The following is a 70,097-nucleotide window of genomic DNA, read 5'->3' on the forward strand; positions in this document are numbered from 1 at the left end:
ATTAGTGACTCAACTTCAAGAAGATTGAAAAAATAATTAACCCTCTACTGAGCAGCGACTTCAGAAGTGCCCTAGTTTTTAATAATATTCTAGAATTTTTGGAGACATAAGACATGGCACCAAACTTTATCAAGTAACAATTTAGGATTAAAAAGGCAATTGTTCCAGTTTTTAAATGAGCGCCAAGTAGAGGGTCAGAGCAGATCCCTGCTGAAGCTATGAGTGCAACGGAGTGACGATGCTTTGCTTCTCCCTGGAGTACAAAAGACACAGATGTTAGAGAACACACACTCCCCTATGACCTGAGAGCATAATTTACTCATTTCTGTACTTTACTCTTTCAAACACAGTTTGCAGGAGCTCCAGTGACTAATTAACTGCTTTCTTACATCCTTCTGGACTCCATCCTGGGATATCTGCTGTGAAAATTATGACACAAGGTGAACAGATGGAACCAGGGTTAACACATGTTTTGTTTAGATGTTTCAAGTTTTGCCTGCAGCCAAAATTTCCCTCTAACTTTTTAAAAAATATGCAGCAGTCGATTGTAGTTAGCTCCGTAAGCCTCAGTAAATGTCACAATAATTGAAACGTTAAGGTTATGCAGCTTGTTTTATTACATTAAATTAATAACTTAATTCATTTTGGCAACAAAATAATTTTGTGAGGGGAAAACTTGAATTAGATGTTCCAGATAGTAGAAAAGTATTTACTGTTTGCATGGGAATCTTGTGTTTAACACATTTTCCAACTAAAACATAGATCCTCTCTTCTTCACTTCTTTTCCTGATCTACAAAGAACAATGTATTAGTCATATCTTTAAAAATAAGACGCATTTCTGGTATACACCAAACCTTGACAGTTTTGAGCAATGTTTTTTTATGTCTCCTTCATTTTTTTAATTTGAAATTTATTCAAAATAGACTACACCCTGTTTACTTTCTAATAATTCATATTTCGACAAATAATTTTAAATCCATTGCTCCTCATTTCCGAAATTTTGGAAAATGAATGTAAATAAAAGTCAATTATCAATATGCTGGACCACCATTAGCAGCAAAGCTAAATAAAAAAACTAAGCTAAGGTTTGACACTTTTGTGAAAATGTTAGCCCAAGTCAGTCTGAACAATAAAAAAGGACCAAATAAATTGTCTAAAATTGTTACTGTTTTTTTTTTCTTTGTGTGATATAAATATAGTAGTTGAGATGACATTGCCAACATTCATTCATTCATCTAAACCCGTTTTCGGGGTCACGGGGCAGCCTGGCGGTTCTGTTTTGCTGCTGCGCGTATAACAAGCTTTCGCTACCCCTTCCCTGCCCAGCACAAACACATATAGACCAATTTTAAGTGACTTGAAGAGAAAAATATTTAAAGAAAGAGTGAAGGACAGTTAAAAAGAACGGTCGCCAGGAAGAAGCGGCTCTTTGTGTTCATTTTAGTGAGGCAAACGATTGGTCATCATACCAGTCATAATGGTGTGTTCAGTTCATGTCCAATGTTGTTTGGATTTGCCTGTGACTGTCCGCAAGAACTGCGATGAAATTCTGAGCGGCGTTTATACTTTTAAAATAATGCAATCATCTCCAGGGTTTATTTATAGCATGAACGACATCCTACTCATTCACTTGCTATATCTACAAAAGCTCTGAAAAAGCTGAGGGTGGTGTGTTTGTCCACTGAGCAGGAGCAGGGAAAACAGAGGCGATTTGCATTTTCTAGTCTACAGCAAAATATGAGATTTATTTATATGAGATACGAGCCATTTTGTTCGCGACCGACACCTCACAGTTTTGTTCAGTCTGCTGTTCTTATTCCTGTAGCCATTAATAAAAAGGGCTGTTTCTTCTAAAAAAAAAATTTTTTTTAAAACCCTTAAAGGAGGAGTGTACATATCCTAAAATCAAAATAACCAATGTTTTACTGAATTCAAAAAAATGTACATGGCGAGCCTTAATTTAATCATGTCAGGATACTCTCCCGAATCCGATAGGTGGCATTATTGTGCATGGAAACTTACAAGTATGTAAGTAAAAGTAGTAGTAAGTAAAATACGGCAATTTCAGTCACGATGAAGAATCACATACTGTGGGCGGACTTTGCTTGATCTGTAAAGGGAAAGACTGGAATATGACATTGACTGTGTTGTGAGTTGAGTAACCAGTCAGAGTTACTCAACCCACAATTGATTGATTTCAAAGTTTCAAATCCCAAGATTAACATTCATTGCATCCTTGGACAAGACCCCCAATCCAACAATCCTCTTAACAGCAAGAAGCATGTTAGTAGTTTTGAATAAGTCTCTGCTAAGTGAATAAATGTAGGTCTGCAAAGAGCTCCTTTGTTACTTTATTAAAGTTGTAGGTATGGTACGTGGGTACACAACATTTTAAAAAGTAACATTTAAAACAGGAATAAATGGCACATTTTATAGGTTTGAACAAGGGTTTGGATGTTTTTATTTTTCCTGTGTCGTGTGTAGATGAATTGGCAGCTGTACCTGGAAGAAAGGAATGTTAGTCTTCATTAGGGATGGCCCATTTGACAAAGACGCTACGGCACGTGTTTCACCTTCATGAAGCAGAGAGGTTCGGCACAATGTTTCGGGGCGTGTGTCAACTAGCGCAGATCACGTGGTTGATGACGTATGAAGCGCCAAATGCTTCGTTGTCACTTGTTGTGTTTGAACAGTTGGGCACGCTATTCTCTGTAAATACAAATGAATCCAGAACGTTTCCCGACAAGTTCTATTGTTTCCCCTGTATTGGAATCAGCGTCAGTTCATTGCACTTTAACATGGTTCCTGGTAAAAAAAAAAAAAAAAAAAAAGTACTGTGGCTCAGGATCGTTTCAACTCGGTTTCTCCTAATAAGAAAATTCACTATGAACATTGTTTATAAGGAAAATACTTGTACCAATATATAATGGTAAAAGATTGTTGTTTCAGTACCAATAGACAACTGGAATAATCAGCGTTTGAATCCTGGAATTCTGGGTTCAAAGCTAGTGCTCTACTTTTTCTTTGTTGTAATTTGCTTTGCTTTTATTTCACTTCATGTGATGTGTGTTTTGGTGTGTCAAGCACTTCTCGCAGCAAACGTAACTCCTTTTACATTTTTTCATTATCATTTCCACATTGAAGTGTTGCAAGGAGCTTAATTGAAGGATATACGCCCAGTCCGCCACCAGGTGCCGCTGTTCCGTGTGGTTTCAAAGCCCTGAATGGTTGGTTCATTTTTCCGGCACAATTACATGAACCACAATTAGGCTTCATGGGGCTTCAATTCCCATCCCTAGTTTTCATTATAATTAGATAAGGTGTGACTGCAAGATGTACTCACCTGAGTTTGTCTTCCTCAGAGTGCTCTGGCAAAACCCTTCCCCTAGGAACAGAGCTATATTTAAGGTTCCGGGAGAATCTATTCAGAGGCCTGAGGGGGGAAGTCATTGTATTTGGGCGATATTTGTTGTTTTAATGTTACTTGATATTTTAATTTAGAGTAATAAAGATGAATTGGATTTTAGAATTTATTTAAGGAATTTAGAATAAAGGAATTTAATCTTTTTACATGATTTGTAGATTTCAGGAAAAGTAAAACTCCCTCCAGGAAGGAGGAGATGGTATGCTTAATTAGTATTTAAACCACCTGTAATTTTTGTGGCGAGTGTCTATTTGGTTTGTGAATGTGTTGGTGCCAAGTCAGAGGCAAATACATATGGAAGAATAAAGATCTTTACTAATTTAACCTGACCTCTGAGAACTAACACTCCCACTGCTCAAAGGCCAGCCGGTGACAGTCTGTTTGTCACCAATCACCAATTATTTAAAAGGGAAGGGATTCCTAACTAAAATGATCTGGACTTTATCTGACTTGTAGACACACTGTCAGGAAACAAATATATGTGCATTCATTTTAGACATGATCCCTGAATGTCCTTTTCATTAAATTATTTGAAAGTACCTGCTTTTCAAAATATCTTAATAGTTTCCTAATTAAAAAGGGAGAAAGCTAAATAAATAGCTGTCAACCTTTGGAGATGTCCACACAGATTGGTCTAATTCCAATAAAATGAGCAGAACAAAAAGAGCTTCATCTCAGACTCTACAGACCTCAGTTAGCATGAGTTCCTTACAGAGCAAAAACAATGAAACTAATGACACAACATTTTGGCTCAGAAAATTTTGAAAGAGAAAGTTTAATTTTCCAAATTGAAGTTTAAGATTAAAATTTGAACTTATTCTATCAAATCGCTTGTTTTAAGGAAGATACCATGATGATGATGATCAGCCATTACGAGAAAAACGTTGGCAGCAACTCCGCATGCTTACAGGCAGGGGTGAAGGAATGAAATGAATATTCTGGAAAATTGTAGGAGTTGCCAACTTGCAGCTGAAGTTGACAATGTTTGATGGCTTGGTACATAATAGCTCCTCTAAAAAAATCACCAAGCCAAAGCTCAGAATCGTCAAATGTAAATGTAAGGAGGCCCTAACGCACAGATTTCCCTAAAGGGACATAGAAGTGACAAAAAGTAAAACTGGTTTCTAATGCACACAAGAAACAAACTCATGGGCACAATTTACTTTCTGGTACGTAGCAGTGCCAGTACTTTTTTTATTTTTTTCACCCTATGTCCCTTTAGTGCAGAGCCTCAAGGAACATATAAGTAAATAAATGAATGGTTTCTCTCTCCAGAAAGTAAGTTGTGCCCATGCCTTCATTTCTCATGCCGACCAGTTTGTTTATCGTGTGGCTGGATGGCCCAGTTGGCTTATGTGTGGGACTAGCTGATAGGAAATCAGGGTTCAGCTCCCGGAGGTCCCAATGGAATTCATCTAGTGTGGGTCCTTGGGCAAGACCCTTCATGCTAATCCCTATGTAGCCAGACGGGGCCCTGTGCCAGTTCCTAGCCCAGATGAAATACAGGCTTGTGTCATCTGATAAAAAACTCCCTGCCAAACCACCTGTGCAAATTAGTGAAAATGAATTCGCTGCGACAACCCCTGATGGGATATGCACACCAGATTCTTTCACAAGCACACAGGAAACCAGCACTATTTTCTTTTAACTTTTGTCCCTTTAGGGGCTCTGTATAAATCAAATGACTTAAAATATGGCAAATAAAACATTCTATGTTATGCTCTGCTTTTTTCCCTCCTGCAATACTAAATCTGTTAAAGAAGAAATAAAGAAAATCCAGAATAAGAATGAACAAATGTCTTTCACTTTTGTTCAGATCCTGCTTTTGATGTGTTGGTGAGCGCAGTGCAGAGCTGACACAGTGAGGCAAAGAAGTTATTTTTATTTTGGTCAAATCTGCCTGTTTGTTCCACTGAATGACCAACACTGAAATGAACGTCATCTGTCGGGTTTGAAAGAGCCTGTTGGGCAGATATAGATGGTTCTGGTGGTCCAAAAGTCTGATCATGTCAGGAAAGCTCAAATTTGCTTGCTTTAATGAGGACAAAAAGACTAAGTTACATTTTATTCCAAAGGCTCATTGTGCTGAAATCAAAGCTGGTGACGCATGAGGATCTTAATGAACTTCGTGCGTGGACTGTGCGCGACACGCTGCCACGCGACTGCCATGCAAAGTTCTCGCAGCGCCCCGTGAAGAGTCAGGCTGACCGGGAGCATCCTCATCACTCGATCAGGTGGCTCCAACTTCTTCTTTGCAGTCTGCAGTGATGGCTGAGCGCATGGATGTGCGTGAAGACTGAGCATCTTCATCATCTGCACGTGTGCGGAGGACGTCCTTTTCTCCAGACCCTCACCCTTCCTCATGCACCATCACTTCTGTCGTTCCGGAAAAGAAAACGATAATAATGAGCTCTTCCATTCCTAAAAGTGAGTCCACCACTTCCCTGCTGAGAACCAACCGCAGGTCTGCGCACTCGGATCCTCCTCACCAGAGCCACCGCGCTCACCATCCTCCCGCCGGAGCTGGAGGCAGAGACGATCCATCCTGGACGGATCAGTGCGAGACCAGTGCGCGGAGACCCCTGTGCCAGCCCAGATACGGGGACTCCCGAAATTCAAGCGATCAACAGCGGGCGCAGAGAAGTCTCTCCCAGCGGCAGAGTCACCTGGACGACGGCTACACGCAGGAGGACGTCAGGCACAGAACGAACCGGCAGCAGACAGAGCGCAGCAAATCCTCCAGATCCAGACATTCCCATCATCATGACTCTTCCAGAGGTGAGCAGCCTCCTCTCCAGAGTGGCTCCAGGCCGGACAGGAGAATCTCCCCGACTCCATCCTACCCCAAACACCCGGAGGATGCGGCTTTCTTCTTCGAGGCCAGTGACAGAGTCATCACCGGGTCATTGTCCAGCCTCAGCTCGGACCCAGCTGCGGAAACATCTGTGCAGCCCGCACTCAGACGCACATCCAAACGACTCAGCACAGCTTCGGAGAACGACTCCAGCCTCCATCCCATCGTGAAGTCAGTGTTTGGCCAGGTAAGAGGCTTGAGAGCACTAAACCAGAGGAATCCAACAAGCAACCTCAAATCTAAAAATCCCCAAAATGTCTCAGACTACATATCTGTAGATTAAAATGGCAAACAAGACAATTTGTAATCAATATTTTAAGTGCTTTTGCTCTGAGCAGTATTGGTATTGTAGTGGTATTTCTTGCCAAAAAGTAAAAATAATCTATAAAATATTAATTTTATAACATTAAAAGTGTAAGAAAATTTGGGAATAACAGCATGCTATAGAGATGCAAAGGAATACATCAGACTTTGAGTGACATCGGTGGTTGCAAAACTGTCAAACTGCATGATGATCATGCAGAGAAAGTGCTGCAGATCATTCTGCAGCAGGTGGGGTATCTCAGGTGAGACCAAGGTGAAGCCGGAAATTCTAAAGCCACAGTTGCAGGACCTGCAGTCACCCAAGCTAAACAGATTAAAAATGGATGTGTGTTTTCAGTTCAAATCTGGCTCCTGTATGTTCCTGGTGTCCATTACTTTCACGCTTTCTTGATATGAATGCAGCAGCTTTCATTGTGACTATCACTTGAGCTACTGCGGGGGGGATCAGCTTACCCGCTGTGTGGAAAATGTTCCAAGTATGAGGACTTGTCATTTAGGCACTAACACAAGTGCCATCTAAACAAACAAATGCACTAATAAAACAACATTTGAGACAGTTATGAGGTACAAATGAAATTCAGTTTCTCCTTATACTCCACTGTCTTCCGTCTACTCTCCATGTCCTTTTCGGGTTTCACTGAAATCCCTCTTTTTTTTGTACTGATGATAAAAAGCTCAAGAAGAGACAATTACCTCCTCGTGTGTTAATGTGTTCCAGAAATAACTCCTCTCAATCCAGGCCAAAGCTTCAATCAGTCTTAGGGGGTTCCAGTGAGGCAAAATCCATGCAGTGTGCGATGAGCTATAAATAGTTTCCAGAGCTGCTGTGTGTGGGAAGAAAGGATAGTTTGGCATTTATATCTGTGAGTATTGAATCAAGTTTGGCTGAAATTTGGTGATTTCAGGAAAAAGTAAAAAACATATAAATTTATGATGATGCTGATTGTCAAAACAGGAAAAAACATTTGCTTCCCACGAAACTTCAGCTTTTATTTTTATAATGAGCAAACTTTTGATTTCCTTAAAGTCATTTGAAGTGGTCGAGGTCACAATGACTTTATGAATGAGTACAAGCTTTCATCTAGGAAAACCCCAAATGGCTAGTGAGAGGACGACACGTATAAGAACAAAACTGAAAATGACACAAAAGTGGAGGAAAAAAAGAGGGAATGCTGCCATGCCTTATTAAAAAAATGCATGACAGGATCAAAGAAAATCCAAGCTGAGTTCTGAAACTTCCCAATACTCTTTCATGCAGACTTCGTTGCGTAACTCTATGTGTGTACAATCCCAGCAGAAATCATTTGCCATGAGCAGGCCTATGAGAAGCTAAAAATAACTCACAGAGACCTGATTACAAGAGACCCGAGCTCAGCGAGGTGTCTTTTATTTTCTCGTCTTGGCAAAAAAAAAAAAAGAAAATGTAAATATGTTAGCAAGCACGATAGCAGAGAGAGACGATTAGAATTACTGGTGAATAAGTGCATTCCAACAGAAGCAGATATTTTGCTCCAAGCAAACATGATTGAAGTATCATTATGACAAAAAGGTCCAGTGTTATTGGTCAGCAATACATGCTTTTTTAGATGTGTCATAGACCCACTACAATGAAAATTGTGCTTTTGGTGTTTTTAACATGTTTTAGTAGCATTTTTCTCATGGTGGAGGGCATTTGTAAAGAACATCAAGTATAGAATTGTGTTTGTGAGTATTTTTTTATTAAAATAGTTGAGAACCAGGAGCAAATGAAAACATTTCGTTTGAAAAAGCTTGTGACGTAGGCGCTACAGTTGGCGTGCCCCAAGCTCTCTGCTCCTCTTCATTCTGATGGATCCACTTGCACACAAATAGATCCATGTGTGTCATTCTCATTTGAGCTGGTATCAGGCTCAATACTGTACTACTGGTGAAGCTCCAATATTGCTAGTTATTTTTGTTTCACCGTTAACCCTTGTGCTATCCTAGGCACTTTAACATTGGGAGTTGGGCCATCTAGACCCACTAGACAGTGCTCTGAACCTTTTTTCTTCAATGTTTTGTGAAATTCACTGGTGTCCATGGATTACATGAAATCTTTCCACTTTTATCCACCTTTGTCAAGGTAGGGATAACACGTCAAAGTAATGGTGGGGTCATCTAAGATAGCACAAGGGTTAAAGTTAGGTTGGAGTTGTTAGGAGCTGTAAGCTAGTGGGAGAGAGTGTAAACAAAGGGATGATGGTAAATGAGGGTAGGCTTACTCCACGCCAACAGTCCTGCCACAACTCCAATGAACTGCCACTCTGCAGGAACGATGTCCTAGAAAATGACAAAGGTTTTTTTTTTATTTTGGGTAAAAATGGCATAATCATGATTAAAAGACCAGGAACACTTTTAAAAAAAAGAAACTTTTAAAAAATCACCACTTCATGAATGAATCAGTTTCTTTATCTGTATTTTGGTGTCAGCTGACATTTTGAACTCTAAAAGTGCAGATTGCTGTTCCTTGTCTTCTGCACACACATTTTTTTTCACATTTTTTATCAAGGACGGCATGGATTTTAAATGAAGTTTAATTAGAAGAATTACATCTGGTATGACTACAAAAGTACAGATTTTAAAAAGCAAAAGTTTTGGTTTTATGAAAGTATAAAAATTTAATACCTGTTTAAATAAAAATAAAAATGAAAAGAAAAGTGAAAGAACGTGAAATGTCTTGGTCATAGCTTTTTTTTTCAATATTTCTCAAATATTACCAAATATAACCTCCACACATCTCAAACAATCTATCTGCGTGTCATGGAGAGTTCTTGCAGAATTCAAAGTGCCCTTTTACCTTGACTGATAAAACACCTGAGAGAAAATGGGAAAAGTGAGCTAAACTCCCATTTGTGTGGATCAAAACACAAACAAAGAAAACTGAAAGAGCTTTAAAATTCTCAACAAAAATGCAACTGCACCAAAATTTAAAGAAATGACATTGACCAATACTGTAAATAGAAAACAATTTAAGTCATTCTGACTGACTGAGACAAAGACAACAAGGTTACTGTGGACTGAAGAGAGTTGTTAGTCATTAGGTCTGCATGATTGGAAAAAAGTTATTTTGTGATGAATCACATTTCTGCTAAAGGCAAGAAGATGATTTCCGAAATTGTGTTTGTTGTATCTTTAATGAAAGGTATAGAGCTATCATATAAAGACAGAATTAATAAACAGGGAGGATTGTTAGACTGGTTTGTAGCGTATTTAAAAAAGGAGAGTCAGGTTTAAAGGAAACCTGACAAATTTTGTGTCACTAAATTATTTTTTAATTAGGAAAATGACAGCTCCAATTTAAAAATGTTAGTATTTCACAGATGAGACTCAAAGAAATACACATATTTATGTAGTTATATGTTTAGTTTTGTCATTTAATCATTTTCTTTATCTTCTTGCTCTTGTTCTTTTGTATGTCAAATCAATGTCATATTTCTATTTTTTATCCAAAAATAAATCACCTGCTGGACATTCTTTAACCAATGGGATTTCCTACTTTTGCCTGGAATTGAATTAACCAGCAGAGGGTGCAAGAACTGTTCCAATGTGACTGAGAAGAGGGAGACTCATGTTACTTTCATTTGTTAAAAAAAGTAAAAGTAACAGGCAAGGACAAAAAGAGGAGGGATGAGGAAGGAGTAAAAAAAAGAGGGATGAGTTGCTTTCAAGGCTTTCGAGGAAACATACAGGAGCAGGATGTTGACAGCTGAGGTGTCTTTAACAGCTCTGACAAGCAAAGGAAAAGCTAATTCTTCAGTGACTCTTAAGTGTCTTTCTCTCTTTTTTCTCCCATGAAAGCTGAAAAATGTATTTAGTTTATTTTTGATTTTTTGCCCTGTAGCTTTTTATTCTTCATCTTCCTCCTGGAAATCACTTCTTTTCTTTACTGTCCCTGTTGCTTGGGTCACATTGACCTTGAAGGCTCACAGAAAGAAAAGAAAAGGTGTTTATAGAGAAGAAAAGATGAAACTAAATCTGCCAACTTGAAGGACACAATGAAACAGTCTATTCATTCTATTTACTTTACCTTTTCACAGTAATGTTTTGTAGATTTTTGCCACAAAGTCATTGAGAAAAATACCGGAAATGTACTTTTTGAGTCACTGCAAACACGTCATCGGTCAAAGTGCATTCACACTATTGCCGAAAAGAAAGACAGAGTTTGAGAAAAAAGATTTAACGCTCTGGAAAACCAGACGTCTTGGTTTTCCCCCTGTTGACGCAACACAGCTAATAGACTGCAGTCTGACAATGACAGCTAACTTTATTTACATGGATTAATCAGCTGTAGGATAAAAGTGTGACGTCTCAGCCTAAGCACATGACGATGACGCAAATGTGTGTTTTTTGCTTCACTGGATGATGAAAACGTAACAAACAGAAATAATCACATGCTATATTTCTGTGTGAATCCATCAGGGGGAGGGGGGTATAAGCTGAAGACACGAGTGGACCCTTTCTTTTTTTTTTCAAATCTAGTTTTAAAATAGACACATTGGCTAATGCCCTAATAATTGATGAGCACACAAGAACTTGTGACGCTGATCTCCTTCGTCTTTCTTCTGCAGGGCTCATTTGATTTAACACTGTTAATGACTTTAGTAGAAGTTGACTCTAACATCTTCCATGATTAGCAAGGATAATTATTCATCTTTTCTCCCTCAATGAGTTTCCTGCCAAGTGCATGTGCTGATGTCCTTGAATTATAGTCTTGAATTACAGCCATGAAAAGCTGCAACGCAGATCTGACATTGATTTTAAAGTGTTGGGTATGTGGCGTCGATGTAGCCACAGTAATTGTGTCTTATTGAGGAAGTGATTAAATGTATGAAGGAGGGAGGAAAAAGAAAAAGAAAGAGGGAATGACACAGGAAAATCACGGCCGTGCATGCTGTGGTGTGACTTTATGAGAGCTGACGGCTCCTGTGTCTGTCGTCTGATGTGTTCTGAAGTTCACAATGAGCCTCCGGTGAGAGGCTGGATGAATCATGCACGGAGAAGCGCAGAAGAGTGGCGCCGATCCCGAATGGGAGCGAGATTTCAAACGACTTTGGCGTGAATGTGTTTGTTCAAATAGCAGACAAGGCTGAACAGAAGGAGAGAATATAGATGAACAATAATGTTACGGCTGATCTCATCTCAGGTTTGGATGCTTCTGATAAACACTTTTCTAAAGGAAAGCAAGCAGAGCTTTTGTGGAGACTTTTGCTTTAGAAAGTGATGGGGGGGCGTCTGACCTTCAATGCTCAGAATGATCCAGGAGCTCAAGCTTAAACTCCAAGATAGGTTTGACATTAATCTGCTGGCATATTAAAGCTTCCTTTAATGCTAGGGCTTCTACACATTAGTTTAATTATTTGAAACCAAAGATTTTGCAATGTCGCAACACAAAATCCTCAATTTCTGCAGACAAGTCAAGGAAATTCTATGGAAAGTAAAAAAAAAAAGGCTAAAGTTGACTGAAGTGTTTTGTTTTCAGGTTTTAGCTTCAAGTAAATACCATAAAATGAGTTTCCCAAGACACATTTTTGAAAAAAGAAAAGAAACAAAGTTATCACTTTAAGACCCACTCTGAGGAAAATTGTGTTTTTGGTGTTCTGAACATCTTGTCCCATTTTTCTCACTAGGGAGGACAAATATCAAGAAAATTAAGCCTAAAAATGTGTTTCTATTTCTTTATTTCAGTCGTTGTGAATCAAGAGCAGACAAAAAAAAATGCAGTATGCGAAAGCTTATAGATGTGACGTGCAATCTCTCTCCTCCTTTTTGGTGCAATGGTAATGTTAGGTTGGGGTTGCAAGGGGCTGTAAGCTAGTGGGAAAGCGTCTAAAACAGATGCACTCGCAATTCTGCCGCTCTGCAGAAACTATGTCCTTGAAAACAACACAGGTTATGCAATTTTTTCAAAGAACAGAATAATCATAATAAAAAGGGAAATAGAATGAAATAATAAAATAAAATGAATCAAAAGATGGTCGGAGTGGAAGCCCAGAAATAATATTGTCTATTCAATCCCCCTATACATGTTCAAAGGGAGCGCAATTTTCTACGTAAAACTAAAAACTTTGTGCAACATGTCTACTGTCATCTTAAATCCTGTTTAAAGATTGCCATAGGAGCACACAGGTCATATTACATGCCACAGACAATATAAATAATAAATTCTTATTTTCTAAGACAGACAGATGCAGAATTGATGCAAACTGGCATCTGAAATCTTCTCAGGTCAGCAGAGCTGACACAACAGGGTACACTCTGCTTTTTCGGAGGATTACGGTCCACAAAACCATGTTTTTTTTTCTGTTGGAAACTGTCTGAAAAGTGAAAAGTATCCGATTGTTCATTCTGGCAGTTCCTGTTGGCTCTTTTGAAGTGTAAGACTGCTGCACATCTGACTACTATGGCAAAAGTGATGCTGCCTGTCAGTTATGATGAAGCCAAAATGTTTTATCACCAGTTTCACCCAGTTTTTTTTTTTTTGAATACATTAGAAAGTGTAATTATCTTCCAAGTAGCTACATTGGTTACCCCCGCTCTTCCTGTAAAAGTAATGCACAGTGAAAGTATGAAATGGTCAGTTTTCAGACACAATTATTTTCTAAAAAATAGTAAGCCTCAATGACAAAATGATCACTGAGGTGTATTGTTATGCTTTTTGGCTATTTATATTGCCCCTTCCACCTCTAAAGGTTAGTGGGTAGGTATTTGCGGATCATTGGTGTTACCATAATTTGCTGGTGCAGATCAGACTATATAAACAGACGTGCCATCAACTTCTTTACAATTTTTGACTTGCAAAATGTAATGTTAGCTTGGATTCTCACTTTTGATTTCCCAGAATAAAACAGTAAGCAGCAGACTCCTACTGGCCCAAACCTGTGACAGTTTAATTCAGGTAATTTATAAAAAACTTGTTCACAAGAAAGGTTGTTTGAAAGTTTTACACTTAAAGATAATAACATCCTCTTTTTAAAATATGGAGTTTAGAATCAGTATAGATAATTCCAACAAGGCCAGTTTATTTTTATGCTAAGATAATGGTCCGTATAAAGGACACACGGATAATATTGAAGAGTTTTTAGTGCAATCATGCTGAGCAAGAAAGAGGCAACAGTGGAGAAGAAAATTCCATTCAGCTCGGTGGCTTTGTGGTAGAGTGTCTACTCAAAGAAAGAGAAGTTGTAGGTTCAAATCCATTGATAAGTCATGCCAAATAATCAATTCCTCCCTGCTTAAGACTTAACATTAAGATTTGGAAGCTAAACCATCAAAGATGGCTCTAGAGTCAGGTGTTCAGACCCTTGTATTAAATCTTAAAATGGAAAAACTATAACTGTTAGGGTCACCAGTTAAAATAAAGGTTTTTTTTAGCAATATGGGGGCCTGGTTCTGTCGAAGACTTCTGGTTCTGTCTGTTGATGTCTGCAGGCAGGTTCTCTTGAAAATGCAAGTTACATAAATTAGTACTTTTATTAACATATTTTAGACTCGTTTGAGTAGGAATTAAAGTCAAAACTTAGTAAAAAAAAAAAAAACTCCAAGGTTTCTCACAGTGGAACTGTAGACGTAATTATTGCCCCTAAGTCTGACTGAATTGTTACAGAGTAAATCCTGACAGTAAAAAAAACATCAAACCAACCATTTAAAAAGATATTTCTGGCTTTATTTACATTCAATGATCAGAATTCCAAGGTAATCTTAACTTTTCTGCAAGGAAATTTAAGTTATACATTTCATGCAAGGAAATTCTGTACGGTAATTAAAATGCTTTTGAAAAAAAAAAGAATGAATAAATAAGTAGAAAGAATTTGTAGACTTGGAATGTTGCAGTAAAATCCTAAAATGTGCATACATTCTGTTTTAGAGATTTTACATGCATTGCCCTAGCTTTGGATACATTTGTGAAGAAGAGACAGACTGTAAGCAGGCTTTTTTTTTTCTTTTTGCCTGTCCGTGTGTGTTTGCATTTGCACATGCTGGCTTGCATCCTGAAGCACAGTGGCTCAGCATCCGTGTGTCACTTTTTGCACATTTTGGCTTTGATCTGAATCCAAGCCCTTCAAGCTTAACATGACTTTGTGATGCCTCTGCTTGGAGAGGGATGGATACTGGGGCTAGAGTATGGAGAATAAGGGAGCGGGGGAGAAAGCGTGTTATATTTTTAGCTCCATAGCCCCACATCCAAGTGGGTTTAGTCGGGTGTGTGTGATTGTTTGTGTGTGTGTAAATGGGAGTGCACATGTTTGGATTAGTGCCTGCAGCATTTTCCTCAGAGGAAGGTAATTTGACTGTTCGAACAATATTCTTCTGCCACCTTTGCATGGACATCATAAAAATCAGGAGTTAGTGGGAGTTGGGGGGGGGGGTAAAAAAAAAAACTGATGGATGCACAAAGAGAGATAGAGAGGGTGGAGGGGGTAGAGGGAGAGAGGAAGAATCTGAGGATGGAAGGACTAAGCAATCCTGCTTTTCTAATACTGGCTCTTGCATCTCGCGTTGATCACATGCATGCTTCTTCTCCCTTGATGTTGCTCTGAAACAACCTTGATTTTTTTTTTTATTTGCATATTTCCTCCGTTGTCTCTGCATTCCCTTCCTTGTACTGCTCAGCACCCTAGCTTCCAGGTTCCGCCTTGCCTTCATCTTTTCCCCCAACCCCCTCTCCCAGACTTCCTGTGGACTTTTTCCCTAGACAATCGTAGACAAAAGTGACCCCATGAACCCTCTCTTCCCTTGTGTTTACCCCCTATTCTAATGCATGTCTGGAAACACATGATAGCACACATGCATACATGTGCACGTACATGCTGGCTTTGCACTATCAGAAAACATAAAAGACGAGGGACTTTTTTTGCACTTTTAAATTTTTCTTGCGATGGGAAACTCTGTAAAGTCTCTCAAACATTTCAGCAAGAAGGTAAGCTCTGCTCTGAGGTTTTTCACCCCGTTGTGTTCTCCTTGACTCCGCTGACTCCCGGTGCATGTTTGTGTAATGGTGTGTTCCTGACTGGACCACTGGCCACTGTGTTTGACTGATCTCTTCTGACTGATCCCTGGTCTCTGTCTGACATTTCACTGCCAGGCTGCAATGAACAGAGTGCTGTGTTGCTGTAAAAAATTGGGAGAATTATGACAGGACTTCAAACTTTAGTTTTATGATGCTTTGGCTTGTTGTCATAATCCAAGACATGATCTTTCACCGATGGGCTAATTTGTTACAAAAATTATAAAAATAAAAAAATCTGCTTAATCAAATCTTAAACTAGTTGGGGTGTCTTCTTTCCTAAAGGGGGGGGGGGGGGGGGGGGGCTAATTTTCCTGACCTGAGCTCAAAGAGATCATTAGTGTATTTTTTCAAATCTCTGTATTGAGTGTTTACAAAAGCAATAACTTTGGCAGTGAATCTCTTGCATTTGCTGCTGTCCTCACATCTGTAAACATCTGAACAAGCTCTCAGCACTGCACAGCCCCACAAACATCCTCTCCTTCATATCAGCAGCTGCACATCCTTGAGGAAGCTCAATATGACAAGCAACTGTTGATGCCATCTGTTCGTAAAGGGTTTGGAGTACTGCAAAAGTTCTTACTTGACCCCAATGATTCAAACTCCATCAGATTTTTCCTCTTTAGTGTGCATGGCTTCTTCTTTCATATTATATAACTATTAGCATGAGGCTTCATACTACTTTTCTGGCACGGTTTTACCGTGGACAACACTGCTCCATGCATCACTTGCTCAGATTGCCCGATGGGCATCCGTTTCTGTAGCTAGAACTGCAGGAATGCACAAACTGGCATGGGAACAGATGGAATGTGGAGGTCATTTGTGCAACACAAAATGAAGTGCGTGTATAAATCTTATATAGCGCATGCAAATTCCTAATTTTGCTACATGAAATGGTAAAGGCACATGTCAGAAAGATTTAAAGCAACAGCTAAACTGCCCCATGGTTAAGCAGTGAGATATAAAAATTGATTGCAAGCTGACTCAAATCAACATTTTGAGGATTTCAAAGAAATAATTAAAGTTGTAATGTGCATGCACTTGGGCAATGCTTTTGCTTACAAACGTCTCATTCAGATGTTGAAACAAAAAGTTTAATTTTGTCTGACTTCGGCTTCAGGATTTTTTAGTTTTTGGTCCACTACCAAGTAGTTAGTCCTGATTATGATTAATTAATCGGTAGCTTTTCCTGGAATTGGAATAACTAGAATCAAAAAATAAAACAATACATCCACTTGTGTAGCTATTATAATTTTATAGCTGATTTAGCCTGTAATTCATTTTGCAGATAACTATGGGCCTACCTCTTTGTAAAATTAACTAAAGTAAAGGCAAAATGTATTATTTGTGGAGTAGCTCTAGGTGAAAAGAATGAGTAATTTGCTGCACTTCATACAGCCACATAGTTAACTACTAAAAAAAAAGTTATTTTTCACAAATTAAATTACATAATCAGGTGGACGCTTTTGCATTCACTTTAATCTTTGGGGATCTTGTTTAGGATATTCTGGGGAAAAAATCAGTTTTCTCTCACAATGCTGTAATTGCAAAAAATTGGTGCATTAACAGTCATGGGTGATGAAACTAATACAAAGAATCTGTTTTAGCCACTTTCTATTATCATTGTTTTTGCAATTCCCCCCCACTGCAGAAAACAATGGAATCACCACAACTGCAGCAGTAAATCAAACCATCACTGAAATTCAATTTTTTTGCAAATTCTTTCTTTTTCTATTCAATCTAGTCTGAATAACCAGATCAAGAATTGTATTAGAAATTTTAGTTATCAGGTCTGGTAAGCAAGTAGGTTGGGCAGTCAGTCAAACTTGCAAAGAGAGACCAACAGATGTGTGTCCTGATAAGAAGCTTCCAAAAGGGATTTAGATCAGGGTGGTGATGGTCCATTGCATCAGTTGCTGTGTCATGATGTTGGTTAATACATCCGGTTGGCTGAGCTCTTTCCCACCTCCTCTCTGGATGACAGTCCAGTGTCTGTCATCATCAACCCCACTGCGAACACATCTGCATGCATCTTCTCCCTCCCAACTCCATGTTGGCTCCTTGGTGAAACCATGCCTCAACAAGCTGAGTCACAGTTTCTACCCCTGTCTTTGCCCTTTGCTCCCACATCTGACCTCTCACCCTGGATGCTGCTCCAGGACAAGAAGAAGAACTACAAAGCAGTGCATTCCTGTGATGAGGGGGGATCTGGGGGGGCCTATCTTGAGCCACTAGTAGCCCTGGCCCAGAGCGGAGCCAACATGCACAACGTATTGGGGCCTGCATGCATCTTTCTACGCAAGGGCTTCGCTGAGAGCCGGCAGGCTGTACGTGAGTTCAGAAAATATGTGCATGCGTGCCAAGAAAGATCAGTGCATGCACCTAGGTGCAGAATCAACCCCCCAAATCACTCTATATTATTAGCTTTAAGAAGTGCGAATAATTGTGGTGCTTAGAAAATGACAAGCTGAAATCCTTTTGGGAGGAGTGTTTATGTGTCTCTGAAGATGTGTTACATAATGGTTGTGGCAAAAAGACCTATTAGGTGAGAATTGAACAAAAATGCTCCTTAAATGATGACTGTGTTCTTCAGAAAACCGACTTTTTGTCTTCTTTCAAAAAAGAAAATTGAATTGAACCAGCTGGCATCCCTCGATAAACAGGGACTGAATTATGTAATTAAGCGAAACGGTTAATAAAGAACGCACAAGGAAGCTATTTTACAATTTTCCCTCCTTTTATGAGAATTTAAATAAAAGCATGCAGGTTCCTTGAAAGCAACTTTCTTTTCATCCATATGGCAAATACATCCCAGATTTGTGGATATCACAGCCAGGACTCAGCATGTCTTCTTCACCTTGTGTTCTCTCTGATGAGCTCTTCCTGTCAAATTGGAAGCGACTGAAAGTGGTTGGCATGAACTGGAAGTTGCTGTTCTACCCTTCACAGTGTCATGCTGTTTAAGGAATGCTGGATCTTGGCTCTGTCTTTTAAAAATGTCAGCACAGTTTGGACGCTGACCTTGTGCTTTGGTCCTTCACAGGATCGAGAGCTGAGGCCAGAGGAACTGGATGGTATGTTGGGATATATTTGATCACAAACACACACAAAAATGTATTTTTGCTATTAATTTGATCACTTCTCTAAATTTTCGTATCCCTCAGAGTTGCGTGAGGCTTTCAAGGAGTTCGACAAAGACAAAGATGGGTTCATTGGCTGCAAAGACCTGGGGAACTGCATGAGGACAATGGGATACATGCCAACAGAGATGGAGCTGATAGAGTTGAGCCAGCAGATTAACATGAACTGTAAATATTTCCTTCATTTTGTTCATTTGAATATTGTTTTGGAAAATATTTTCTATTAATTTCTCAATTTGGGAGTCATAAATGAGTGTAATAAACACTTCTAAAGGACATAGAAAAGCACTCTCCAACTAATAAGAGCTACTCCAATAAAAATCATGTTTTATGTGTTTTGATGGAGCACACTTATATAAAGAAAATTAGATAAAAGATTTTAATAGCACTTTTGAGTATTTCTTTATTCGCATTGTTGTTAATCAAGAGCAGACGGGGAAAAAATAGTTTGAAAAAGCCTATGGCGACTATATGACGTAGGAGCTACAGCGGCAGCCCAATAGCGCTCTGCTCCGCTCTATTTGGATGCATCTGCATGCAGACGACTAGATCCATGTATGTCTTTTTTTCCCAATCTGAGTCGACATCTGGTTCAAATCTATACGGCTGGATAACTCCGATATTGCTTGTAATTATTGTTGCACCACCAGTGTTAGGTTGGGGTTGTGAGGGGCTGTATAGTGGGAGAGCGTGTAAACAAAGGACTTTTACTGTTTAATTGTTTATTTAACCTTTATTTTACCAGGAAGTCCCATTAAGATAAAATCTCTTTTTCAAGGGAGACCTGGGCCAAAAGGGCACCATAACATTAAAAACATACAGTTAAAACAATAAATTAGAAATAAAATACAATTAAGAAATAAAATACAATTATAGGAAATGAAGGAATTGTTACTCCGTGCCAACTGTACTTAACTCTGAGGCAGATTTCTGATGAACTCCTGCCATTCTGCGACAGTTTTTATTTATTTTTTGGCTAAAAATGGCATAATCGTTTATAAAAGACCACTAGGAACACTTTTAGGATGGATCAAAAGATGATTGGAGTGAGAATTTAGGAAATACTCTGTTTAAAGATGCTAAGTGATTAATTATTGCTTTTAATCTGTATACCAGTAGGAGGACATGTTGACTTTGAGGACTTTGTCGAACTCATGGGACCCAAACTTTTGGCCGAAACAGCCGACATGATTGGTGTAAAGGAACTGAGAGATGCTTTTAAGGAGGTGGGCAAATATTAATAGCCAAATGAAGAGGAGATGACAGTAAAATGTCTTCTACTGATATATTTGGCAGTTTAATGGTGCTAGAAATAGCACGTGTCACAACATGATTCATGTCAAGCTAATTCTTCTTTCAAAATCTCTTTTTTTTTGTGGTCATTTTCAGTTTGACACTAATGGAGACGGCCAGATCAGCACAGCAGAGCTTCGCGAGGCGATGAAAAAACTTCTGGGACAGCAGGTACAGAGTAGCTAGAGGACTCTGCCTTCCTCCCCGAGGCAGTCCATCAATCACTGTCCAACTGATTTAAGTCTGTGCTCTTCACTTGTAAATGCTCTCTCTCTCCGACCAACAGACGTTCATACCTTTCTCTCTACTTCTTAGGTTGGACACAGGGATCTGGAGGACATTCTGCGAGACATCGACCTAAATGGAGATGGACACGTGGACTTTGAAGGCAAAAGGATTAAAAATCATTGCACTAACTAAACACACCGTGACACCAGTTTGTTTGACACTATTAGTCCTATTTAGATGGTTTTAATTCCCCCAATGTTTGTATGTGAGACACTTACAGATTAATACACATTCAAATCCCAGCACGTCTTTACCTTACGTCACATTTCCATGGTGTTATCGAGGTGAGGGGATGAAGGAATGTCTGTCAGATTATCTGTGTGCCAAGGGATTATGTCAACTCAAAAATTACCTACTGAGAAAAGATGCACACAGGCTGTAGGGGATAAAAATATTAAGAACTCTTGCCTTTTCCGACACATGCTGCTACATTTATGGTAACATTTGTATACAGTCACTTAAAAATTAGGGGAAGTTTTTAAAAATTCTCAGGCTAAAAAGATCATTTGAGACAGAATGCAAACTGTGGAGTGTTTAATTGTGAGATTTAGTTTGCAGGAGAAACAAGAACAAAAAGAAGAGTTTTGTTTTATGAGCATTATTTTATCTCTTCTTTTTTATATTTGCAAATTTGTCAAAATTTTAGGACAGACCTGCAAAGTAACAAAAACCTCATTTTTTAGCAGTAGATTTTTGAATATTTTGAATAATTTTTCTAACCAATTTATGAATGTATTTATGCCTACTGATTCCCAAAAGAAAAACCAAATTTGGCATCTGTTTAAAAGATACAGCCTTTTGAGAAATCTATAAACTTGTCAAATAAGGGATATTTGCATCGTGCATCCTAAAAAAAGCCACGTTTTTATTGGGATTACATTTGTCAGTAGTAAATCACAACAGGCGTTAAGTAAACAGTGTATCTTGTGTCTTTGATTCACAGAATTTGTGCGGATGATGTCTCGGTGAGTTTCCGTCTGAGACAGAAAACTCTTCAACACATTCCGGAGTCTTGTGAGGAGTTCAAGAGGCTCACATTCCTGATGGATATATTTTTTTTAACTGTCAATGAATATGCTGACATATCACTTTTGTCCTGAAACTGCCAAACTGAAGCACACTGACTGACTGCTGCAGTCAAGAGAATCACTGTAAACAACACGCTGCTGCTGATATTTACAGAAAATAATGACTACTATTGCAATTTTTGCATTTTAACAGTGTATTTGAAATTATTAAAGATAAGCTAGTTTTTTTTTTGTTTTTTTTTAAACCCTCGGATAAAGGGTGGTATGACACCCATAGCTGCTGTCAGTATTGTTGACTGTTGCAACTAGGATCATGTCAGTTAAATATGCCAGCAAAAAGCATACATTAAAGTTTGATCCTGTTTGTTTTCTAAAACGTTACAGAAAGCACAAATATAAATTGCAATATGGAATTATTTCATGTTATTCGGTTTGTGTTTGTGCATAGCGTGTCTTTTCTCGTACTGTCATTACATAAAGTCACAGAGAGAGACTTGAGGTCAGCATCTCTTTGGTGTAAAGTAGCACCTTTCTGTTCTCTAAACAAAAACCAGTGAGTAAATCTTAGTGTCACATGTGTACGTTCTGTTGTTCTCCCACTGGACATTTTTCATCTTTGCTATTGTCATCAGCTTTAAATTAATTATATATTTCATTTTTGAGTTTGAAACTCTACAGGACAATGGAACACACTGAATTTCTTGATCAATGGAGTTATTGATAAATCAATCATATCATTCATTTATATAAAACATGTTTAAGAAATTTGGTGGGTCACTTGTCTGAGAATTTTTTTCATGTGCGTGAAACTGAAATTTTTAGCTTTAATACCTCAGAATGAACTGGTCAACTAGTGTCATCCCTCTCTTCCCAATGCTCTGACCTCTATTTCCTGTTCACCATTTATGTGTAAGGAAGCGCTACAGTGCTCCTTTAAGACAAACAAAAAAGCCAAAGACAGTTTTCAAGAACTCCATATGGATCTAAATCTGTTAGTGTGGGTCACTGAGGCATATCCCTAATAGACTGTTGGTGGGGAGAAACAGAGGTATATGCATGCTCTGACGTCGAGATCTTTCTCCAAAAGGGAAGTCTTACTTTACGATTTTTATGTGTCTTAACTATGTGAAACTATGCATGCCAGAAGAAAACTGCAATTTGTAGCAGATTGTATTCAAATAAAAAGTTTTATTTTAACTTGAGAAAAGTGATGAGCATTTTTTCCTGTTTTGTTAAGGAAAACACACTGTAAGACAGCAAAACTACTAAAAACTCTAAAAAATAAAAATTAGAAGTCAAGTACAGCATGGACAATGACCATCCCACACGTCAAACGCAGCAAAGCGAATGTACCCAGCTGTGAATATGATGTCACTTTTAGGTTACGTTGTTTAGCTGCAGCCTTTGGACATCCAGGTGAAGACAATCCAGTAAAGTTTAAACTCAGCAGGGGATTCTATTTTATTTACTCTGCCTACATTTCCCATGTCTTGACTTATTGCTGCTTAGTGAGAATAATTTAATATACAACCATCTCCAGATCAAACCGAGAATAAAAAAGAAAGATCCAAAGATTAGATTAGCACAAAGAAAAGCATTGTTCATTCCAAAAGTCTGAAGAGAAAAGTCAGAGTTGAATAGAAGATGTTGAGAAAAAAATCTCCTGTAGCCTCCTGGCATATTTATAAGGAACAAAAAGTTAAAGATCCTTCTTCAGTGAATGGCTCACAGCAACTCCAAACTGTCACACTACTTTACTTTAACCTGATGGTGTAACACAGATCACTGACCTCCAAACAAAAGTTTACATCACATTTAGCAATAATACACAAAATACAAAGTCAAAAAGAAAATCTCTCCACATCCATACTTGTACACAGGTTGAACAAATTCTCACAGGTGTTCTGGCAGAGACTTTTACACCGGATGCCCTTCTTGACACAACCCTGAATTTTATCCGGCAAAGTCCTGGCACAGGTCCCCAGCCTGTGCCAGGACTTTGCCGTAACCCATTTAGCCACAGCAATTGTCCCCTGGCCGTGCTCATACAGTGTCTTTGTATCCATCCATACTTCCAACAGTTGCTGTAATATGCACTCTTGCATATAAGGCTATTACCATATATTCTGCTTTCCAGGTGGACAACTGCAAGCTCCTTTTTAGTTAATTATGTTGTTGAGATGTGATTTTGTGACATATTTGCACCTAATTGGAATAAACAATATTAATAATCCTTGTTAATGTTTTATTTTCCCTGTAATTATGATAGTCCCATATGGTCCACAACAAATAAATTAACATTTGTCTAGATACAGAAAGTTATTCTGCATTCATGTAAAGATTTGTAGTTTTTCCGACATTTACGTGCGTTTTTGGAGTTGGACAGTCATTTTTCCGATCATTCCAAAACTATTAACCCTGAGGGACATCAACACATTGGTGCATTTTGTCTTTGATCCAAGACGGTTATCCTGCATTGAAAAAAAAAACTTTCATAGGGTAAAGATGAGGATGGTGTGCATAAAAATGTAAGTGTGAGTTGATAAAGGTGCGGATTTGTTTTCTGCTTATTTTTCCAATATTGTTTTAGGCCTTGTGTTCTTGGTGTGTTGATTTCTGCCAGATGCCATTGGAACTAAATGATGGGACAGAGGTGAATCTGTGTTTGAGCAAACTCCTCTTGTGTTTGCAGGGACCAGATGAATGGAACTTTAATGGAGGTGAGTTATCTAAGGATAAATAAATAAATATATGAGGATGATAAATGAACTATTCAATGCATATATAGACTGTTTTCTATCTTTGCATAGAGTAAAGGTCATTTAAAATGTTTGTTATAAAAGAACTCTTTCATGGGAACTTTATTCTTAATTCATCTTGATTTTGAATGATTGATTGATCAGTTTATTTTCAGCAATTAAAAAGCAAGGAAAAAATGAAGAAGAAAACAGATACAACATATCTATTTATGATATGAAACAGCAGATTATCATCAAAGTTATTTTTCTGGATTTCAAGTTAGTTTTTTTTCTGTCAGTTTTAGATTTCACTTAACTTTGGAACATCATAGTAATGAGACAGGTTTTAGTTTGGAAGGGATGTTTTTCTTGCTTTAATTTGCTTGTTTTTTGCAACTCAAATCTGGACAACATTCAAGTTTGTATTTCGTGTCAGAAAGCTAGAAGAACACAAATGTCCAAGCCTTTTCTAGAGCAGGGGTCTGCAACCTGAGGCTCTGGAGCCACATGTGGCTCTTTTCCTTTTCCATTGTGGCTTTTAAAAAGTAACAGTAAAGCAAAACGTAAGCAAGTAGTACAATAAAGGGGAAGTAAATGAACTCAAACTTTAAGTCATTTACAAACAGTTGAAGGACAGTACATGTCACTCTGCCTGGCTCCTGGCTAAGGTCGTTTACAATCCAACAATTATCAGGCTGCGCGGCCTTGCAGTTTAACAAAGTCGAACATATTGACTAATTTTTGCACCTTTTAGTACAAGAAATCAACTGGAGCTCAGGAAAACCAACCAGAATTAATAGGTGTACCAGATTACAAGGCAAATTTTCTATTTTTGAACATATTAAATAAAGCTTTTTAAGTGCTGTAGTGCTTTTTTAGTTCTTATTTTCAGCCTCAGGACCAGACGTCTGCAGGGAAAAGCATGTTGTCTGAACAAATAAAAAACTAATGAAAGAATTGAAAAAAAAAAGGTCAAACTCTTTGTTTGACTTTTTCTCAAAGTATAATTCCTTTCACACTCTTACACACATCACTTTTTAAATCTTCACACAAACAACTATTTAGATTCCACATGTGGTGAAAATGACAATTCAAATGTTTCTATGTGATCATGATGCTGTCCTGTCAATATGGAGCAAGGTTTATCAGAAGAGTTTCCTAAAGGCAAAAGTGGGCAGCAGGAGGCCATGTATATAGGTTTAGCTTTTGATCTTTCTTTTAGTTGTATTATGTAGCAGTTGGGCAGTAATTTGGAATAAAGTAAAAAAAATATGGATGAGTTCTGATTCAACAACAACAACAAAAAGATTTCAAGACCTTAAAAAATTCAAACAAATCAATCCTTTTTTAACTTGCCGTTTCGATAGCCAGAGCTTCTGTGGGATCAACGCTAATCAGATTTAAGTTCATGTCCAGCCCACAGCGCAAAGACAGCAGCTCTCATTGGCCACCTGTAGTCATGGTGACCCAGTGCAACTTTGCCTTGGGCATGTTACTAATACCCTACAAAGCCGAACCTGGTGTTTGACATTCACACACAGAAGAGGGAATTTTCCAGATGGAGCATCGAATTTTCACTTGCTTACCTTCACAAACTCAGCAGTCAGCTGTGGTTAGTTGTTGGTTTTCTCTCTGGCTCTAAACACACATAAAATGCATAATTTAAATGTGGATTCTAATTATTTGTCAGTTTGTGCTGTTTGAAGTGAAGTACTCTTTATTTTTTAATTGTTTTTCAGTGACTGCAGCTTCCGAGCAGAGCAGAGGAGCTCCTGGGAGCTGAGGGGGGGCCTCAGAGTGCCTCCATAACATGCAGCCTTGCTACTCCAGGCTGTCTTTGCTGCTGCCAACATGCTCCAGTTTGCACAGTCTGCTTGCAACCTGCTCTGCAGGTGTCTTGGCATCACTTTCGTTGTCTGGTTTACCATCCTGTTTGTCATCATAATTGTGCCAGCTGTGCTCGAAGTCTCCCTGGGGATTCACCGGTTCTACATCAGGACACTATGCAGGGTTTTTGAGGTGAGTCGGGTGTGTGTATTTGGATGATTCACGGATTGTTTACATTGCTAAATAAGATATCTGCAAAAAGTTTTGTTTTTGTTTTTTTGTTACATAGCAATACGTTGGGATCCTGCTTCCAACATGAAAATGTAGGTTTAGGATTTGAATGCATCAACCTTCACTTCAGGGATTTAATCTCTGGGGTTTGAACCCCAGGAGGACAGAATCCTCCAGCAGTGGGATCAGAGATTCTGATGATAGGAGGTATTTCAGACACCTAGGATCACATGTATTTATTTCCTGCACATGCTCAGCTCTTGCAGTCCCAGTATATCTGCAGGCCTGTTTTCCTTTAATTACTTGTGAGTACCACTGAATTTGAACACATACTTCCCGTGATAGATTTTTTGTAAGATTTTAGAAGTTGTTTTTTTACTTTTACAAAGACTGAAGGGTTTTGTGAGGCCGGCTTTATAATTTGTTGGACAAAGCTTCCAAACATTACAGAGTAGTATTTTAGGAATTAGCAGCCTTGTAAAATAAACATGAACTCACCTTCTGTGTATGGAAACAAGCTTTAAGGATAAAAAAAAGCAAAAATGTTACATGTAGAAATCTTTTCCTGTAATCTTTTTGACCTCTTAGAGCAAACAAAAAGCAGCGTAAAGATGCAGGTCAAATTTTGCAAGTTCAAAAAGGGGTCATGGTGGTGACTCAACATTTTTGCTGTTTTTTTATAACAGTTTTAATAAATATAAAGGTTGGAAAGAAAACCAGCCAAATTGAATTTAGCTTTATGCAGCTTTATTTTTTTAATCTTACCAAAAATGTATGTAAAAAAAAAGAAAAGATGAATACTCCAGATAAACCAGACCAGCATTAAAAACTAAAAAAATAGATTTCTACAAGACAGAATGTTGCATTTTTGCTTGTTTTTAAAACAGAACTGGAGGTAGCTACAACACAAATTAGGTTTAACTGTGTACTTGCAAATGACTTTGATATTATATTTTAAATGCGAGTCAAATGGTGCAGCTCTTTTGCATTTGAAAGTCTCAGTCTTAGAATATGTTTTTCAATAAGTGATTCTTAGCCACCTCTGAGATTTTTCATTGCTTATCCTTTCATAACCAGTCACATTTACCACGACATCCCTGTAGAAAAACTTGATTTGATGGACAAACTTGCTGGAAATATAAATTTTGTATGGTTTGATTAGTGTGAACCTGAAGCCAAAGCGGCAAAATTGTTGCTCAGCTGCAAAACACATGCTTTACCAACCCCAGTCCGGGGACCCCGTTACCTAATTTTGTCCCTTCTGCTCCGCTTTAGTTTTAAGGTGAAAGCTTCTAAACATTTCAAAGCCAGACTTTTTTTGTTAGGTTGAGATTATAACTTGTAATCTGCATGGCTATTTGTAAGCAAATAGAATGACTGCATGTGTAACACTGCTGTTTGATCTGAATTTAGTGGGCAACTTTACAAATGGAGTTGTCAGCAAAGCAAAAGAATAGGCAATTCAGTAAACCACACACCAAAGGTAAAGTGACTATGTTTTTCTAAATTTGTGCTTTTTTCTATTTTCTATGCATGTTCACCATATTTCTCCTCCTTTATCTTGCTGAAGGCATCTTAGCCAAAAGCAAACCACTGTCAGTGCAGGAAAACATGCAGGAGCTGCGGAGTTCAGCTCACAGTCGGCGTTCAGAGCCACAGTTCGACATGGGTGATGTCATTTACTTCTGCCGGAAAGGAGTGGAGAGCATTATGGATGATGAAGTGACCAAAAGCTTTTCAGCCCAGGAACTAGAGAGCTGGAACCTGCTCACTCGCAGCATTCGCCGTTTCCCTCACAGAGGTCTGAGGCTTACATTCCTGTGGGGTCTGGGTGTACTTATCCGTTACGGCATCCTGCTGCCTCTCAGGTTAGATCAGATTAAAGTTTGTACAAAACAAAACAAACAAAAAACTTTTGTTGTTTGTTATTAATACAAATGTGAATTGTTCATCCTTTGTCACAGCATTTTTCTGTTTTTCTGCAGAGTCCTTCTTGCAGTAACAGGAATTTTCCTGTTTGTGATCCTGAGCACCTCAGTGGGATTTCTACCTAATTCAAAGTGAGTTTTTGCCAGTTCTTGTCACGCTTGAGGAATGCAACTGAGTGGTATTGCTGTAACAAGGATATCAGATAAACTGATAGTTCCTCTTGTGTGTCCGTGTGTGTCAAACTCAAATGATCCTTGTGACATTTTGCTTCATGTCATCAGGTTAAGATTCTTTCTTGGAGAGAAGGTCCATTTGATGGGATATCGCTTCTGTGTTAAATCTCTCACAGCTTTCATCACTTATCACAACAGGTATGATGGATAATGAACAATATCTGCTGTTTGGGAAAAAAAGAAAAGAAAAATGAAACTTGGTTTTGCCAAACATTCCAGCCAAAAAACAGCTTTTTTTTTAAAGTCCCACTCTAATCATCTTTTGATCTGTTGTAAAAGCCTTCCCAGTGGTCTTTTAAATGTGATTAGGACATTTTAATCTAAAGAATCTAGCCACAGGGGTTGCAAGCCAGTTGCCTCTGTGCCGGTCCCAAGCCCGGATAAATAGAGAGGGTTGCGTCAGGAAGGGCATCCGGCGTAAAAATTGCCAAAATAACTATGCGAATCATCCACACCACTTTAGACATACCGGATCGGTCGAGGCCCGGGTTAACAACGACCGCCACCGATGCTGTTAACCTACAGGGTGTCGGTGGAAATTTGACTACTGTTGGTCGAAGAAAGAGAGGAGGCAGAAGGGTCCGTGGCCAGAGAGAGAAGGGAAAAGGCAGGAACATAGGTTTGAGAATAGGGACTCTTAACGTTGGCACAATGACAGGGAAAGGCAGAGAGCTGGCAGACATGATGGAGAGAAGGAAGGTAGATGTACTGTGTGTGCAGGAGACAAGGTGGAAGGGCAGCAAGGCACGTAGTATTGGAGGAGGATACAAACTGTTCTATCATGGTGCTGATAGGAAGAGAAACGGGGTAGGAGTGATTCTGAAGGGGGAGTTTGTAAACAGGGTTCTAGAGGTGAAAAGAGTCTCAGACAGGATGATGAGCCTAAAGTTGGAAATTGAAGGGGTGATGGTGAATGTAGTCAGTGGGTATGCGCCACAGGTTGGCTGTGAGTTAGAAGTGAAGGAGAGATTCTGGAGTGAGTTGGATGAGGTCATAGAGAGTATCCCCAGAGGAGAGAGAGTTGTTATTGGAGCAGACTTTAATGGGCATGTTGGTGAGGGCAACAGAGGTGATGAGGAGGTGATGGGCAGGTTTGGTGTGAAGGAAAGGAATCTGGAAGGACAGATGGTGGTGGACTTTGCGAAGAGGATGGAAATGGCTGTAGTCAACACTTACTTCCAGAAGAGAGAGGAACATAGAGTGACATACAGAAGTGGAGGTAGGAGTACTCAGGTGGACTACATCCTATGCAGACGAGGTCATTTGAGAGAGGTTAATGACTGCAAAGTGGTGGTAGGAGAGAGTGTAGCCAGACAGCACCGCATGGTGGTGTGTAAGATGACTCTGGAGGTCAGGAAGAAGAAGAGAGGGAAAACAGAAAAGAAGACCAAGTGGTGGAAGCTACAGAATGAAGAAACTTGTGAGGAATTTAGGCAGAAGTTGAGACAGGTCCTGGGTGGTCAGGATGAGCTTCCAGATGACTGGGAAACTACAGCAGAGATTATCAGGGAAACAGGTAGGAAGGTGCTTGGTGTGTCATCTGGAAAGAGGAAAGACGGTAAAGAGACTTGGTGGTGGAATGAGGAAGTACAGGAATGCGTCCAGAGGAAGAGGTTGGCTAAAAAGAAGTGGGATGTAGAAAGGACTGAGGAAGGTAGACAGGAGTACAAGGAAGCGCAGCGTAGAGTGAAGAGAGAGGTGGCAAAGGCCAAACAGAAAGCTTATGATGAGCTATATGACAGGTTAGACACAAAGGAAGGAGAGAAGGACTTGTACAGACTAGCCAGACAGAGAGACAGAGATGGGAAGGACGTGCAACAGATAAGGGTGATTAAGGACAGAGATGGAAAGGTGCTAACAACCCAAGAGAGTGTACAGAAAAGATGGAAGGAGTATTTTGAGGAGCTGATGAACGAGGAAAATGACAGGGAAAGAAGGGAGGAAGATGTGGTTGTTGTGGAGCAGGAAGTAGCAGAGATTGGAAAGGATGAGGTTAGGAAGGCTCTGAAAAGGATGAAGAGCGGAAAGGCCGTTGGTCCTGATGACCTACCTGTGGAGGTATGGAAGTGCTTAGGAGAGACAGCAGTGGAATTTCTAACAAGGTTGTTCAATAGGATTTTAGAGAGTGAGAAGATGCCCGAGGAATGGAGGAGAAGCGTTCTGGTTCCGATCTTTAAGAACAAGGGTGACACGCAGAACTGCAGCAACTATAGAGGAATAAAGTTGATGAGCCACACAATGAAGCTGTGGGAAAGAGTAGTGGAAGCCAGGCTTAGGAAGAAGGTGGAGATTTGTGAGCAGCAGTATGGTTTCATGCCCCGTAAGAGCACCACTGATGCCATTTTTGCTTTGAGAATGTTGATGGAAAAGTACAGAGATGGTCAGAAGGAGCTGCATTGTGTGTTCGTAGATTTAGAGAAGGCGTATGACAGGGTGCCGAGGGAGGAGCTGTGGTACTGTATGAGATTGTCTGGAGTGGCAGAGAAGTATGTCAGAGTAGTTCAGGACATGTATGAGAGAAGTATGACGGTGGTGAGATGTGCTGTAGGTCAGACAGAGGAGTTCAAGGTGGAGGTGGGACTACACCAAGGATCAGCTTTGAGTCCTTTTTTGTTTGCTATGCTGATGGACAGGCTGACAGACGAGGTAAGACAGGAATCTCCCTGGACAATGATGTTTGCAGATGACATTGTAATTTGCAGTGAGAGTAGAGAGCAGGTGGAGGAACAGCTAGAGAGGTGGAGGTTTGCTCTGGAAAGAAGAGGCATGAAGGTCAGTCATAGTAAGACAGAATACATGTGTCTGAACGAGAGGGATCAAGGTAGAAGCGTTAGGTTACAGGGGGCTGAGGTGAAGAAGGTGCAGGAGTTTAAGTACTTGGGGTCAACAGTTCAGTGTGATGGGGATTGTGGAAAAGAGGTGAAGAGGCGAGTGCAGGCAGGTTGGAGCGGTTGGAGGAAAGTGTCAGGAGTGTTGTGTGACAGAAGAGTGCCAGCAAGACTCAAAGGAAAGGCGTACAAGACAGTGGTGAGACCAGCTCTGCTCTATGGGTTAGAGACGGTAGCAGTGAGACAGAGACAAGAGGCTGAGATGGAGGTAGCGGAGATGAAGATGTTGAGGTTCTCCTTAGGAGTGACCAGGTTAGACAGGATAAGGAACGAGTACATCAGAGGGACGGCTCACGTTGCCTGTGTTAGCGACAAAGTCAGAGAAGCCAGACTGAGATGGTTTGGACATGTTCAGAGGAGGGATAGTGGATATATTGGTAGAAGGATGTTGGAGATGGAGCTGCCTGGCAGGAGGGCAAGAGGACGGCCAAAGAGGAGATACATGGATGTCTTAACAGAGGACATGAAGTTGGCTAATGTTAGGGTAGAAGACGTCCATGATAGAGTGAGGTGGAGGACGATGATTCGCTGTGGCGACCCCTGATGGGAAAAGCCGAAAGAGAAAGAAGAGGACATTTTAATCTAAAATCAAAAACCCTAAGTCATTTTTTAGGACATAGTTTCTGCAGAGCAGCAGTAATTCATTAGAATTTCGCCACTTAGTTGTGGGCGGGACTGTTGGCACCGAGTAAGCCTGTCCTCATTTCCCATCATCCTTTTGCTTTCCTCACATCCCAAACCTGACATTGCCAGTGCAACAAAATGGTGCGTAACATTGGAGCTATCCAGCTGTAGAGTTTTGAGCCAGATGTCATCTCAGATGAGGAAAACAAAGACATACGTGGATCTGGTCGTCCACAAGAGGATGCATCGGAATGGAACGGAGCAAGAAATTGTTTTCAGCCAATTGTTGCTTCTACATCACTGCTACAAGCTTTTTCAAACTGCATTTTTTTCAGGTGCTCCACATTCACAACAGTTTGAATGAAGAAATACTCAGAAACACAATTTTGATTTTAAATTTTATATTTGTGCTCCATCATGAGAAAAATGCTACAAGAACACATTAAAAACACCAAAAACACAATTTTCATTGGAGTGGGTCTTTAAAGGAATATATTACAGCTGTTTAAGGCATGTTGTTTTTGAAAGAAAAACAACAACACAAGATTTATGTGCAGTTACAATGTGCTGAAGGCCCTTAATCTGCTGATTACTCATAAAAATAGATAATTTTGAGAGTTTTTGTACGTACTGTCTTAATGACCTCTTTTCAAAACAGAAGTGTCCTCAATTTTTTTTATATTGATTTATTCTAGTTATGGGTTGAGAAGCTCCCTGTTGCTTGCATATTCAGAATATTATTGCACTGCTTGTCAAGAGTGTTGCTATTCAACTGTTTTGCATGTTTTTCTAACAACAGTGAGAACAGACCAAAGAATGGCAGCATCTGTGTGGCCAATCACACAACACCCCTGGATGTGATTATCCTGGCAAATGATCGCTGCTACTCTTTGGTAAATCATCCTGCTTTTGAGTGAGTTGCGTGAAGAAATAACAGTTTAAAAAGATAGAATAAGTGATTGTTGGTACAATTGATGTTATCTGAATTCCCATTTTCTTTTAGGTTGGTCAGGTGCACAGAGGTCTGCTGGGAATGATACAAAGAGCCATGGTGAAATCCTCTCCTCACATCTGGTTTGAAAGAGCAGAAGTCAAAGATCGACATCTAGTGGCCAAAAGGTAACACTGCATTTCCAGGTTGCAGTTCATGCTTGTTTTCACAGTTTCCAGATTTGCTTCAAATAACACATATTCGTGTTTTTTTAACATTTATAACTTAAGTATTTTTTATTATTAATTGATCCCAGTTGCTAAAGAATTCTTTTCCTTTTTTAAACTGCCCTGATTTCCCATTTCAGGCTGTGCGATCATGCTGCTGATAAAACCAAACAACCCATCCTCATCTTCCCTGAAGGTCTGTATGAGATGAGGTGATTAAACACTAAAGGGATTTTAAAAATGCCTTAAACCTGTTTCAAAGCAGCAAAGCTGAAAAAAACAACAACAGTCAATTCCCTGTGAAAAACAGAAAGTTATTCCCACATAAAAACCAATAAAAATCATGCTGCTCTGCCAACTACTTTTTTTAAAAGAGACATCATATTTGATTGATTCTATGAAAAAAACCCTCAGACAAATCATTCTCCCTTTTGTAATATTGTGGTTTTGAAATTCTTGTCTTCCTTTTACAGGCACGTGTGTTAACAACACATCAGTTATGATGTTCAAGAAGGGCAGCTTTGAAATTGGGTGCACCATCTTTCCTGTAGCTATAAAGGTAGGGTTCTCTTCTCCTCCACCTTATGAGTTTCCATGTCGGTCCCAGCTGCAGCCAAGACGTGCCGCTTCTTGTCTCTCTCAGTATGACTTTCGCTTTGGAGACGCTTACTGGAACAGCAGTAAGTTTGGCTTGGTGCACCACCTTCTGAGAATAATGAGCAGTTGGGGGCTGGTCTGCAGCGTTTGGTACCTGCCCCCCATGAACAGAGAGGTGACTATTTTTCATAATTATTACAAGACCTGTTTCGAGCACTGTTTACTAACAAATAGAATTTTAAAAATTGCACTTTTTCATTTGTCAGGCATAATTGTGCAAGAATTGTATCATTTCATTGATAAAGTCATAGGGGTTTCTGTGAAACGCATTATTTACGATCATTATTTCAAAAAATAAACCAAAAGAAAACATGTGTGCCAAAAGATTTTTACATAAGTGTAAAAATATGTTAGAGAAGCATAAAACTGGCACCAACTTGAAACAGACATGTTAATTGAAGTTGCCAAAAGATGTGTGCAAAACTGTTGCATGTTTGTCATGTTCTGTTCAGCTTTTGTTTGCTTATTTTTTGTGCATTTTTGTTTAGGAAGGAGAAGATGCAGTGCAGTTTGCAAAAAGAGTGAAGGCAGCCCTAGCTGCTCAAGCAGGATTAGCTGATCTCACATGGTTGGTACTTGTAGTTTTTTAAGTGTTTTGATGTGTTGTCAAATTCTTACATAAACTGTTTTTCTCTGTGCAATTTTTTTCCTTTTCTTCTTTGTTTTTGTTTTCTTTTTTAAAGGTCAGTTAAGATTTTAAACAGACTTTCATTTCCAAAATGTCTCACTAGATGTTAAAACAATGTTTTATTATTAATGGGTGACCTCCAGTAAAGGCTACCAACACATCTCAAACATTTTGTTTTCACACGTTCAACAAACAAAATTTGACTTAGATTAAACAATTCATCCCACTTGTAAACTAACTTAATAACACAAGCCATAAAGCTTCTTAATTAGGACTGAAACTTTGTCACGGTCCTTCAAATGTTTTCATCTTGTTTTAATGTTGTCGTCTCGGATTTGAATTTAATGCACCATCTTTTGATTAGGTCCTATCTTTTTATTTTTGTGGCTCCTGTACTGAGATAATCTTTTAGAGATGCATTTGAATGCAATGAATTGTACCTTAAAGTTCCCCCACGACATGAAGCTGCCACCCCCATGCTTTACAGTTTAGTTAGTGTTTTGGGGGGAAAAAATTAGTCTTTTTTTTTTTTTTTACTTTTTGTATGAGTTTTAAAGGGGTAGCTTTCTTCCCTGTAAACGGCCTTGTAACTCTTTTCTATTCAGAACTCACTGCACTACTCATAATTGAAGTCTGAGAAGTTTTAGCCAGCACATTGTCAAGGTCTCTCATTCCTGGTGTGGAGGGTTTTTTTTTTTTTTTTTTGCACATTTTGCACAACAGTGTGTTGATCATTGAAGCTGTCCTTTGGTCTGGTCTGTCTGCTTTGAATTGTTCTTGTATTTTGAATCATATTTAATAACTGATGACTCTTCAGTCATCATGAATTAGAGGTCGAGGATAAATCTTTTTGCTTTAATTCTTCTGAATCCTCTTGTTCAATAATCCTTTGTTTGGAGGTTGCCTCATAAAATATCCACAGACGTGTCTTTACTTAAATTAGTTTAGAATCTCATATAAGTATTAATTAGTAGTCTAAATATAATTTCTTTACATTAAATGATTAAATGATTTAATGTGTATGAGATCAAGTCCTGTTTAATACAACAGCTATTGGAGTACTCTTGATTGCTGCCTTCAGGATGTCAGAGTTTGTTTTGTTCAGCGTGTCAGAGTTGATCTTGTGTTTTTCCTCTTCATATCTCAGGGATGGTGGCCTAAAAAGGACCAAAGTGAAAGATATATTCAAAGAGGAGCAGCAGAGACTTTACAGCGAGATACTGTTGAGGGACCATCAAACACAAAAACAGGAAAAATGTTTTGAAGATGGAACTCCAGAGGAGGACTAATCAAAAACAAAAGAGGACAAGGAACGAACATTGTGTCCTAATTGTTTTTTTTTTCATCTTGTATGATAAATTGTATGATGACTGAGGAGATTCTGTCTGAATTCTTTAGAGTTTGCTGTAAAAAGAAGAAAAATTGTCATGTTTAGCTGAAACACAGACGGTCAGGTATTTAAGAAAATATCCAATTTATGACCTCAGATCATTAGGAAGGGCTAAAAATGGATTTGTTCTTTAGGGTCTTCTGTAATCAAGTCACTCAAATAGAAATTTTCTAATTCTGTGTCAGGATCCAGTGAGTGTACAGTTGTAATCAAGCTGGTTTAAGGTTCTGAGACGTCAGCTCGCTCAGTGATAAGTGGCTCAAGGTCCTATATTTGTCCTCTGCTTTAGTCTACGCTGGACATTGTGAACCAGAGAAAGTGAGATTAAACTGTCTCGACAGAAATGTTTGTCCCTGATCATGACTGCGTGTGAAACCATTTTTTCAAATTAAAATGTATGTGGATTTTCTTTCCTTCTTCAAACAGCAGGAGTCACTATTCAAACAGAGCAATCTACATGTGAGACAGTCTGACATTTTCTCCATCTGTATCACTGCAGTTTGATTACATTACAGTTACAGTTTTGATTAAATTAATCACATTTATTTTCTAAAACACTTAAAGAAGAAAGCAGTGATGTTTTTGAGAGGTTCTTCCATCAAGCTCAATCCTACAGAGGCACTTTAAATGCTGCTGAGTCTAAAGTGTCTTCTAGAAGTCTAAACTATTCTGTGACCTAGAATTTTAAAACACTTTCAGTTATTTATGAATTGAGCAGGTGATGGATGGAGTGGCAGAACCACGTGCCAGGTTTGAATAATCATAAATCTATAATAATGGGGGGAAAAAATCTGTCATGACTCATCAGAGCCCAAATGCTCTCAGCTGATTTGAAGGTAAACGTCAGCTGGAAATAATCTACCTGTCAGCTGTGAGAGGCGTGGTGTTTCTGGACCACGCCTCTTCTTTTGTGTGAGGCCACGCCCAGTCAGCTGTCCGCTGGAGTTGAACGAGAAAGTTTTCTGCGCTGCTGTGTGGTTCCTCGGAACCGATCCTGCGCTCCCGCTGTCTGCTCGGGACTCGAACTCGCTGACAGCATGTCGCTGACGGATAAGCAGTGGTGTCCCACCAGCGCCCAGGTGACTGCGCTCCAAGCCCGGGGCCTCAGGGTGAAGGGCAAGAGCGGCACCAACGATGCGTACGCGGTCCTCCAAGTGGGCAAGGAGAAGTTCCAGACGTCCGTGGTGGAGAAGAGCGTGACTCCGGTGTGGAAGGAGGAGGCCACCTTCGACCTGCCGCAGCTGCTGCGTGGAGGCGGAGGAGGCGGATCCGAGCGCAGCACGCTGCAGGTCCAGGTCCTTCACCGGGCTCTGGTGGGCCCGGACAAGCTGCTGGGGCAGGCGGTCATCAACCTGCCGCAACTGAGCGAGGACACCACCCGCAATAAGACTGAGTGAGTCTCCACCCAACTGCGTAAAAAGCGCAAAAAGTGAAATTTAGAAGGGGAAAACGGGGCGGAAATAATCCTTTCTCTTTGTAAACATGACTTGCCCACACAGTTTCTCCTTCAAACGCTTGAACATTTAAGTGTGTGTGACCTTTTGACTCCTAGAAGCACTGATGAAAACAGAAGGTTTGACTCAAACTAAGCCACAAGTTCCTATTTTAAGGGGAAAGTACTTGACTTCCCTGTGATGAACACTGAACTGGCTGCTTTTCTGCATTTTTGGGTTTAAAAACTAAACTAAACAACTAAACTCCACGCTTTACTGTAAAACCTACCAATTGCAAGTAAAAAATGCTAATGCATATTTGAGCAAGTAAATGACTTTCATTGCCTCTGAGGTATGTGCGCACCTCCAGGCATGCTTCACTGCACTGACCTGTTAGGGCTGACCTTTGAATGTTTTCCCCTCACACCAGATCAGCTTAAAAGATTTGTTTCCTGTGGATCTTTGAGATGCCAAGAAGCATTAACACTGCGTCTCAGAATTTTCCCTTTCAGTCGGCAAGAGAGGAGCTCACTCCAGGAGATCAGCCTCTCGGGATAGAGTTCCCTTTAACGTCAGTTGACGTCTGTTAACTAAATGGGGCGGCTGGTGTGACGATCTTTTGTTAAAAATGCTTTCACACCCATGTCATTTCAGGTTTTTTGCAATAAATACTCTGATCAGGTTTTACAGGCAGTGCTGGTGAAGCACTTTCACTACTGGCAGATTCACATGATTCCTTTGTGCAGAAAAATGTTCAGATGTTATGAGAAATTCCTCCATCTCTGGTCTGTTTGTTTTTGCTAAGTACAGTAGCTTTTTTCATTTCCTTGCATTTGATTAGCATTATTCACAGTCAGAAAGAACCAGTAAATACACAAACATGTTTTACTTCCTTTTAGCTAGTTTATGTCTTAGATTTGACAGGCAAAGCAGTACTTCGTTTTTTGAAGCACAGATAAATCCTTACATTGGTTATTCTTAACAAACCTCATCCGTTGTGGAAAATTCTTCATTAAACAACTCCTGGACTGCCAAAGTGGATAAAATGAAATGTAACACTCGAACGCATGAAATGACATCTGATTTAAAGGTTTTAACAACTTCTCATCCTGTCCTGTCTCCTTCAGTGGTTTAATATCCAATTCTATTTGCTCTGAGAATGGGATGTTCCACAGGGCTAATCAGAGCTTCATGGGACATGTGTTGAATGTTTGAACATGCAGATATCAGACCGTTGCAGCTCTGTGTCTGGCTGGCTTTTATTGCAGCTCCATTCCAAGATACAAAACAATTTTCTCGCTTGAACAAAGTTTCAGAGAATTTCATACATTTGTAGAGTTCCCTCGTCCTCGTTCTTTTTAATATAAAAGCAGAATTTGGTTTGCAAAGTTGGGGACTGTTGAAATAGTTGATTCCTCTCTAGTCATCCCTCCTGTGAGCTCAGCCAGGGCTGTTGCCTGAGGTTTGTGCCCAGAGTCGGCCTTACATTCCTGTTTTATCTTTGAAAAACAAACACAGTGAAAGTCGACTAAGGTCAGTATTTCCAGAGAGAAACCCTTTTGTTCTCATTGACCCTAGAAAAACATGTGATTTCCACAAAAGATAAAAATAGACTATTTTTTCTTATATTTTTACGTTCTTATACATGGTTTTATTTTGTTTAAACTCGAAGTTACTCAAATGTAAGGTTAAAATAAACAAATATGGCAATATTTAAATTTGTAGCAGAACCTTTCTATAAAACTTTTCTTCTTATTTGTTTTTTTAAGAATCAACTTTTTAACTACAAAATATGAAGTGTACTCAAAATAAAATTTATTTTTCTTTAGTGTTGAAGCCTAAAACAACTGAGTAAAAAAAGTCTATGTACAGTGGGGCAAAAAAATATTTAGTCGGCCACCAATTGTGCAATTTCTCCCATTTAAAAAGATGAGAGGCCTGTAATTTTCATCATAGGTATACATCAACTATGAGAGGCAAATTGAGAAAAAAAAATCCAGAAACTCATATTGTCTGATTTTTTATTTTTTTTATTTTTTTTTTTAAAAGTTTATTTGGTTATGGTGATTTTTCTGGATCTGAGGTGCCAGCGTTCTTTCCATGTGGGTGCTGCCCATTTCATGACTTCAACTTAGAGTAAGCCTCAGCAGCGTGTTTGCCTCTCGTTGACCAAAACAAACATCCAAACTTCTGCAAAGATGGATGTGCAGGTTGTGCATATACAATGAAAGCATTTTGGAGATCACCGCTAACTCTGCGGAGAAAGTGGGTGTTAGCCTGGGGGCGGTGCTGGCAGCACAGACTCTTCCTGGAAGGGGCTGTTCTCACTTACAGCATCTACGTCATAATTGAGAGCCCACTCCTTTTTGTGGATTGGGAGGGGCTGGTGCATAGCCCAGGTTTTTAGAAGAATGCTCAAAAATGTGTGAATGGATCAAAATACAGCTTTGGGGTTTCTTTCTGAGAGGAATGAACATTTTAACAAACTTAAAAACTAAAATGAAATTTGATTGTGTATGATATAGGCCCTTTAAAATTCAATTGTAAAAGTGGATGCAAAAGTCAACAATATTGCTGTAGTTTCTAAATAACAGGTGTTGGTTAACTTTCTTCTTTTTTTTCTATAGTCCCTCTTGCTAAATGCATTAACTTTTCCCTCTGTTTTAGTGTTAAGCACTTCTTTTGAAGATCTGCCCCTCAATATGAAAAAAATGCTGTGTATTTGAATTCAAAAACTGGGACACTTGTAGGCTGAAGTTGAAGTAATGTAAATAGTGGTGAAGGTTACACAAAACACAACTCTAAATCCAACTAACAGGTTGACCAATGATTTGACACCCTGCTAAGTCAAGTGTCTCTTCACTGTTTTCCTTCCTTTGTGCTGCTGCCCTGCTCTCTGTCACTCAGCAGAATGATATACTTAGGACTCTTCTGTGTCCTTCATGGATATTTTTGCTGTCAGAGCGTTTTCACACATTCACGAGTTCTCCACCTCACAGCTGTGCTCTGTGATAAGTAAGGCCTCTCAGGGCAGTCCGCTATCAGTCGTTCAGGCTTCACAAGGAAGGATGTAGAACGTTGCATCTATTTAAAGAATAAAGTTGAGTCATCCATTGTCTTCCCCTGGTTCTCCTTGTTCAAAAGAGCAGCATACTTTTTATATTGTGTACAAGGCTTAAAGATTACTGGAAGAGTCTCAGCTTTGCAAAGTATTTAGGCTCAGCCTAAAGTTTTCTGGTTGGTGATTCAGGTTAATTCAACATCATGAATAGTGTTTTTTTTAAATACTTATGCAACTTCCCTTCTGTTTAACTTGTGTTTTTATCTCTGTATGGATCAGTTGTTTTGTGACTCACAGGCACATCAGGCTGTGGATAAAAACTTAAAGTCCCACGCCCATGAAAATGTTTTTTAAAACGTTTTTAGCATTTTTCTCATGATGGACATGAAGAAACTTAGAAACTTAGGAGGAAAACTGTTTCTATATTTAAATTGTTGTGAATTGTTGTGAGCAGACAAAAAATGCTATTTTGAAAAAGCTTGTAGTTACATACAAGCTACAGTCAGCAGTCCACCTGAGCCCTGCTCTGCTCCATTCTGATGCATTGGCTCGTAGGTCATTAGAGCCATGTAGGCCTGTGTTTTCCCAGTCTGAGCTGGCATCTGCCTCAGAACTGTACAGCTGGATAGCTCTAAAATTGCTCACCCTTTTTGCTGCACTGCTAATCTCAGGCTGGAGTTGTGAGGGGCTGTATGCTCTCAGGGGAGAGCGTAAATAAAGGGATGATGGGGAAAATGAGGGCAGGCTTACTCCTTGCCAAAAGTCTCTGAGGCAAATTTCTGAAGAATTCTTGCTGTTCTACAGAAACGGTGTCCTAGAAAACGACACAGGTTTTTAGATCTTGCCTAAAAATGGTTTAATCATCATATACTTAAAATGGTATAATCATCATATAATTAAAAGACCACTGGGAGCATTTTTTACAGTAGATCACAAGATGATAGGAGTGGGACTTTAATGACATTCACTCTGTTGTAGTACAGCTGGATGCAGAAAATGTTACTGAATGAACTGAAATGTTTTTTCTTTTTAATACGGCTAAACCAGAAGTTTATTTGAAGTAATCACCACAAAGCTACTCTAAAGAACACATGGAAACACATAACATTAAAACATTAGGTTTATAATATGAATTAAAGCGCTTCTGTGTTTGTTATAAAACAAATTGCTTCATCCAGTAGTAGTACCCTTAAATTGAGTGAGCAAATGTCATGGCAACAGACCACCTGAGATTGCCCTTTATGGATTTTCAGATCTGTCAGGGATCATAATGCTTATATAATGATTTTTTTCATGGAGTATTTTTCCTTAACTAGGCATGAAGAAACGTCATCTTCTTCTAAATATCGTTGGTGTTCATGGCTGCTGAAGTTCCCTCAGGATGGCAATAGCATTGTTTACAGTTCTTTCTAGATGACCACTAGTGAAGCTATACATAAGTTGTACTAGTCTCACTTTTTTTTTTTTTATGAGTGAGTTAACTTTAAGTTCACTCTCAAAGCTTCGGGACTCTGCAAAAAGCTGGCATCACCAATTAAAAGAACTTGGAGTAATCTTTTTTTCCCTCCAGTCTCTAATTAAAAATAAAACAATAATCTCCTTTAAAATATAAAAATGTTCTGTCCTTGCTTTCAGAGCAAAATATTTTCAAACTTGGACACTTTGTCTTATGTGTTGGCAATCCTGCGTTTAAAAAAATTTTTTTTATTTATTTACAGAGAATAAATTCATTGTGTGTGTTCTAGACTTTTTTTGGGCAAAACATGAAGAAGCCTTGCAGTGATCATGTCGAGGCCGGACTTGTCCAAACAACGTCCTGGTGCTCATCAGGGACACGGAGGCCGGGGGGGCTGAGACAGCGCTAACTGTTTGGTAAATTCCAGGAAAAGGCGTGTTCCCTCCTTGATTTGAGATGCATCTGAAACATTCTTTAGAGAGGAGGAGGAGGCTGAAGCCCAGCAGCATACGTTTTACAGCACAATAGGGACAACACAGCATTTCTTTTAACGGGTAAATAGAAAAAAGGAACACAGAAGCTTGCTACTACATGTCTGATTATTACCACAGAGCACTCTTTCTGTGCCCCTTCCTCATTTCCTTTGAAATCCAGATTTCCGTTAGTTGTTTTCTCAATTGTGGGCTGACCTCAGACTTTTTGCCAGATAGGCACATTTCTTTGCTGACTTAGCGTGTCTGTAACTTATTGTTGCTGTGTGGAGTCATTCAGATGTCGAAAACGGGACAAGCACAAAATCATTGCAAAGTGGATGCTTTCAGCTCTCAGTGGACTTGTATTTATGGCTTTGCATATTTTTTAAACAGCACATCTTAAGATCATTTGAATGTCCAGGAAATGCAAAAAGGAAATATTGGGGCTTATATCCAACCAGCAGGACAGCAAGCAGGCATTAATTCTGTCTGGCTCTTCCCTGAGCCGTATTTAAAAGGTGAAGTTGGGGTTAATCGTGAAAAGATAGTTTCCCATGAGACTGGATAGCTAAAGTCCTGAGAGAAGTAGAGGCTAATCATCTTATTCAAAGATATCTTTGCATGGTCTGGTTAACAGTCTTTAGGGTTAAAGGTCTTAAAGCTGCCATGTAGTAAACAACCTTGCAGAGTTCAGCTTGGACAGTTCCGGATCAGATTATGGCAGTAAACAGTAGCAGGATTGCAGCATGACAGAAATGTAATTATACCCATAAAGAGAGTTTTTAAAATGCAATCCTTAGAGGTTAGTCGTGTTATGCAAGATCGTGCAACTTCTCAGAAACTGTTGGCATTTAATTTCCTGTGTATGCAAGAAGGTTATTGCCCATAGACTACAACTCAACCTATGCATTAATACAATATGCACAAATCTAAATGACAGCAAATAGGGTTAGTTTCAAGTTTTCATTAATCAAAACAAAGTTGTTTTTTTTTGTTTTTTTGTGTGAAGAAAATAAGACGGAACTGTATGGGAGAAAAATTTGAATGTGTATTTAAACTATAACTCTATAATGTAAATGTACATCAATAATTCGATAAATGTCAACAAATGGATCCATTTACATTATCGTTTTCCTCTTCTGAGCTGAGATCTGGCTCAAAACTGTTGTTCAAGTTGTTCTCAAAACTTGATGGCTCCAATACTGTTTGCCAAATATGTCGCACTGGCAATGTTGGCTTGGGATTGTGTTGAGGGCCTGTAAGAGACAATGTAAACAAAGGGATGATGGGAAATGAAGGCAGGCTTCCTCCAACTGTCCCAACTGCAACTCTAAGGGGAATTTCAAATGAACTCATGCCAGTCTACAGAAACTATGTGCTGGAAAAAGACAGCCTTTTTTTTCTTTTTTTGCCTAAAAACAACATAATTAAGAGACCTGGGGAATGCTTTAAAAATGGATCAAAAGAAGATTGGAGTGGGATTTTTAAGATAGATGGTCCATGAACTGCTTATTCTACACAACGGCTTGTGCCTGATGTGTCATAATGTTCATTTCAACTCATACTGATTCCTTGCCTTTTACAGATGGTTTAGGTTACTGGACAAGCAGGGCAAGCCAGACAAAGACCGAGGGGAGGTTCTTCTGGACATCCAATTTATGAGGAACAACATGACTGCAAGCATGTTTGACCTCTCTGCTGCGGGGAAGTCCCGTTCTCGCCTGGGCAAGTTAAAGGACAAAGTTCGAGGCAAGAAAAAGGAGTTGGACTCATCATCTGGCCTGGCGCCATCCCTCAGTCAGGTTATGACTGACAGTGAGGAGGAGGCCAATGGAGATGGCGAGGAGGTAGCCAAAAAAGATGGTAAATCCAAGAAGCTGAAGATGAAATCTTTGTTTTCCTCCAAGACTAACCTGCAGAAGACCATGTCTCAGTCCATGTCTGTCCTGCCAGCGAAGAACTCCTCATTGAGTGGCAGCCAATCATCTGGTCTAAATATTGATCCAACTGAAGGTGAGCAGTTTTCCTTTAAGGTTTCTATGAAATTCTTTCACAGCTTTTGTTTAATAAATCTTTCCTCGCACTTTTTTTTTTTTTTTTTAGGTAAAAAGAAGTTTAAGTTCAAGATACATAAACGCTCTGGAAGCTCAGACAGCAAAGATTTCTCATTGGGAAATCAAAAACATTCTTCTGCGGAGCAGACTAACATGTGTATCAACGGCAGCCATGTCTACTGTGAAGAGCCGCAGCCACGGACCTCTCGAGCTGGATCAAACTTCAGCCTGGCCAGTTCAGGTCACGGATCGATGGAAGACGCTCCCGATACCTCTTCCCCATCTCTGGATTCGCTGAGAGCAGTGAGGCAATACTCACCATGGATGGAAGAAGAAGAAGAAGAGGAGGAGGAGGATGAAGAGAAAGGTGAAAACAATCAGGAAATTAAAAATCAGCAATCAAGAGAAGATGTAGCCAAAATGGAGGAGGAGAGGAGGATAAAGGAGGAAGAGGAAATTCTGAAGAGGCAAGAAGAGCTCAAAATGATTATTCAGAGGAAAGAAGAAAAACTGGCAGAAGAAGAAAAGATCAAAGAAGAGCTCCAGAGGTTGGCAGAAGAAAAGAGACTGGAGAAACAAGAACAAAAGAAGCTAGAAGAGGAAGAAAAGAGGCGGGAAGAGGAAAAAATTAAGAAAGAGGAGAGGAAAGCACACGAGGAGGAGAGACAACGGGAAGAAGAGCTTAAATTAGCTGAGAAAATGAGGATGGAAGAAGAAAGGTGTGAAGAGCTCAGGAGGCAGAAAGAGGAAGAGGAGAGAATTGAGGAGATGCGAAGAAAAGAAGAGGAAATGACCAGGAGGCAAAAAGAGCTCGAGGAAATGAGAGCTGAGCAAGAAAAAGCAGAGAGGGAGCAGGAGGAAAGAAGGAGAAAAGAGGAGGAGGAAGAGATTCTTAGGAGGCAGGAAGAGGAGAGAATGAGAAAAGAGGAAGATATGCAAAAAGAATATGAGAGGAGGAAGAGAGAAGAAGAGATGAAAAAGAAAGAAGAGGAAGAAAGGGCAAGGAAGCAAAAGGAGGCTGAGGAAATGAAAAGACAACAAGAGGAAAGGAAGAGAAAAGAGGAAGAGGAGATGCTTAGGAAACGAGAAGAACTTGAGAGAGAACTTGAAAAGGAAAGGTTGAGGCTGGAGGAAGAGGAGAGGAAAGTGGAAGAAGAGAGACTTAAAAGGGAAAAGGAAGAAAGGATTAGGCTAGAGGAAGAAATTCAAAGGAAAGAAGAGGAAAAGCGGCAAAGAGAGGAGATGAGAAAAGAAGAGGAAAGAAGGCTAAAAGAACTTGAGAGGTTGAGACAGGAGGAAGAAGAGAAAATGAGGCAAGAAGAGCAGGAAAAGAGAAGGATCGAGGAAAAAAGGAGACAGGAGGACGAGGCTGAGAGGGCAAGAAAGGAAATGGAAGAAAATGAGAGATTAGCACAGTTGAGGAGATTGGAGGAACAAGAAAAGAGGCAAATTGAGGAAGAAGAGAAAAGTAGAGACAAGTTAAGGAAGGAGGAGGAGGAAAGGAAGCTGAAGGAGGAAAATTTGGCAAGTGAACTAAGAGCTGCAGAATTGATTTCTACTAACCCATTTGATGAAGACTTCTCACTAAATCCATTTGAAGATGACCCCAACTTTTCCTCTGAGGCTCACAGCCACACAGTCAAAGGGGAAACTGTAAAGCAAAGGTTAGTTTCTGCACACAAGCAATCATGATTGTTAAAAACCAGTTAGCATGAAGCTGTATCTTCCTCCTAATACATGACGTCAAGCTTTTGAATAATTTTAATAAGAGAAGCCCCAGAGATACTTAGTTTTATAAAAACTTTGAAGTGTTTCTTGCAGAATTCTTTAATATAAAATATAATTTTGGAGAGGTGTTAGAGTAGAGGTGTCAAGCTCATTTTCACTGAGGGCCACATCAGTGTAGTGGTTATCCTCAAAGGGCCAGATATAACGTATGCATGTAACTAAATGTAATGAAAAATGAATGTAACTACTCCTTGTTAAATAGCTTATTTTTTTATTTATGATAACTTTTAAAGTGATAATTACAGTTGCATAGAAAACATATGTTTGCTTGTTACTTTAGCATAAATCTTTTGAAATTTGATTCTGTCAGGTTAGGTTATATGGACAGTGTTTCAGTCCTAATGTATAGTTGCCCAATCCGATACTTCCAGTCTGATTCCCCCTAGATATGAATAAATACACACAAATTTTTAGTTTTTATTTTAAGAAATCAAACACTTTTGTGCTCTCGCAGGCCACATACAGTGACATGGCGGGCCACATACAGTGACTAAGGCATACGAAAATTAAACTTAACAGTTTATTATTATTATTATTATTTTTAAGAATTGAGAACAAATACCTTCGGAAAAATGCACCATTTTTGCACTGCAAAGGTATTTTTTGCAAAGGTATTTTTTTACACAAAAGTGGGATAATATAGTATGGTTAACTCAAATTGAGCATTGTTTTAGCTTTTACGATATATTTTTATTCAACATTTTGAAAAGCATTTCTCAAATAAATTGGGTGCAAATTGTTGCATCGATGTTTTGGGGTAATTTCAATAGGTTGTTTTTTTTTTTTTCGTTTATTTAAACATGTTTTTACCCATTACTTCAATAATGTATACCTTTTTAAAGGAAAAAATATATGAATCCTACAGCGAACTCCATAGTAGATTTTAGAGGACAAAATGTAGAAACTACCAGAGTGTTCAGTAATTTTAAACAAATTACAAAATTGACTTTTCCACCTTCAAATGAGTGTCTGTGATGCTTTTCTTTATAGATTAGGATTCACTGCATTAATTTAGACTTCTTTTTAGCAGTTCGCAACACAAAGCTGAGGATAAATGGAAGGGAAAATTGCAGGGTTCAGTTGAGGTCTGAGCCGCAGGAAACTGGAAACTCTGTGGGTATCGCATGCCAGCACAGCAACTTGAATTGCCCTTAATCTTGCTGTTAGTACCACAAATGACACCTTTTAGTTATCCCAAAAACTCTGTAGTTATCAAAGTATTTTCTCTAGTAGTGTAGTAAATCATCTCAAATGGTTAAAATACATAATTTTTAACATAAAAGCATTTTTAACAAACGTTTAAATGTTGATTTGAAACCTGACATACAAAAGAGGTAGTAAAGATCATTTGAAAATCATCATTTACATGTACACCAAGCATGATCTGATTGTTCTGTATCTCTGCTGCAGTTCTTCTATTCACTTCTCTTTTTAAATGCTGCGTAAACTGACACCACCATAAATATTGAACAGCTTTGTGCTTGTGTTTAAGCTTGTATGAGTTTGGAATCAGGGCCAGCAGGGACCAGGCTCGTTGCACAGTCTTGCCTCATTATACTAAGGATCATGTTAATACGATGTGAAAATGGTTGCATACTCTTGCTGATTGCAACGAGCTTTTCTGTTTAGCGTGATTAACCAAGACCTGAATGGCAAGTGTAGACATTTTTTTTTTAAGTTAAACTATTATGATGTCTCCGAACAAAAACTTTTTCTAATTAGAGAAAAACATCTGCAGTTATCCGTTTGCTTGTTCTACAATAAACCCACAAAGATTCACTGTAGCCCATTTTCTTTTTAGCATCTTATAGGTTTGTCTGTACATTGCTATTGTTGGACTCATTTGAATGAAATCCTCATGTGTTTCCATGCCTTAAATGTTTATTTCTTATTTCCAGATGTGACCCAGCTCTGGTTTCACAAAAAAGCCACATGGTTTCCTCTGATGAAATGGACCCGATTAGGTCTCAGAGGGAGAAGAGGAAAGCTCCTCCGCCTCCTGAAAGTGGCCAAGATGGAAGACAAATGCAGAAAGCACAGGATGTAGCTGAACTGCAAATGAACAAGCAAAACCCAGACAGTGATGGCAAAACTGTCAATCTTGTCTCTGAGTGTTCGACAACAATCCCTCCGCAGAACAAGTCTCTAACAGACTTGAAAAACACCCAAAGCTCGACTCCAACCTCTGAAGTGAACGGCAAACGCCCTGCACCGTCGAGACCTCAACCTGTTGCAAAAGACTCGTCTGAATTGAAGAAAATTAAGTCTGCCAGAAATATTCCCCATATGGGTTCAACTGCGAAGGAACAAGTTCTGCCTATTCCCTGCTCAAACCCATTTGAAAATGAAAACGAACTCTTTGATCAAGAGGATTCCTCTGCCTCTGGTCCTGTTTGCTGGCCTCCAGCGTCGACACAGAAAGCAGACAGAGATGCTGCCTCTCAAGTAAAACTCAAGTCTTCAAAGATGGCTCCTGCTCCTGTCCCCCCTGCTAAGAAGGATGCCAATGGTGGAGACAAACATATAAATAAAGGATTAAATGACGCAAATGACCAACAAGAAAGTACAGGTCACTTACATGTGAACAATGCTGCCAACTCAGACTCTCAGCGCATAAAAACATCGGAGAAGCCTCCAAGTTCACGCAGGTGAGACAGTGCAGGTTCTCGGTACATTTTAAACCACCATTAATTTAACTCCTCTATTTCTGAATTTGTTCAAGACCATGAACAGTTAGCTGTCTCTCTGCCATCATAATTCACCATAAATTAATCAATAAGCGTTTTTCTAGGATCCATCATCCATATTATAATTTATAGCATTTTTGCATTTATACTTCTTGCATACAATCAAGCGGACCATACTGCTTGAACACCAAGAATGTCTTTTTAGCGTTTGGTTTTGACAACTGTAAAACAGATTTTTCATCATCCAATTTTTTGTCTTTTTTTTTATTGCAAATGATTAATGTACACTTTTCTTTTTTGTTGACAGGCTTCTGCCAGTAAAACCTCTAAATCCTTCCGATCAGCCCTTTACTTCACTTTTTCAAGAAGATGCCAAATCCCCAGGAATTGGCTGTGAACTTCAGACTAAAAATAAGGTAGCCTTTCAATTTTCTTTGCCTCTAGTTTTAATATTTGGGATTGCTGGTTTTATAAATACTTGATCCGTTTGCTGAGTGCCACAAGCGTCTCCCCAACAGGTTCCTGATACTGTGATGACAGGGCCGTTCTCCCAACTGACAAGAGAGGAACTCGTCTGTCTGGTGTTGAAACAGGAGACCCATCTATTGGAGAAACAGAGGAAGATATCAGAGCTGGAACAGTATATCGACAACTTACTGGTGCGTGTCATTGAGGAGCAGCCAAGTATCCTGATGTCCTTGTCTGCAGCTCCCAAGAAAGTTGCCTAAGATTACTTTATTCTTGCTGTACGTGTTTTTTTTTGTGTGAGTTTATTTCCTCTTGTTCTACAACTATACTTCTTAAAGAATTTTGGGTATATTAAGATGACTTTGGTACTTGATCTGTCTTTGCTTTATATCAAGGTTGATATTTCAAGAGAGGAAAATGGGTAAATTGAAACGAATTAATTTCCTGATCTGGTTGTTTAAGCTGAGGTATCTAATAGTATAACAAACTGAAATGCCTTCATGTGACTATATAATTTTCTTACTGCTATGTACATGACAGCTAAGCAAAATGATTCATAATGTAAAATGCTTTTACTAGACTGTTAAACTGCACTCCTGTATAAGATGTTTTTCCGTACTAAATTATGACCGTTTGAATAATTTGCCAATTGCGAAATGCACTTTAATCAGCCTGTCGACACTGAAATGATAAATGCTGAATTATTGTGCCATTAAATTTACTGCTGTATCCTATTTTTGAAATAAAAGTATATTTTTAAATGCTATATTCTCCTTTGTGTGTTTCAAAAAGTTAAACAATTCTTTGGGACATTAGGTTTTACAGAAACTTTGCATGAAAAGTCCTTGTTTGTTTTTAAGATTGAATATAATAAAACTTAATGTTTCTTTACATTTTTTACAGGTTATTAAAGGAAGAGAAGCATTGTTTGGGGTTTTGTTAAAGATTAAAAAGGATCTTTGGAGTTGCAACCTCTGACATTGGTGGGAAAATCATTTAAAGTTTTTCATTTTTAAATGTTCAAACATACTGATGTCTTGCATTTCTTAAAATATCAATTGTGATCAAAGGTCTTCTCAGTTACTGATAAATTGTTTAAACTAGGAGATTTAGTTTACAACCAACTACTAAACTGACCCTAACCCTCATAAATATGGGTGTGTTGTGTACTTTTGTCTTCCTTTAAGGTAATGAAATAAAACTTAAGTAATGCTCCCTGAAGGCTTATAGCACAAAATAAAACAGTATTTAAAGGTCTAGCATTTATTGTCTACTTGTTCTTAAGCTTTTCAAAGATGTGCTCCTGTATTACAAGTTTGTAGTACAACTTTCATTTGCAAAGTCATTAAAGTTTCTTTCAAAAAACAAAAAGTTTTGACAATCACAACACAACTAATTATATAAAAATTCAGTTATAAAACTTTGCAGGAATAAAACACATGGTTAAAAAAAATCTATTTAAAAAAAGCCTGTTAATCTTAATTGGGAAAAAAACAGAGTAAAGCTCTGTCATGTTATATCTCAATCTGTCTGTCATTTGGAGGTTTCTCTTGTATTATCGAAATTGTAAACACAAACAACTAAGTAATAAAGGAGAAGATACTGTTTTGTGAGTAAAATACTTCTCATAATATAAAAACCAAGATATCTCAAAGTGGTTGTGTTAGTGATGTCAGTTTAGTAGGGACTTAGCATTCAGAAAAGAAATTCATTTTCTTCTGACTGTATAGTCAAATTTATGAACATAATTCAGACAGAAATACATAAACGGCGCAATTTCAACTAAAGTAGTGCTTTGGAGCAGACAAGTACGTCTTCAAGGTGAACCTGCGGCTCTCGGGGTGACCCACTTTTTCCAGGTTTGGGTGGCAGGCGAACTGAATCATGGGAGGGGGGCCGCACATCAAGATGAGGTGGGTGAAATGTTTAAATAGTATAATTTTAAATGCTTTTTGTCATTCCCCATTTGTAGAACATTATAATACAAAGTTATTTGGATTAAACCAGAATGCAAAAGCAGCAGAGGCCAAAGTCACGTGCAGATGAACCCAAGCAATGTAGTGGTCAAGTCAAGAGAAGAACTATGTGGTGTGTGCAGAATGGCTATCCAGCACACTAAATTAAAATAAATAGCCATGCCAAAATTGTACTTTATAGTTTTTATATATGTAAATGTATGTAGTACGGATATATTATTCAAAAAGTATTATCCATAATAAATTCTATTCATTTTAAAGTTAATTATATTACTATTGCTAATTCGAGCATTACTACTGAAACGAGAAAAAAAAAGTTAGTTAATTTTTTTAATATCCTACACGTCCCTTTTCTTCAAAGCCGCATGGTAATGTTGGTTTCTTCCCCCGCGTAACGAGCTGAAGGTTTTCAAGCGGAACTCTACAGTTTCAATGTATCTACCCGGACACAATTCCGGTGCACACCACCGGCCAAAGATGCACGTTTGTTTGTCGTTTTGAATAGTCCAGAGTTTGGTTGATCTTTCTTTCGCAGTGCAGTGGACTTCTTCTTCACGGATTTGCAGGATTGTGAGGAAGTACCATGTCTCGTGCGAGCATGCGCTGTCCGGGCTGCGGCTCCTCCAACATCGTGGACGATGATCTGTACTGTCAGGCGCAGCTGGTGTGCGCAGACTGCGGCTCCGTGGTTTCTGAGGGGAGTTTGGCCGAAGAGTCCTTTAACGGCCCAGGTGAGGATGTCGTGCAGAAACCCCTCCGTCTCTGACCCGCGTGTCTGCCTTATATATGGGCCACATACTTCGACTGTCATAATAAAACGAGTTTAAATATTTGTAAACAACTCAATCAAAGTTTTCATAGTGCCACGAAGGTTGCTTAATTTACGCTCTATTTACTCAAGTCAAATAGCACATTTCAGAGGAAATATATTATCTTTCCAATATAACTACTTGATTCTACTGTCCTAATTTTTCGTAAAGAATGGGACATTTTTAACTTGTCGGAGGAAAGAATCAAGAGAAATGGAAATTCTAGATTACCCATTGTATCTTCTAGCATTTCCATTTATACATTATATAGTTTTTTGTATTTATGTTTTCTTTTTGAATAAGTGGACATTTTGATTTTATCCAAACCAGGCAGCTGAATTACTCATCGAAAATAAACACTAAAATTAAAATACACATCTGCTATCCAAATATTCATTTGTTCTCTTCTTTCTCTTTCGGCTTTTCCCATCAGGGGTCGCCACAGCGAATCATCCTTTTCCACCTCACTCTATCATGGACATCTTCTACCCTAACATTAGCCAACTTCATGTCCTCTGTTAAGACATCCATATATTTCCTCTTTGGCCGTCCTCTTGCCCTCCTGCCAGGCGGCTCCATCTCCAACATCCTTCTACCAATATGTCCACTATCCCTCCTCTGAACATGTCCAAACCATCTCAGTCTGGCTTCTCTGACTTTGTTGCTAACACAGGCAACATGAGCCGTCCCTCTGATGTACTCGTTCCTTATCCTGTCTAACCTGGTCACTCCTAAGGAGAACCTCAACATCTTCATCTCCGCTACCTCCATCTCAGCCTCTTGTCTCTGTCTCACTGCTACCGTCTCTAACCCATAGAGCAGAGCTGGTCTCACCACTGTCTTGTACGCCTTTCCTTTGAGTCTTGCTGGCACTCTTCTGTCACACAACACTCCTGACACTTTCCTCCACCCGCTCCAACCTGCCTGCACTCGCCTCTTCACCTCTTTTCCACTCTCCCCATCACACTGAACTGTTGACCCCAAGTACTTAAACTCCTGCACCTTCTTCACCTCAGCCCCCTGTAACCTAACGCTTCTACCTTGATCCCTCTCGTTCAGACACATGTATTCTGTCTTACTACGACTGACCTTCATGCCTCTTCTTTCCAGAGCAAACCTCCACCTCTCTAGCTGTTCCTCCACCTGCTCTCTACTCTCACTGCAAATTACAATGTCATCCGCAAACATCATTGTCCAGGGAGATTCCTGTCTTACCTCGTCTGTCAGCCTGTCCATCAGCATAGCAAACAAAAAAGGACTCAAAGCTGATCCTTGGTGTAGTCCCACCTCCACCTTGAACTCCTCTGTCTGACCTACAGCACATCTCACCACCGTCATACTTCTCTCATACATGTCCTGAACTACTCTGACATACTTCTCTGCCACTCCAGACGACCTCATACAGTACCACAGCTCCTCCCTCGGCACCCTGTCATACGCCTTCTCTAAATCTACGAACACACAATGCAGCTCCTTCTGACCTTCTCTGTACTTTTCCATCAACATTCTCAAAGCAAAAATGGCATCAGTGGTGCTCTTACGGGGCATGAAACCATACTGCTGCTCACAGATCTCCACCTTCTTCCTAAGCCTGGCTTCCACTACTCTTTCCCACAGCTTCATTGTGTGGCTCATCAACTTTATTCCTCTATAGTTGCTGCAGTTCTGCGTGTCACCCTTGTTCTTAAAGATCGGGACCAGAACGCTTCTCCTCCATTCCTCAGGCATCTTCTCACTCTCTAGAATCCTATTGAACAACCTCGTTAAAAATTCCACTGCTGTCTCTCCTAAGCACTTCCATACCTCCACAGGTAGGTCATCAGGACCAACGGCCTTTCCGCTCTTCATCCTTTTCAGAGCCTTCCTAACCTCATCCTTTCCAATCTCTGCTACTTCCTGCTCCACAACAACCAAGTTTCTTCATTCTGTAGCTTCCACCACTTGGTCTTCTTTTCTGTTTTCCCTCTCTTCTTCTTCCTGACCTCCAGAGTCATCTTACACACCACCATGAGGTGCTGTCTGGCTACACTCTCTCCTACCACCACTTTGCAGTCATTAACCTCTCTCAAATGACCTCGTCTGCATAGGATGTAGTCCACCTGAGTACTCCTACCTCCACTTCTGTATGTCACTCTATGTTCCTCTCTCTTCTGGAAGTAAGTGTTGACTACCGCCATTTCCATCCTCTTTGCAAAGTCCACCACCATCTGTCCCTCCAGATTCATTTCCTTCACACCAAACCTGCCCATCACCTCCTCATCACCTCTGTTGCCCTCACCAACATGCCCATTAAAGTCTGCTCCAATAACAACTCTCTCTCCTCTGGGGATACTCTCGATGACCTCATCCAACTCACTCCAGAATCTCTCCTTCACTTCTAACTCACAGCCAACCTGTGGCGCATACCCACTGACTACATTCACCATCACCCCTTCAATTTCTAACTTTAGGCTCATCATCCTGTCTGAGACTCTTTTCACCTCTAGAACCCTGTTTACAAACTCCCCCTTCAGAATCACTCCTACCCCGTTTCTCTTCCTATCAACACCATGATAGAACAGTTTGTATCCTCCTCCAATACTACGTGCCTTGCTGCCCTTCCACCTTGTCTCCTGCACACACAGTACATCTACATTCCTTCTCTCCATCATGTCTGCCAGCTCTCTGCCTTTCCCTGTCATTGTGCCAATGTTAAGAGTCCCTATTCTCAAACCTATGTTCCTGCCTTTCCCCTTCTCTCTCTGGCCACGGACCCTTCTGCCTCCCCTCTTTCTTCGACCAACAGTAGTCAAATTTCCACCGACACCCTGTAGGTTAACAGCATCGGTGGCGGTCGTTGTTAACCCGGGCCTCGACCGATCCGGTATGTCTAAAGTGTTGTGGATGATTCGCATGGTTATTTTGGCAATTTTTACGCCGGATGCCCTTCCTGACGCAACCCTCTCTATTTATCCGGGCTTGGGACCGGCACAGAGGCAACTGGCTTGCAACATTCATTTGTTCTCAATAAGTGTATTTATTTTCAAATTGATAAAATAAATGAATTAACATCATAAACGATATTAGTTATAAATGATGGATCTTATTTTAGACAGATTGCTCTGCAGTTGCATTTTTCAGTGTACTATCTTTACTTGACATCAGTCAGTAAAAGGCCTGCATGACTGTAGATAACAGTGTTATATTCTTTTGGGCTTTTACTTTTCTTTATTTGCCCAACACTTACTGACAGGTATCAGTTTTTAGTTTTTTATCGACTTTTATAAACTTTTACTATTATTTTTTTCCAACAACACAGATAAAGCGCATTCCAGCTTCTGTATTTTTTTAATAAAAAAAAATTCCATTACTTCCTTTTTTATTCTTTAATGCATTAAATTGCATTTTGTAAATAACCTCATTAAAGCTGAGAACACTATGGTCACACAGCAATCTAGCCACAGGGGTTGCAAGCCAGTTGCCTCTGTGCCGGTCCCAAGCCCGGATAAATAGAGAGGGTTGCGTCAGGAAGGGCATCCGGCGTAAAAATTGCCAAAATAACCATGCGAATCATCCACAACACTTTTGACATACCGGATCGGTCGAGGCCCGGGTTAACAACGACCGCCACCGATGCTGTTAACCTACAGGGTGTCGGTGGAAATTTGACTACTGTTGGTCGAAGAAAGAGGGGAGGCAGAAGGGTCCGTGGCCAGAGAGAGAAGGGAAAAGGCAGGAACATAGGTTTGAGAATAGGGACTCTTAACGTTGGCACAATGACAGGGAAAGGCAGAGAGCTGGCAGACATGATGGAGAGAAGGAAGGTAGATGTACTGTGTGTGCAGGAGACAAGGTGGAAGGGCAGCAAGGCACGTAGTATTGGAGGAGGATACAAACTGTTCTATCATGGTGTTGATAGGAAGAGAAACGGGGTAGGTGTGATTCTGAAGGGGGAGTTTGTAAACAGTGTTCTAGAGGTGAAAAGAGTCTCAGACAGGATGATGAGCCTAAAGTTAGAAATTGAAGGGGTGATGGTGAATGTAGTCAGTGGGTATGCGCCACAGGTTGGCTGTGAGTTAGAAGTGAAGGAGAGATTCTGGAGTGAGTTGGATGAGGTCATAGAGGGTATCCCCAGAGGAGAGAGAGTTGTTATTGGAGCAGACTTTAATGGGCATGTTGGTGAGGGCAACAGAGGTGATGAGGAGGTGATGGGCAGGTTTGGTGTGAAGGAAGGAATCTGGAGGGACAGATGGTGGTGGACTTTGCGAAGAGGATGGAAATGGCTGTAGTCAACACTTACTTCCAGAAGAGAGAGGAACATAGAGTGACATACAGAAGTGGAGGTAGGAGTACTCAGGTGGACTACATCCTATGTAGACGAGGTCATTTGAGAGAGGTTAATGACTGCAAAGTGGTGGTAGGAGAGAGTGTAGCCAGACAGCACCGCATGGTGGTGTGTAAGATGACTCTGGAGGTCAGGAAGAAGAAGAGAGGGAAAACAGAAAAGAAGACCAAGTGGTGGAAGCTGCAGAATGAAGAAACTTGTGAGGAATTTAGGCAGAAGTTGAGACAGGTCCTGGGTGGTCAGGATGAGCTTCCAGATGACTGGGAAACTACAGCAGAGATTATCAGGGAAACAGGTAGGAAGGTGCTAGGTGTGTCATCTGGAAAGAGGAAAGACGGTAAAGAGACTTGGTGGTGGAATGAGGAAGTACAGGAATGCGTCCAGAGGAAGAGGTTGGCTAAAAGGAAGTGGGATGTAGAAAGGACTGAGGAAGGTAGACAGGAGTACAAGGAAGCGCAGCGTAGAGTGAAGAGAGAGGTGGCAAAGGCCAAACAGAAAGCTTACGATGAGCTATATGACAGGTTAGACACAAAGGAAGGAGAGAAGGACTTGTACAGGCTAGCCAGACAGAGAGACAGAGATGGGAAGGACGTGCAACAGATAAGGGTGATTAAGGACAGAGACGGAAAGGTGCTAACAACCCAGGAGAGTGTACAGAAAAGATGGAAGGAGTATTTTGAGGAGCTGATGAACGAGGAAAATGACAGGGAAAGAAGGGAGGAAGATGTGGTTGTTGTGGAGCAGGAAGTAGCAGAGATTGGAAAGGATGAGGTTAGGAAGGCTCTGAAAAGGATGAAGAGCGGAAAGGCCGTTGGTCCTGATGACGTACCTGTGGAGGTATGGAAGTGCTTAGGAGAGACAGCAGTGGAATTTCTAACGAGTTTGTTCAATAGGATTCTAGAGAGTGAGAAGATGCCTGAGGAATGGAGGAGAAGCGTTCTGGTTCCGATCTTTAAGAACAAGGGTGACACGCAGAACTGCAGCAACTATAGAGGAATAAAGTTGATGAGCCACACAATGAAGCTGTGGGAAAGAGTAGTGGAAGCCAGGCTTAGGAAAGAGGTGGAGATTTGTGAGCAGCAGTATGGTTTCATGCCCCGTAAGAGCACCACTGATGCCATTTTTGCTTTGAGAATGTTGATGGAAAAGTACAGAGAAGGTCAGAAGGAGCTGCATTGTGTGTTCGTAGATTTAGAGAAGGCGTATGACAGGGTGCCGAGGGAGGAGCTGTGGTACTGTATGAGGTCGTCTGGAGTGGCAGAGAAGTATGTCAGAGTAGTTCAGGACATGTATGAGAGAAGTATGACGGTGGTGAGATGTGCTGTAGGTCAGACAGAGGAGTTCAAGGTGGAAGTGGGACTACACCAAGGATCAGCTTTGAGTCCTTTTTTGTTTGCTATGCTGATGGACAGGCTGACAGACGAGGTAAGACAGGAATCTCCCTGGACAATGATGTTTGCGGATGACATTGTAATTTGCAGTGAGAGTAGAGAGCAGGTGGAGGAACAGCTAGAGAGGTGGAGGTTTGCTCTGGAAAGAAGAGGCATGAAGGTCAGTCGTAGTAAGACAGAATACATGTGTCTGAACGAGAGGGATCAAGGTAGAAGCGTTAGGTTACAGGGGGCTGAGGTGAAGAAGGTGCAGGAGTTTAAGTACTTGGGGTCAACAGTTCAGTGTGATGGGGAGTGTGGAAAAGAGGTGAAGAGGCGAGTGCAGGCAGGTTGGAGCGGGTGGAGGAAAGTGTCAGGAGTGTTGTGTGACAGAAGAGTGTCAGCAAGACTCAAAGGAAAGGTGTACAAGACAGTGGTGAGACCAGCTCTGCTCTATGGGTTAGAGACGGTAGCAGTGAGACAGAGACAAGAGGCTGAGATGGAGGTAGCGGAGATGAAGATGTTGAGGTTCTCCTTAGGAGTGACCAGGTTAGACAGGATAAGGAACGAGTACATCAGAGGGACGGCTCATGTTGCCTGTGTTAGCGACAAAGCCAGAGAAGCCAGACTGAGATGGTTTGGACATGTTCAGAGGAGGGATAGTGGATATATTGGTAGAAGGATGTTGGAGATGGAGCTGCCTGGCAGGAGGGCAAGAGGACGGCCAAAGAGGAGATACATGGATGTCTTGACAGAGGACATGAAGTTGGCTAATGTTAGGGTAGAAGATGTTCATGATAGAGTGAGGTGGAAAAGGATGATTTGCTGTGGCGACCCCTGATGGGAAAAGCCGAAAGAGAGAAAGAAACTATGGTCACACAGCAGGATCTGCAGAATGGGAGTGGATAAAGAAATGGAATCATCTCACGCATGCTGGCCTGTTTTTCACTCAAACATGCCCACACAATCCCAGCTGTAAAGCTGATCTTATCTGTTGTGTCTTCATATGATTGTAATATATTGTGTGTGACATTGATGTGTTTGAAACAAGCTGTCTTACTGATGGTGAAATGGGCAATAAATCATGTTTGACGTGAAATTTAGTTTTTGTCTGTGTCCTTTTCACAGACATCAGCTACAGCAGGACCACCGCTGTGACAAGAAAACCCTGCGTCAACCTAATACAAGGTGACATCTTTTCTCCACGTTTCTACTCTCTGCTTACAAAAACAACCTTCAGTTTTTTCATGCATATTTATAATCCTCTTTTTCTTTAAATACCTGTAGGTCTCGAGCGTGTGAAGGAAATATCTCGGATTCTCAGAGTCCGCAGAGAAATCGAGGAGCTGGCCCTGACGTACTACAAGCAGGCTTATGAGCACGAGACCTTCCTCCACGTGACGCTCCAGAGAAAAGAAATCCTTGGAGGTTGCTGCGTCCTTGCAAGCTGCAGACAGCAGAGGTGGCCCATCACCGTGGGCACCATCAGCTGCTTGCTGAATGGCGACCCGGCGGCGGTGGGAGAGGTTTACCAAGAGATGATCAAAGTTCTTAACATCCAGGCTCCCACCTTCAGTGTCACAGATGTCATGGAAGCTCATTGTCAAGAGTACGTGTTTTTCTAGAGAAACATTTGAGATCATAACATATAAATATGAATTTAGTCTATTTTAGCATATTTAAGGATTAAGGGCTTGTTTAATTTTTGATAAGTTGAATACAGATTTTTTATTTAGTTGAGTTTCGCTCTCTTTGAATTCCCATCTGTTTTTCTGTCTGACCTTAGGTTTAGGTCTGCCTTGATGAAATTTTAATCCTATGGATTTATTAGGAGTTGGTGTGAGCTTCTGGAGGAATATTAGGCTGTCGGGGTTCTAAATCATTCATAAGGGGCCTTTCATTGAGCATTTTAGACAAATCCACCCTCTATATTTACCTCTCTTTTTACAGATACAAAGTGAGCCCTGGTCACGTTCCTGAAGAACTGGCTGAAGACTCCAAGGGCTTGACCAAGCGGGCCATCGCCCTGGTGGAGCTGGCAGCAGATTCCTGGATCGTGACCGGCCGGCAGCCGCTGCCAATCATGATGGCTGCGGTTTATTTGGCTTGGCAGTCGTTGAAACCGAACGCACAGCGCCTCAAGATGTCTTTGGAGAAATTCTGCAAGTTGGCCAAAGTGCAGAAGAGCAAAACAGCTGGGACAAGGATAACGGAGATGAAGGGGATGCTGTACAAGCTGGGAAAAGAAATCCCCTGGTACAAGGAGGTCTTGACCCCCGATAATGTGGTTAGTCTGGTGGGGGACGTTCTGCAGCACCGCTTCTCTCTGCTAAGGAGAGCTTTGAAATCCCACGAGCTCTCTCTGTTGGAGAAATGTCCAGCGGGCCAGGTGAACCCTTCCTCTGCAGAGACCTCCTCCTCCTCTGACGTATCAGAGGATGCAGGTCAGACTCCAGTCAAATCCTCTGTAAATGCAGAAAAGGAAAAGCAGGGGAGAGATGGAGACGAGAGTCTAAAATCACCTTCAGAGGAAAGCAACCCTCAAACACAAGAATTGACTCAAAACTGGGGGAAAAGAGTGCTGTTCGCTCCCCCGTGTGTGGTCAACGCAAAGAGAAAGAGAGCGGAGCGGCCGCCGCTGCATGTGACCGGAGACGAGGAAATCTCTGACAGTGAAATCGAGTCATACATCCGAACTCCACAAGAAGCTCGAGACTTTGCCATGATGCAGGAGAAGCTTTTTACTTCCAACAATGAGTCTTCATGACGTGTTTCAGATCGGTTGCACATGTTCATTGAGTGATTCATAAATAGAATTCCTAAAATTTACCCCTTTGATAGATTTTGAGGAACCTTTTTGTAGTTTCCTTGTCTATTTCTAAGAAACATTTGACACTGTGATAAACATTTGGTTGGATATTGCAAATGGGCAAATAATTCAGTATTTTTTTTAATTTTTAGTTGAAAGAAAACCTATAATTCATCTGAGGTTAGAGAGACTTTGGAGATCAGAGTCCATCAGTTTAGCCATAAAATTATACCTCTGATTATCGGTCTTTATTTTATTGCTTTCTACCTTTTTAGATTATACAAATTCTTATTGATATAAAAGAGATCCAAAATCAAAATTGAAGGAAAAAGGTTCACATCTTTTTTTGTCCTTGTGTTTTTTTTTTAAAATTGGGCATTTTGTGGAGGGTACGGAAGTCTGAGATTGTTTTTTTAAGTGATTAATAAAATAAGCTGTAACTGTTCATTAGTGTTACATGAGTTCCTTTTCTGAAATTGTAGTTTGTTTGGCAAGAAATTACGTTTTGACTTTTACTTTGAAATTCTAATATTTTTGTCTCTAGTTGCTACAAATTGTTGTGCTGTGAAAGATTTAGTACAAAAAGTTATTTCACAGCAAGGTTTGAGGAGATCTGACCAGTTTGGCTCACTTAAAAAAACAAAGCAGTTCTAGCAAGAAGTTAGGGTTCATTCAAAGTCTGTACATGCACTTTAATTTATTCAAACAGGTATTACATTTATTACCTTTAGCTTTAAATCTTTTGTCTCCTGGTGAAAATGCTTTTGTTTTTTCTGAAGTTGTATTTATTTATTTGACAAAAAAGTGATCCATTTTGCTTCTTTTGTTTACTTTTGCAGATTGTCATTTTACCACAGAAAGGTTTCCCAGTATGTTATATTGCACTGGCATGTTGTGTAAATGTGGCATTAAACACTTTCAGACCTGAAACCGTTAAATTATTTCATAAATCCTGAATTTGGTTCTTCTATAAAATCTTTTCTTAAATTATCAGGTCGACAAACATAATATATCCTATAATCCATGTGTAGGTGATGGTAAAGTTTTTTTTTGACTTTTGTTTAAATCTTTAAAGAAAAAAAAAAAAGAAAAATCAGCTTTATTACTCCATTACATTAATTGAATATGATTTTACTGTGTTAAGGTTGTTTCCGAGCATAAAAAATTTAATTAAAAAGGAAAATTAATATAGATTGAAACTTTTGCCAAGAAATATGAGACATATAACTTAATATATAAACAGTTTTTTTGCTTTACTTTTTCTAATCCATAATTCCTCTGTGTGCATAAATGCTTTAATCTAGTTTGGCATAATTTCATTCATGCTTCTGCAGTTGTTGATTCGGACTTAAATTAAAAAGAATATTTCAGTTGAGGATTTTATTCAGTTTTGTACAATAAAATAAAATCACATGCAGCACGTACTGTATAATAATACACATTTTTCATAAATAATTTTAAGAATATCTTTTGGGACAAAAAGTTAATGAATGTATTACCAATTTAGTGATTCTTTCTACAAAAACTTAAAGATGCATAAGGTGCTAAAATGACAGAAAAATGTTCTTTTGAGACAAAAACTGACTGATAATTGTTTGGTGCCAGCAGTGATAAACAAATGCACCACAGTATTTACTGTTAGATTTTTATAAAATAAAATCATAATTTTGGGAATGTATGAAATAATGCTGAACAGTTTTTTATAGTATTTTTCATGAATCCTTTGTTTAAATTAGAAACAACAGAGAGCAGAGAACCACAGAGAAGAACAGAATCAACCCTCACACAAATAATCTTATATATTGTCACACATAAAATGAAAATCTCTGCCATTAAAAATAATTTCATGACACAAACGCCGGTGTGCATTCATCAGCTACACCAAATGAAACCTTTTGGTTGCAGAACCTAATTTCCCAATATACTGAGCAAGGCATAATGATCACATCTGACACGGGAAGCTAAGTGGAAACAATCACATTCTACTCACCATTTTCAAAATACAATTTAAACTGATGGTTTAATTTTCTCCTCATATCCTGTCTTCTGCACGGGCGGCCCTGTCTCCCTGGTTTTTGCGCCGCTGAAAAATCTACAGGTAATATTCAGCAGATCTCATTTATTCTAAATATCCCTTGTAATGTGATTACAAAGATCCAGGTCCATGAAGACATGCTCTTCCCATTTATGTCCCTCACGTCTGCATGGATGTAAGTCATTTCCACTTTTTGCTGTCATGATGTGAAAGAATTTTGAAAGCTGTGTGATGACAGGAAATCAAAACATCTGTCACAACTGATGAGATCAGAAGATTATTTCTCCCAGAGATCATGGCAGCTCATTAGAAAAACTATTAACACCTGATTGTTTCCGCATGTTGAACGCCTTGACTGTTGAAAGTTTTTGTTTTCTTTTAATTTGTCATCTTATTTCTTAAATTCTGAATAACTCGCGTGGAGTTAATATGGAAGAGGCTAAGCGTCCAAGTCCTTCAAACTCAACAGTTCTAATGGAAATATACTTTAACATTTGTGGTCAAATAAAGTACAAAGAATCCCTTTTCCAGAAAGCCCCAAAAGATGTTTATCATTCACTTCTGCAGGCTAACATAAGGCTACATTTCCAATTTAGTGCAAGTGAAAATGAAACACTTAGTTGCACTGGACAAAGGAAAAAACAAATATTTTATGACTGAAAAACATTAGGAACCCTGGAAATGACGTTAAAAAGAGTTGTTCCCTTAAAATAATAACTTGTGCACACAAAATAACTTTTGTCTCCACAATTTGTTATTTTATCACCAAAAATTAACATATTATTATTTGTGGGCACAATCAACTATTTTTTGCACACAATTTGGAATTTGTGCACATAAATTCTACTTTTGGCAAATAAATTAGTATTTTGTGTGTACAAATCATGCAAGTTTGTCTGCACAAATCATGCTATATTGTGTGCATAAAAAATAATTTGTGTGCAAAATATACTGATTTGTGCACTCAAATTATTACATTTAAGGAACGAAAAGTAATTATTCTGTTAATTCCATCTCATCTTTTTGAATGTCAGTCCACATATGAAAAAGTCATTTTTTATACAAGTCATGTTGAAAGTCTGGATGCTGTCTAGTAATCCTGATTTCCAACAATCTAAATTCTACAATCATTTTTCTGTGACATACCACTATTAAAAAAAACACAGATACAAATTAAAAAGTCTCAATTAAGGACAGTTTTCAAACCCATAGAAAGACGTCAAGTCAAACAATGACTTATGACCGTTTTGACCTTGACATGAAGAACACATCCTGTGTTTGAAGTACTCAGAACAGACAAAAAATGCTGATGTTGTTTTTTTTAGAGTGTGCATAAAATATGTGTACTGTATTTATCATAAATCCAATTTGGATTGGATCTCACATTTAGTACATTGTCTTGTGATCATCTAATGACAAGCAGAGATGGCCACCACATGACTAAAAGATGCATAAAGACCACCTGTCAGAGGAGGTCTTGCTTTTCTGAAAAGCTGATTTAGTCACAAAAAAACTTGATTTGCAGGATGGCAGCATATTGAAATGTCATCTTACAAATATAGAAGTGTTCACAACTCTATCATTAACACTGACAGTCCACTTTACCTCCATGTCAAATCTGTCTGTTATCTTATTCTGAAAGTTTGCTGTCAGCACAAATATGGCAAACTCACACACCCTCTAAAGAGAATTGGAGGCTGCACAAATCGCACTTATTTAATCCAAATTATAATTCAAAATGCAACGTTTGCCCATTAAAGGGAGCTGAATTGTTGCAGTAGTTTGTGTGAGTCACAAAGAAGTCATGAAATCTCAGAAATGACTCCTGCATGAGTGCAGAATCCAGTCACTTCAGGACTGCTGTGTTGGATTTTCACCTATGAAAACCCAGACTGCTTACAAGTTTAAAAATATGCACAGTAAAGGGTTGTTGGCCTTGGAATTTCATCTGCTATAAATAAATAAATATATCAAAAATTCAAACTGATTTGTCTGGAAGTGTCAATTCTAGATGCCCTTCTGAAATCCAGGCCCAACATTAATTTGATTCACAGCTTGTTGGGTAAATTGGCTCATACCTCATACAGTAGTAGGTGTTTCTTTTATAGGGCTGGTTTTTAAGGCCTTAATTTCACATTAACTTTTAAAATTCTATTTGGACAATTAAAAAGCCTGAATACTACCGTGAATGTAAGAAATGTAAGAAATATTTCCACAAAAACGCAGTCCTCAGTGTGGTGGCATTCATTAGGAATTTCTTTCCACCTGCAGTAAAATTTCAAAAGGTTCAACTTGAATAACATCTAAGACGCTTTTTAATCACAAAACCACACCTGCAGCACACTGACTGGCAGGGGCCCCAATGCGCTGTTGGCATTTGAGCATCTTCCGCAGCTCGGAGCGGAAGCGGTCGTGCAGCCATGCGTAGAGGAAGGGGTTGCAACAGGATGAGCTCATGGCACAGAGGTGGCACAGCAGCTGGATCAGTAAAAAGTAGCGCTTGTTAATGAGGTGGATGTCAATGTCCCTCAGCACATTGAACACATGGATTGGAAGCCAACACACAGCGAAGGCGGACACCAAAAGGGCAACCAATCTGAAGATCTTTCTCTTGCGCGCCTGGTGGATGCCTACCTGATCTTGTGTCTTGTTGCCGGGGGCAACACATTTCTTTAATTTTACAGTGATGCAGAGATAGGAAACAAAGACAGCAGACAGTGGAAGCACATATGTGATTAACAAAGTGCTGTATGCATAAGCCCGTCTTTCTTTCTCTTGACCCAACCAGAACTCCTCACAGATGGTGAAGCCCTCCTCTTTGAACTCAACATGGTAGGTGTGAGACACGGCGGGGGCCACTAAGCCGCAAGACAGCAGCCAAATCCCAGAGAGAACGTAGATGCAGGTGGCAACGGTGGTCCTCTTCTTCAAGGGGTGAACAGTTGCATAATATCTGAAAAAAAGAGAAAATTATTCATGAAAAGAGAATAGAATTCAAATGAATGCAAACCAGGAATGGATTTAATACAAAACTTCCTCCAGCAGTCGTGCTGAAAGTCATGAGCTCATCTGTGAAGGTGAAATAAACCAATAAAGCAATTGCAGTTCTTTCAGTAAAGCCTGACGTACTTTCGAAAAGAGCAAACTAATATGTACAAAGCATTTCTGTGACCTGTACAGCCAAGACAGAAAAAACAGGAAATTCTTTAGATTTTTAACTTAAAAGGCTGAACCCAGCTGAGCAAAAAGGGTCAAAAGAGTTTCCAATTGGTGCTTGAGGCTCTAAATTATAGTGCAAAATAGACCACTTTAAAAGAAGACAATTTTGCATTATAGAGGAAAGTCCTATGAGATCTTTTTTGGTGAGCTGTGAGGACATTTGCAAAATCCAGAGTCTAATTAACGTGCTTCTTTGAAGAGCAACACCTGCTTCTTTTTTGCCTTGAATGCAGGAAAAATTACACTTTTATGTTAAGTCAGGTTCAAATCCTCCAGGTGTTAAAAAAAATAAATAAATAACACCAATGTAAAGTAAAGCAAATATTCAGAACACTCAGTGGAAAATAATTCCAAGAAGTAGAAATGATAAAAACCCAACAGGCATCATGAGCACTGAGGTATGTGGAAGAGGAGAACACCTTCACAAAGGTGTGATGCTGGAGGAAGGTTATGATGTGCTACTAAATTATGTCTGCCTCTTGTTGGGTTCATGTTTCACCTTTTTTGTAAGATTCATTTCAATGACAGATTAGTGGGTGTGGCTAACTCAAATGATCTTTCTTTTTTTAACTAATTCATTTTGTGATAAAAACAATCAATTCCGGTTTAAGATTAAGCAGGGAAAGTGTTGCCTGACAGAGCCTTTAACTGCTCAGTGGGCTTTCTAACAAGGATCAATCATAGAAGAACAGCCATTAGTTTCTGCTTCCCCCCACCGAGTCTCAAAATTTAAGACGGCCAGCATCCAGTGTGGAGTGGGTGAGCATGTGATGCCTTGAGCAGTTCTCATTAAAGCTTTCTTCCTGCAGAGGAAACTTGCACTGCTACCAATGCACTTCCCTGCTCATGAATATTTTCTGCACTTTCACTGCAAAAAAAAACTAACAAAACAATAAAAAAGACGACACTGTGAATTTCAATATTTTGTGTGCTTGCGCCCAGAGGTGGGTAGCCACGAGTTACATTTACTAAAGTGACTTTTTGGTTGTCGGCGTTGGACAGTATGAACATTTCCAACAGCGAATCTCGCCAACATGGTTTAGCTTTGGGCAGACAGCAAAAATGAAAATATCAGAGGCCTCAAAAAAGCTAAAGCAGCACAGATGTTTACTCAACACAAAAATTGAACTACACCTACAAAGGTAATATGTCCTATATTAAAAGACAGCAAAGGCGTCAATACTGGGTATTGAAAACCAATTTTCCCAACACAATTGAAACGATCACCATTATAGATTTCTACAAAAAAACAAATGTCGTGCTTTCCTAATTTATTCTACAAATCAGTGGAAATAGACTGTTTTGTTTGGTTAAAATGATTGTAATTTATGCATCTCAAAATGGCAAAATATACATATTCATTATTTATTGTTTACATGGTTGCATAAATCTCAGACTATAAATCAAATATGTTGAAACTGTTACTCAGCAGTTCAGTTTCTTTTTTTACTGGTCTGCTCAAGCATTAATGTTTTTAAGTAAAGATAATCTTGGTACAGTTGTTGGATCCTCTTCTGTCTCAGCTTGTGTCTATTCAAGGTGCTTGTTTGCCGACTTTCTTCATGTTAGCTTGGCTTAAAACCTCTCATAAGTTTTCTTTTCAAAGTCTCAGTTTCAAGTTTCTGATCTGAACTAGTCATGTCTTAAATAAAATGGCAGGTTTAAATCTTAAGTCTTCAGGAACAAGTCAAAATTCACTCATGTAATGAGCGTTCTCTTCTGGCAAAACATCTCGACAAAGAATTAAAATCAGTAGTTTCTGTGTGCAAAAATATATATTTCCACTGTCACAAATTCACATGAAGGAAACAGCTTGACTGGACAGATTCGACTGTTTCAAATTGATTCAACTTGTCTACAAAAGCTTGGACATATGAATGAAAGCAAATGTAAAATCTTAATGACACGTTCTCAGAGTCCTTCGAAAAGAAGGAGAAAATGTCCACGTTGACCTGGATGGAAACAGTTTATTCCACATGCAAGTGTCAAAGTTGAAAAGGTCAAAGATGATCACACTGAACACACACATACAACTAAACATTAAGCTTTCTTTTCCACCACTTACACTATGGTTGCATGTACAGAGCCGGGTAGTAGGCGGGAGATGAAACTCATTAATTCTCTATACTTTGCTGTTAACAGTAAATTCTGATCAGTAGTTTAATTAACCAAGACTTCAAGTTTTGAACCCAGAATCAATATATTTTTGTCCATAGGAAATGTAATTTCTTTGATGTTCTCCTTTTTCGCCACTAGAAATTGATTATATGCTGACAATTGCCACGAAATAATCAAATCAAGACAGGATTTAATTGTCAGCATTCGTCCAGGTTAATGAGGGAGTGCAGAAGTATTTCACACCTCCACTTGGTCTGGTCTGCTTTCAAACATTTGGACAGAGGCAGACCAGAAAACATCATGCAGTCTCGACAGCAGATGATTACAAACAATACTTCCCCCAAGTGAACAAATGTTGCATCTACATTTTGTTTTTTAGACAATTGTGTTTAACATGGCAGCAGGTCAGACCAAATTAGAAGCAAGTTTGAACTAAATACACTCAGAATACTTCAAAGACTGAATACTTCAATGTTTTTCCAAATTAGTGGACTTAATGAACCACATTTGCATAGTAGGTTCATCAATTTCTGATGTTGCAGTTCTGCCCTCTTCTATAGTGAAGGACAGTGTGAATTCTTTAGTATTTCAATAAAGTCCTTGATGACCCATTTCAATGAAAATTGTGTTTTTGGTGTTGTTAATATGTTCTTGTGGCATTTTTCTCATGATGGGGGACATTTATTAGGAAAATTAGGCTGAGAAATTGCATTTTGGCATCCAGCTGGATAGCTCCAATACTGGACCCCATTTTTGTTGCACCTCTAATTAACTATTGCCTTTCTTCAGAAACCATATCCTCAAAAACAAGACAGTTTTTTTGATTTTGGCTGAAAACAATATAATCGTAATTAAAAGACTGCTGGGAACAAAAAGGACCACAAGGACCAAAAAAGAAAAATTTCCTTAATATGTCGTCCATAAAAAAACCTGAGGAAGAACATACAAGGTCATATGCAAACCAAGAAAAATCATTTCAGATCCACCCACCTGTCCACTGCGATGGCTGTTAGGGTGAAGACTGAAACATACACTGTGACAGGTTGGATGAGGAACACCAAGTAGCACATTGAGCGACCAAAAACCCACCCATGTGGGTTGAAGGCGTAGGCCAGAGTGAAAGGAACACACGTGACACACATGAGCATGTCTGAAAACGCCAGGTTTCCGATGAAAAAGTTGGTGACATTGTGCATCTTTCGGGTTCGGCAGATGACGTACAGCAGCAGGTAGTTCCCAAAGACCCCCACCAACACCACGAGGACGTAGCAGGGAATGATGAGAGGCTTGAACGTCTGCAGCAAAGCAACATCTGCAAACTGGGAGCTGAGATTGGTGGAGTTGCTCTGCACGGCGACTTCATAAATTTGACTGTCAGTCTGATCTTGAAGCACAGATGGCTGCGTGCTTCTAGTCGAGTGATTGCCCTCCAGGTGATTCCCCTCCATGAGAGCCAGGCTGAATACCTGCACAGCACGAAATAAAATAAAACTGGATCACAGCCATTATGACAGAACATTAACAACTCCTGCAAAGGTCATGCCGTCATGACGGCTGGAAAATGTAAACAGTTTGTGACATTTATGTGACAAAGCGTGCTTATATTATAACTGACACATTTATACATTACCAGACAAAGAGCACAATTTAATAAGGCTCAAAATCAAGAAAACAGGTCATTGGAAGCCAGGACCAGGAATGTCAAATTGTACAATTTTCTTTGATTCATGTACTACTCTATTGTGGGGAAACATGTTAAAAGCACTAAATGACTGTGCTTGGCCCAGAGTCATTTAACATCCTCCGAAAACATCATTTGTATGTGTTCGTGAGTTCACATCCAGCCCTGGAGCCCCATTTTATTCCCTCGTGGACTGTAACCCACCAGGTCTGAATTGGAATTCTGAAAGCGATGGTTTTGCTTGAGATGCATGAACACATATTAGATCATTCAGCTCTGAGTGGGGTGGTCAGGAGGGGAAATGCAGAGGAATCATGTTGTCCTGACTTATTCATCAAAGAATCAACAGAAGAGGTTGCACAATCCATCTGTCACAGCAGTCGCATCAACAACCATGTCAAAGCAGCCATCATTATTGTTGTGCACATCTGCAGCCACCTCCAATTTAAACAACAGAAAATACGTATATAAATTAGACATATTGTTAGAATTTCACTTTAAACAGGAAAGTTGCTCTAAAACAATCTTGATTTAAAAAAAATGCATAGCATGATCACACATTTAATTTATTAGAAGTAAGTTTGTTAACATTAAAAATAAATATATTTCATTTTTAAGCAGAGGTTTTGTGTTATTGCCTGTAGCTTATAATTGTATTG

At 39.5% G+C, this 70,097-nt stretch overlaps 5 protein-coding genes and 1 long non-coding RNA gene across 10 annotated transcripts in view; 4 read left to right on the top strand and 2 right to left on the bottom strand.

The window, feature by feature from the left end:
- The first annotated feature begins 5,063 nt into the window (after positions 1-5,063).
- Positions 5,064-22,576, top strand: LOC101169050 (calcium-binding protein 1). Of its 4 annotated transcripts, none has more exons than XM_020707692.2 (8): positions 5,064-6,466; positions 17,785-17,952; positions 18,669-18,699; positions 18,790-18,933; positions 19,882-19,991; positions 20,155-20,229; positions 20,374-20,446; positions 21,290-22,576. In XM_020707692.2, the coding sequence occupies exons 1-8, from the start codon at positions 5,831-5,833 to the stop codon at positions 21,313-21,315; spliced, it is 1,263 nt and encodes a 420-aa protein (XP_020563351.1). In that variant the 5' UTR covers positions 5,064-5,830; the 3' UTR covers positions 21,316-22,576. The 4 variants fall into 4 exon arrangements, with proteins under 4 accessions (XP_020563351.1, XP_011480134.1, XP_004074844.1 ...); XM_004074796.4 differs by lacking the exon at positions 5,064-6,466 and adding an exon at positions 15,032-15,538; XM_011481832.3 differs by lacking the exon at positions 17,785-17,952 and having other exon boundaries at positions 5,102-6,466.
- Positions 22,577-25,594: 3,018 nt separating this feature from the next.
- LOC101163833 (glycerol-3-phosphate acyltransferase 4-like) lies at positions 25,595-36,100 on the top strand. Of its 2 annotated transcripts, XM_020707694.2 has the most exons (14): positions 25,596-25,724; positions 25,852-26,131; positions 26,229-26,377; positions 27,584-27,653; positions 27,741-28,038; positions 28,156-28,230; positions 28,381-28,470; positions 32,644-32,737; positions 32,848-32,963; positions 33,143-33,198; positions 33,476-33,561; positions 33,646-33,774; positions 34,148-34,227; positions 35,435-36,100. In XM_020707694.2, the coding sequence occupies exons 4-14, from the start codon at positions 27,599-27,601 to the stop codon at positions 35,574-35,576; spliced, it is 1,221 nt and encodes a 406-aa protein (XP_020563353.1). In that variant the 5' UTR covers positions 25,596-25,724; positions 25,852-26,131; positions 26,229-26,377; positions 27,584-27,598; the 3' UTR covers positions 35,577-36,100. The 2 variants fall into 2 exon arrangements, with proteins under 2 accessions (XP_004074981.1, XP_020563353.1); XM_004074933.4 differs by lacking the exon at positions 26,229-26,377 and having other exon boundaries at positions 25,595-25,724.
- Positions 34,786-36,651, bottom strand: LOC111948392. The gene is made up of 2 exons (XR_002874384.1): positions 36,540-36,651; positions 34,786-35,444 (listed from the first exon to the last, which is right to left on the bottom strand). It is a non-coding gene; the product is annotated as an uncharacterized LOC111948392 (long non-coding RNA).
- Positions 36,569-49,863, top strand: LOC101164078 (rab11 family-interacting protein 1). The gene is made up of 6 exons (XM_023961202.1): positions 36,569-37,070; positions 43,686-44,113; positions 44,204-45,818; positions 47,841-48,590; positions 48,937-49,045; positions 49,148-49,863. The coding sequence occupies exons 1-6, from the start codon at positions 36,715-36,717 to the stop codon at positions 49,355-49,357; spliced, it is 3,468 nt and encodes a 1,155-aa protein (XP_023816970.1). The 5' UTR covers positions 36,569-36,714; the 3' UTR covers positions 49,358-49,863.
- Positions 49,864-51,494: 1,631 nt separating this feature from the next.
- brf2 (BRF2, RNA polymerase III transcription initiation factor subunit) lies at positions 51,495-61,342 on the top strand. Its single transcript, XM_004074935.3, has 4 exons — positions 51,495-51,804; positions 58,705-58,764; positions 58,864-59,185; positions 59,527-61,342. The coding sequence occupies exons 1-4, from the start codon at positions 51,657-51,659 to the stop codon at positions 60,341-60,343; spliced, it is 1,347 nt and encodes a 448-aa protein (XP_004074983.1). The 5' UTR covers positions 51,495-51,656; the 3' UTR covers positions 60,344-61,342.
- Positions 61,343-61,812: 470 nt separating this feature from the next.
- The window catches only part of LOC101164576 (prolactin-releasing peptide receptor-like), an 11,078-nt gene continuing 2,793 nt past the window's right edge, over positions 61,813-70,097 (bottom strand). Inside the window, exons 2-3 of the mRNA XM_011481835.2 lie at positions 68,748-69,223; positions 61,813-65,373 (exon numbers count right to left, since the gene is read on the bottom strand). Coding sequence (XP_011480137.1) covers positions 64,740-65,373; positions 68,748-69,205 — 1,092 coding nt within the window. The 5' untranslated portion in view covers positions 69,206-69,223 and the 3' untranslated portion in view covers positions 61,813-64,739. The remainder of the gene's footprint in view (positions 65,374-68,747; positions 69,224-70,097) is intronic.

The sequence above is a fragment of the Oryzias latipes genome, chromosome 12, assembly GCF_002234675.1.
Source record: "Oryzias latipes chromosome 12, ASM223467v1".
NCBI lineage: Eukaryota > Metazoa > Chordata > Actinopteri > Beloniformes > Adrianichthyidae > Oryzias > Oryzias latipes.

Coding starts and splice junctions, on each gene's coding strand:
- brf2 (XM_004074935.3), top strand. CDS start 51,657: ATGTCTCGTGCGAGCATGCGCTGTCCGGGCTGCGGCTCCTCCAACATC. Junction 58,765..58,863: donor CTGCGTCAACCTAATACAAG/GTGACATCTTTT, acceptor AAATACCTGTAG/GTCTCGAGCGTGTGAAGGAA. Junction 59,186..59,526: donor ATGGAAGCTCATTGTCAAGA/GTACGTGTTTTT, acceptor CTCTTTTTACAG/ATACAAAGTGAGCCCTGGTC.
- LOC101169050 (XM_020707692.2), top strand. CDS start 5,831: ATGAGCTCTTCCATTCCTAAAAGTGAGTCCACCACTTCCCTGCTGAGA. Junction 6,467..17,784: donor TGAAGTCAGTGTTTGGCCAG/GTAAGAGGCTTG, acceptor ATGCTGCTCCAG/GACAAGAAGAAGAACTACAA. Junction 18,934..19,881: donor CCAGCAGATTAACATGAACT/GTAAATATTTCC, acceptor TCTGTATACCAG/TAGGAGGACATGTTGACTTT.
- LOC101164078 (XM_023961202.1), top strand. CDS start 36,715: ATGTCGCTGACGGATAAGCAGTGGTGTCCCACCAGCGCCCAGGTGACT. Junction 37,071..43,685: donor ACCACCCGCAATAAGACTGA/GTGAGTCTCCAC, acceptor TGCCTTTTACAG/ATGGTTTAGGTTACTGGACA. Junction 44,114..44,203: donor AAATATTGATCCAACTGAAG/GTGAGCAGTTTT, acceptor TTTTTTTTTTAG/GTAAAAAGAAGTTTAAGTTC.
- LOC101163833 (XM_004074933.4), top strand. CDS start 25,964: ATGCTCCAGTTTGCACAGTCTGCTTGCAACCTGCTCTGCAGGTGTCTT. Junction 32,964..33,142: donor CGACATCTAGTGGCCAAAAG/GTAACACTGCAT, acceptor TTCCCATTTCAG/GCTGTGCGATCATGCTGCTG. Junction 33,775..34,147: donor TGCCCCCCATGAACAGAGAG/GTGACTATTTTT, acceptor ATTTTTGTTTAG/GAAGGAGAAGATGCAGTGCA.